The 72,089-nt window shown below is 41.4% G+C and overlaps 2 protein-coding genes across 2 annotated transcripts in view; both read right to left on the reverse strand.

The window, feature by feature from the left end:
• Nucleotides 1-5,722: 5,722 nt before the first annotated feature.
• Nucleotides 5,723-31,381, reverse strand: LOC139202573 (uncharacterized). Its single transcript, XM_070832100.1, has 6 exons — nucleotides 31,347-31,381; nucleotides 30,848-30,971; nucleotides 18,539-18,638; nucleotides 16,172-16,230; nucleotides 14,563-14,627; nucleotides 5,723-5,876 (listed from the first exon to the last, which is right to left on the reverse strand). Exons 1-6 carry the CDS (start codon nucleotides 31,379-31,381, stop codon nucleotides 5,723-5,725), a joined length of 537 nt encoding a protein of 178 aa, XP_070688201.1.
• A 38,345-nt stretch (nucleotides 31,382-69,726) lies between these two features.
• Nucleotides 69,727-72,089, reverse strand: part of LOC139203161 (inactive N-acetylated-alpha-linked acidic dipeptidase-like protein 2) — a 277,953-nt gene continuing 275,590 nt past the window's right edge. The window contains exon 16 of the mRNA XM_070832831.1: nucleotides 69,727-69,973. Coding sequence (XP_070688932.1) covers nucleotides 69,727-69,973 — 247 coding nt within the window. The remainder of the gene's footprint in view (nucleotides 69,974-72,089) is intronic.

Genomic DNA, 72,089 nt, shown 5'->3' on the forward strand with positions numbered 1-72,089 from the left:
GTATAAATAACTGCATAATTGCAGAGTTTTCAGTGGACATGTGTGGGTTTACGTGGTGGCAGAGCAGCTGTGATGAGGAGGAGGAGGAGGAGGAGGAGAGTGGGTAAATCACACTGGTGAAGGAGATTTGTCTGTCAGCATTTTCACTACTTGTTTTCTCCAGAGGCTGCCACAAGTGAAAACTACATCCTGACTTAAATGACATGCTGCAGTCAGCAACTGACCCTTCGCTGAACCCCGTTTCCGTTTCCAAAGTTGCTGTTGAGCTTTTCAATCTAGCACTCACATTTGGAGTTCACTACAATAATGTCAGATTTTCTACTTGAAAATTTGTTGGAATATTTTAAAACAACTGGCCAGAAGTAGACAAAAGCCTGCATGCTAGCTAGCTAACTAACTTTAATCCTGCGGATTCCAGATGATTGTATGAAAACAAGAAAACTGTAAAAGAGTCTAAAATATGCATAAGCAATCTGGGCTTTGTAATGACTTGGATAGAATGTAAATGACCAATAGGTAAAACTAAAGTTTTGGAATAGGTCCAGTAGATGGCCTGAGTCGACAGCAGGGAAACACTCACCTGATTGGAGTTTGTTCACTAAAAGTGCTTGTTTTTGCCACTGACAGGCTCACATTAGTATTCTAGGTGTCTGAACAACATCAACATTACAGAAAGGAGATAGACCTGTAAGATCCTGTTCGTTTAATCAGAAATAGCTGTTATATTGCTCTCTTCAAAGCCACCAGACTCCACTGAAAGTAAAACATTAGCTTCATATTTCAGAACCCAGGAGTTGCTGGTCCACTGCTGCGTGGATTCACTAGTGTGACTTGTTCAGGGTTAAAATGTTTTTCTCAATGGAGTCTGGTGGCTTTGAAGAGAAGGCCAGACTGGCTGTTTCTGCTTAAATAAAAAGGATCTTAAAACAATCTGAGCCTGTCAAGGGCAAAAAAGCTTTTTTAATGGACTTACATTGATCAGGCAGAGTTGTTATTTAGACACCACAGTAAGTGAAATAGGGTCAAGGTTAAAAAGAAGGACTTCTCCTTTACAGCAGGGGCATTGAATTTCAACTTTTTCTAAGTAAACACGCATGGAAATGGGCTGGGAAGTCTTCCACCTGTTGCTCTACTTTGATGGCAGGTGGTTGCCCCGAGGCAAGGTGCTGACTCGCTTGTTTGACCTCTGAGAAGAGCTTTTTGTTTCACACCTCTCTCAGACTGTGCCTCCTGCCAAGCTGGCACATCTGCCACCTGTGCTTATCTAAAAGCCCTGAATGAAAGCATGCACGGCGCCCCGTCATCCATCCTGATGAACAAGGATAAGGTTACAGGTCTCCCAGGAGTAGTAGACACACTTACAGGAGTGTGTGGTGTGTTTTCATGGTCTAACCTTGGTGCTGAAGGTATGAAAGATGCCACGTATGCGCTTGTCAAAAGCAACTGTCACACCTATTTTAAATTCAAATTTGATGTAGTTTTCTCCCCATAGATTATAAGGCAGACTGACTGGCTGTTCCTATTTCTTTTCAAATGATTCACAGAGGAGGATGAATGGGACTGTGCATCAAATGATAGGCAGACATATACATTGACAGGAAGATGAGTTTTTAGTTCACAGTTTGAAGCTGTTTAAAGGGGAGAACGAAAAGCAGAGCAGAAGTGGAAAGAATAGATGAAATTACGACTAACAACACGGCCATTTTAATATGACAAAAACAATTGATTACTTTAAATCCAGTGAAGTGTTTCCTTTCATCTGCCTCAGCCTTGATCCAGTCATCATACCAGATTCACTGATGTCCCTTGCCACGACTGAAACATAAAATACCTGGACTTTGTGGTGAAAGACCAAGATCCCAGACAACATTTTCAGAAGTGTTTGTCATTCTTTGCTTTTGTCAGTCACTGCGTCTATCTGTGTTTAAAGATTGAACAGCTTTCTGACACAAACTACTAAAACACTCACTGCTCATGGTGGGGTCAAACTTTCCAAAGCAACACCGGCAGCAAGAAACATCATTTCTGCCAAAGCAGAGGTCATCGAGTGCTGATGGACTGTGAACATTTGCGAATGCCACATTTACCATTTTATATCTTTTTCTGTACAATTAAACAAATAAAAGATTATCACAATTCATATAAATATGCTCATTTATTCCCTGCAACGGTTGTGTTAGCTTGTCTTTTGACCAGACTAGCCAAAATTTTGCATGATGGTTACATTTTGATAGATCTGTATCTACATCATCACTATTTACATTTACCAGGACCTATATCCTATTTTCCTTCATCTTTGTACACTATGCAGTTTTTTTTCTAGAAGGTCTTGTACCTGTTTGACATGGATATCAACTTCATTAATTAATTAATTCATTCATTCAAAGTTTATTGATACACAAATGTAATCATAGGTAGCCCAATGTGCATCAGTTTCTTTTCACTGGAGTCCCATAAGGATCTAAGCTTGGTCTCCTTCTCTTCTCAACATACACCACCTCCCTTGGTCGGATTATACGGCCCTTTCTTACCACTGTGCTATGCTAATGATAGCCACCAACCATTTCTCACCTTGACTACTGTAATGCCCATTTAGCAGGGCTGCAAACATGCAAAACAAAACCTCCGAAAATGGTCCAAAATGTGGCAGCACGTCTGGTATTCAATTAGCCAAAGACAACTCGTGTCACTCCACTTTTCATTACTGTCCACAGGCTCTGTCTCGCTGCTCTCATTAAGTCGCTAATGCTAGCCTTTGGACTGGCCACTAGCACAGCACTCATTCAATTTTATACGCCTTCTCATTCCCTGCGATCTACAAATGAATGGCGACTGGCGCTACTGGCTCTGCTGGGGAGGACATCTCAATCACAGCTCTTGTACTGTGTGATGCATCAGTGGTGAAATGAGTTACCAAGTTTGGTTCAGTCAGCAGAATCTCTCCCTCTGCAGCTCTTTCTCTAAACAATAATAAAATTGTTATTTGCAGGGCACTTATGTGTTATTTCATACACCTACAAGCCTTGTGGCTGCTGGAACTGAGCACTGAGGCACTTATTCTCGAAGGCTTCTCCTTGATCTACTGTAGCCTGGATAACCCCCCACCCCACTCTCCAACATGTAATGATTTCTGATAGATTGTAAATTGTGACAATTGTTTCCATTTTTTATTTCTAAAACAGGGTACGCATTTCTTTCAGAGTGAAATTACATCATTAATGCCTCTGTTCATCTTCTGCATCACTGCGCACCTATAGCTCCATATGAGAGATCCATTAAGGACATTTCATCGTCAAGCTGCATTAATAATGAGCTGTTGTTGAGGGGCAGCATCAGCTTAATTTCATCACAGCACACATTTCTGTAAGGTAGGTAGACTTTGACTAAATATGCACATGTATGAGAATGTAAATACACTAACATCAGTGTCAGTGAGTCTGCTGCACTGGTGCATGCTGGGAAGCTTTTTCACACACTGTCTCCCAGGATGCAACAGCATCTTAACTGCATCTGACTGTGATGGTTTTCATCTTTATCTTTCTTGCTTGCCACATTTGTTTGGAACAAATAAGTCTACATGAAGGCCACCTGGACTTTGAAAAGGAGGCGTTGACCATATCAGTCCTTCTGGGGGAGTTTCTGAATGTAAATGAGTGTGCATGAGCAGCTGGATGTGGAACAGGTGAGATTTATCATTGCTCATAAAAGTGACGGTGCGTATGATGATCAGTAGAAACTTTCCTCGTTCCTATGGACAGTCCCCATACATACAGTATAGAATTTGTTCTACTCATGCTTTGATAAACGAGGCTCCTGTACTTGACTACGGCAGTCTTGAAAACAGCCCAACTCCAGTCTACTTAGACTTAGACTCAGCAACATGCTGACAAAATCGTCCGAATAGTGTTTTTCATGCATCTCCTAAACTCTTCCAGAGATAGTTCTCCTCCACCTGAGGAGGAACATTAACCAAGAATCCCTAGTGTTTAGAAACTGCAAAGTGCCTAAAAGCAAACTGTTGTTTCTGATTCCAGTTTTATCTTTGTAATAACCCCCTTCAACCTAAAATGGCTTTAAATGCATATAACTGCTCTAAAAGACTCAACAGATGAGGGGAGCAGGGTTGGAGACCAAGAATTTGAAGCATTCAATAACCATGTGCTTTAACATATGCTTTTGTAAAACAATTTATAGAAATCCACTGGGGGGCAATGTTGGTCTTTGAAAAGCACTGCTATACCAAGCAGGGAGAGCAGAGTACCTGTCACTGAGGTAGTCTTAGCCATGTGGGTCACAGGAGCTCTGCTTTTTAAAGAGATGAACAATGAGCAGTGATCGGTATGGGGGAAAGAATAACACAGAAATAAAAATTCATGCCAAGCAATCAGAATGAAAAACGGTTGTTCTGCAAATCAGTGGAATGAAGGAGGATTTAATGGAAAGGAAAAGGCCTGAGCCAGGGAGCTATTACAATTCAAAGATGCTTTGAAATAATTACACATTCACTACAGGAGCTGTTAATTGTGCACATCCACACAATTCTCTGCTGATGTATCTTCACAGTCACCTTTGGGCGTCAACTGAATAGCATACTGTACAATTTTGATGACCAAAAGCTAACTTAGTATCAGGAATGACAATCCGGTGCCGTTTTATGCTCTCAGAATGGCAGAGGATAATGCTATGGCATTAAAGGAGCTCCACGCCTGCCAAATTATTTAAGGAGAAAGCTGATGTCAGTGGATGTTATTTGACAATATGTCACTCGTCGGATAACAGAGGGCAGTTTGGAATAGTTGCTTTGATAAGCTGTGGTTTCTATTTGATTGAGTTGCGACCGTTCCAGAAAGTGGATCACTATTCTACAGTTATCAGTGCCTACTATCAAGTCTTCTTCACAACAATCCAGTGCAAGAGAGTGAGCAGACCTTTAGTTGAGATCTTCTTATTAACTACTGTTTTCGAGGTCAAGAATCAATTGAACTCTTCTGCTGATGAGCACCAGGTAATAAGGCTGAAAGTTCCAGAACAACCGAGCGAGCTGACCTTGAGTTGAGATGATTTGTCATCTGCTGTTTAAAAGGTCGAGTTTTAACAGATGGTTTTTGCTAATGTCAGCAGGGGGTAAATCAGTTCTAAGAATGTTCTTAGGATTTTCTATTGAGAAAAAGCCCCCACTGCTTTACAGCTATGTTCAGCACAACCCAATATCAATGGTTTGGCTTTTTCCCAAGATCATGGAAGGGCTTGTTCTCATCAACCACACAGTGACCTCTGGAGCATTTACTCCTGTATTTTGGTTCATTTGATCAGGTAATAGCAATGCCCTTTGAACATCCGCACTAAATAACTGCACCGGGACATTTTAAGTGAAAACTTGGCCTTCGATCAGAAAATGTGGTGGGGTTCATTACAGTCAGTAAAAATGTAATACACACTGACTTTAGGGGAGGACCCCAAAAAAGTGTTATGCACACACAGATAGTCGGCAAACTACTGAACTGATGCTCACATTCACATCGATGTCAACAAGCAAAACTACAATTTCCGTTTGGAATTAATTCATATTTAATCTATCTATTACAGCAAATCTCAAGACCAAAGAGTTATCTTTAAAGGACAGCAAATATGTTTAGGCAGTATCAACTTACAGACTACAAAAGGAGATCTTAAAAGACAAAGAAAATAAGACAAAGAACAAGAGAGCACTCAAAGTAAAGACTCACTCTTCTAGAGAGATGTTGGAGTACAGAGGAGGGGGGGTGGAGGAATGAGGACCAAGAAAGCCGTTGGAGTCAGGCTGGGTTGTCGTCTCAACTGCTGTCCGTCTCTCTGGCAACGATGTCTGGGGGACAATTTCCAGCACTGCCCAGCACCTGAAACACACAGATAGTTACTAAAGGCAGATGAGACTTAATACCAGAAGAATACATACACGCCATTTATTGGAACACATACTAACTACGTAACATGAGTGGAGCTTTAAGGAGAATGTCTATTGCACTTAAATTCACTGGGTCGTCAGTAAGATTCCAAATACACGCTACTGTGGCTCTGTGTGTGATGGACGTGTAAAGAGATACCTGTATGCTAACACATTAGCCACATCAACTCCACCGACAGCTTTACCATCCTGCTGGCACTGAAGTGCCTGTGGTGTTTGTTTTCATGTCCAGTTAGTGCACACAGTCAAAGGCCTACTGACAATAATGCTTAGATGCTGTTTGTGGGGCAATGTTGGCCACAAACTTGCACAGATTTTGGACTCTTTTGGTTTGTTCCACCACCTCTGAGCTTCACCTGAACCTTCCTCTTGTATAGACCAAAGAACTGTCAAATCCAAATTTTGTAAGGATTGTTTACTGTTAGATCTGGACTCTTATTTTAACTCCTCAGGAACATCCTTTCTGCAGATAGCTGATGAGGTTCGATATGATCAGGAGTTTGGTGGTGGGGATTTCAATTTACCCACGGTACCCACGGTTTCATTTTGAGGCCCTCCAAAAGTAGCGTTGGGGGCATGGCAGTCTTGCTCCCAATCCTGGTTTAACTTTCCCGTTTTTGAGAATGAGACTGTCCTCAAGCCTGACATGGAAACAGAGACTTACTACTTTCAAAGTCTCACAAGAACACCCTCAAGAATTAATTACACATTTATCAGCAAGACTGAGTCTTACCACACTGAAACATGGCCTTAGGTCTGGCAGAGCACTGAATCACAAAACCTGCTCAATCCGTAAAATGAGGCGATCTTTAGAAGCTGACAATGTCTCACTCCTCCTGATGATTTCACTGCTGCAGCTGGTTATACTGTTTTGTTGATAATTAACTCCCTCCAACACCAAAGCCTCCTCCTCTTCTAGTCTCTCTTTGCCATACTTGACATTGCCATCCATTTCCTTGTGTGTTATGTGTACACCAACTCTCAGGGCTGAGTGTCTGCTGGGTTCTGTAGTGTACAGCCCTCCCTCCTGAATCTTTTGGTGCTGAATTCTTAAGGGCAGAATTTCAAAAGCAAAGTCTAATGGGTACAATTTGAACTATTCCAGCTTCAGTGACTTTAGCTCTGATATGTCTATACCAACAACTTGCTTTGAGCTGCCTCATTTAAATGAATCTCCCATGTCTTTGCACCTCTCCTGCCACCTGTGCACCATGCACCCACGCTGAACACCAAAATACCACACAGGCAAAGAAAATCTGCTGGTTGTTGCACTGCCACAAAAACAGGGATATTAATGTAACAACACTGTTAAGGAGCAGTGTAAGGGCTTTGTTCATATCTATAATATGTACTATTGTATAACTATACAGGTAATTTGCTGCAGTAAATACCTGTGAACCTTAGTAATACTAAGTTTGTATTATTATGTTGTTAGGATTGATCTAGTTAATTATCACAAGGTGAAAAGCAATACAAACAAAAACCCATTTCACACAACCAGAGGTTTACTTTGTGAAAATGACGCATTAAATTTGCATCAAAAAATAGACCCAAAATATATGCTCATTATCGAGCAACGACAAATCTAATACAAGTGATCATAACATCAGTCTGATGTTTAGAGCTGTTTGATGTATACAGAAACTCCTCCTCGTCCCCTCTGTTTAGGTCTTTTGGCAGCAGTAACAACTTCCTGACTGCAGCAGAGAGAAGAGCCTGTTGTCGGGGTGATCAAGGTCTTTTCTGATCGTCCCAGCCCCCGTCCTGAACCTCCTGGTGTATATGACTTGTAGGGCTGAGAGTTTACATCTGACCGCACCACCCTCTGTAAGGCCAAGTGCTCCCTCTTCACACTGTTCCCACACCAGATTGTGGTGCTGCCTGTCACGATGCTTTTTGTGGTGCAGGTATAGAAAGTCTTTAGGTGGTAGAGATGCTGGCAGGCTTTCTTCACCAAGGTATTGACATGAGAAGACTATGATAAGTCCTCCGTGATGCAGTCCACCCCCCCCTCCACCTCCACCGGGGACCCATTGATCCTGAGTGTTGTTCCTTAGTCTTGTTGACAGTAAAAGTGAGGTTGTCCTGGCACCATGATTATGATGTTTGCTTATGATGTTGGAGTCTGACATGGCCACACAGTCATCCAGTTGCAGAAGCTGGAGTTGAGGTCTCCAAGCTTTATGACAAACAGCATTATAACATGAGCCCCCCTTCAAGGTGGCAGGGCAGAGTGGGTATGCTGATTTATGGCATCATCTGCCAGAGGGTCAGTGCTAATGAGGAGGTGATGAAGTCAGTTTGTGTTTCAGTTGGCTGGTAACTTCGCTCAAAATGTTGAGCTGTTCTTCTGAAGCAACTGTATAATTGATTTCTACCACTATTGCTTGACTAAATGTTGAATATAATAACATTTCAGAGGAATTTTGTCTGCTGTGGTGCCTGTTAGGGTGCCTGAGCACATTTTAATGTCATGTCTCTTTTCTCAATTTTAGCAGGTGAGACTCTTTGCTGTCTCTGAAATTCTCCAGAATATGATCTAGCAACTGTAAGCTGTATGTTTTAAATGTGAAATATTAATTTGGTGTCATTATGTATTGGCTGTAACATGTGCAACCAGTCAGGAAAAGGTAACCTGCTTCAGCAGACACTGCAAAGATACATTCATGAATCAGGTCTAATTAACATCCAAGAGGTTTGCTGTTAGATTTGTGGTTTACTACCCCACATTATCCTGAAACCCAACATTTAGATGTCTTGAAATATCCTAAAACAGGGACTGAAAAGAGACTTTTGCACGACACGTCCTCATGTTTTGAGGGATATGGCATCTTTTATTACTCACATCCACATTCCTGCCACAGTTACCTTTTTCTTCCTTTCTGTTACTGCCCCCCCTATCATGTAGTATATCAAAAGCTCCACCACTTAACGGACAGTGACATGAGTATTGTTCTGTTAACTACTGTTTCCAAGGACACGAATAAACAGTCTCTGCTGAGAGAAATGGAAAAATGGAAATTTGAACACGGCAAACTTCGGTCTTGTGATATGATCTCAGCTACTAAATGGACCAAGTGGTAAGATTGTTCTGTGAACTTTTGTTTTCAAAAGAATGAACTTCCGTCTCCTCTACATTCACACATACATTAAAAATTGATTTGAAAAAAGATTTTACTAGTTTTTGGTATCTGACTCAATGTTCATCCTGCACTATAACAACCACAGACTGGACTGTCAACTGCTATGTCAAATGTGCTTTTATTAGCAGCTCAAATATGTGTATTTCAAGAGCGGATCCTGGCCGACCAGCTGTTCAACCAGCCCTCCAACAGGGATTGTCAAAGTGTTTAAGTCTGGTGGAAATCAGCCTGGTAATCCCTTAGGGTACAGCAAGTCTTTGGAGGCTTTCTAAAGACAAAAGCACGAAACAGAAGGTGAATCACAAGTTCTTCATTGGAAACCAGGGGCCATAAAGATAGGCTGCAGGGAGAGAGAGGAATCAAGTCATGGACAAATACGTTTTCTCCTCTCTCTGCGGCACTGGCTGCTGGTCTCTTTGAATCGGCAGTGCAGAGTGCAGCTCTGAGAGATTTATCCATTCATTTGTTGTAGCTACGCTCGAATGCACCCAACAACACACCATTTCTATTTTATTCTACTAGTCTTTCACTCTGATGGGTGGCTCAACAGAATTATGTCCCCAACGATAATTATCAATCAAAATTATGGTCTAAAAAATGGAGGCAGAGGAAATTGCTTACCAGGACGTCAAGCAGGAACAGGACCCCAAAAAGAAGTGGTGTGATAAGAGAGAGAGAGGGAGGTGAGAGGAAGCAGGGCGAGGAGGATTTGCATCTGTGCAGCATAAGTTTTAATGATTTTAGTCGACTTAGAATGGCAAACTGTGCTGGACTTCAAGCTTTCAGAAGAACAAATAATGTCAGTTCAAATACATTACATAAACTTTGAGTTCAGTTATTCCATCATAGTTTTGAGCTATTAGATAATATGAAATGTTTAGAATCTCTAGCAGTCTACAAAGAGAAAGCTAGCGGAAAGACCTGTCTTTCCAATGAATGTTTTCATTCATTGGTCAATGAGTTCTATGCCCTTATACCTAAAATATCATGAAGTCTGTGGCTACGATGTTACACACATCTATGATCTGAAAGGCGTCAGATTATGCAAATATGATCGTGCTTCCTTTGTTTCCTTACAGTGTCTAAGCATAAGCAGCATGCTAGCAGAGCAGCAGCAGCTTCAGTCCTATGTCTTTGTCTGCACGGGATGCAGCAGGGCTCAGAGCCCAGCACATAATCACTGTAGTGGTGCACGCAAAATGGAGGAAAATAGGCAACGAGCATAAGAATATGCTTCGAGCCGCACTTAGCAGAGCTAACTGTTACAAATGACCACGGTGGCGAGAAAATCCTACTGTGACAAAGATGAGCAAGACGCCATAATTGTTGAACTGGAATCTGGCACACACTTAAGGACAGTCTCTCCTTAAAGGCCTCACATGAAACGTTACGGAAGAAGTTGTGTGAAGAATGAAAAGAAAGACTGTGAGCAAGAAATTCAAGGTTTGGAAAAGTTTGCTGTGAGAGGGCATTTCAAATGCTGTTTGATGATCCGATAAGTACTTCATTTAAAGCATAATGACCTCTTAATGCACACTTTGCCAACCAACCCAACACAAGTCTTCAAATATGAGCCCTATAAAAGGGGGTGTGCACTAATTACTGCATCCATTGAAGTTTAGTGGCTTGTGAAGTTGCCGGTTAGCAGAATTAGTGGGCTCTGCTGAAGTTCAGTGAAATACAACAATACATATTCACTGTTGTGTGACACAAAGGCTGTGACCCTGAAAATACACAGCCAAGGCTGAGCCTAGGGATGATATGAAATGGTCAGGATGGGTCACAGAGGCGTGAATCATAAGATATACTGTAGTTTGGGGCCTCTTTTGTTGCCTAGAGGGACAGAGTGACATGGTGGCTAGCCTCATCTCGCATACTGTGAAGACGCATGAGGACTGTGCAGCCGGTGCCTTTCTTGCTTCTTTTGAAGGCTGACATTTGCTTGGCTTACAACTACTGGTCAGGGATGGATATCTAGCTAGTAGGTATGGGGCAATGGGGATCTGCAGCCTTCTTCACATGCTTAAATGTCTCACAGGCATCAGAAAAAGGAACACCCTGCCACGCCTTTCTGACGCAACACTGGAGGATGATAATGCTCAGTTACATTTGCCAGAGTCCAACCATGACTAGAGTTGTGGCTCTATGAAGTATCGACTACTTCTTCAGGTTTTGCCGTGGCTACCATTGGCTGTGGATAGTTTCTACTATGGCAAAATACTGCAGGTACAAAGAGGACTGCTCTACTGATGCTGCTTCTCACTTAGTAGAGCAGGGTTATATTACAGGTTTCTCCATATGGGATTCACTAGGTTTACCCAAAGTTCTATCAATACATTTCACAACTGGTATACAGTAGAGGTGTGCACTGGGAGTGGGACCCAATGCAAATCTTGCAGGAGCAGGCAGTTTGAACTTTGCTGTGGGTAGAAGTGGAGGGTGAAAAAATGATGTAGGATTCTGTGCTGGATGAATGAAAGTTGTTGAATTTGATTCCCTAATGCGTGAATTCATGACCAACACTGTGCTGAAATACCCACAGATGTATTAGGATTAAACGCCACGTGAACCGATCGGACATTCACCGAGTAGAGACAGAAACAAGCTGAACCTGAACATGCTTACTGGCGTTGCCATGGATACACATACAGTGTATGCTGGCTCATAACGACTAAACACTGGCCATCGTTTAACCAAATGATCTACAAACATCAAAGGATTAGGTTTAAACAGTGACAATTATCAGATTCTCTTTGGCTTAAATACACTTATTACCAACACGTATGCATTAGGGGACTGCATTAACTGAGATCCTGCAGGTCCCACGAGACCCAAAGCAAATACTGCAGGTGCAGGCGGTTCAAACTTTTCCGTTGGCAGGAGTGGGCGGTCTGGAACATACAGACTGAGGGTGCGGGCAGGAGTGGATCACACACTATGCAGGTGCGGGCGTTAATGTTAAACATGCAGAGCCCTGATAGAGACTGGAACCCATGTGAAATACAACACTTAATTGAGGGGTCATCGAACCATGTATGTACTGAAGTAAAGGTAATGCGATCGGTCAGGTTATTGCGGCGCATGTGTTGACCACAGGGTTCTGAATATGTGGTGGGAGAGAGTGAAGCCTGTTTACAGAGCACTGAGATCGCCCTGCAATGTTATCATGAATCGATAAATGGAGCTCCCCTGTGAGAAAGTCTGCCATTATAGAGCCTTGCTTTGCCACGGAACACTGCTTTCAGAATCTGGTGTGTAGGTTGGACACAAAAGAAAAAAAAAAAAACAGCTTGAAGCTCATAAATCTCAGAGAAGTATCCCAGAGGAGAGAGACTTATTGTGTGGAGCTGCTGTAAGTTGTTTTGCCAGAAGCTGATCAGTAAAGTACACCAAAGGTCAGATACAGCCAATTGTTGGGTATAGCTCAGTGAAATGTGTCATAGGGTGTGAAAAGACTATCTCAGTAGTACAGCAGGACATTTTTAAGATTACAATTTTATGTTAAATATGAATTTTATATTTCAACATTCTGACATTGTGGTAAGATCCAAATAGAAAACAAGGTGCTCAGCATGACTTCATAGGGACTGAAGAACCCAGATATTGCAACATATAAACCTGCAGCACTTAGATTAAAACTGCAGTGGTGGTTCACGTGAAGGATGTGTCGGCAGGTCTTGGTAGACTGGACAGTTTGGTGTGGTGTCACTCTTGATTAGACCGGTATAGATAAGCAGGATGCGCACTTTAAGTGTCAAAAGATCAAAAATACCTTTGTTGATGATGTGTTATCAGTACCATGATAGAGATTTGTAAAATGGGATCATATGATCAAGCAATGTAAGATAGAGAAGAGAGGAAAGAGATCAGCCCGAAGTGCTTCCACAGAATTGGACTGAGATATTTTGACTTTTACAGCAGTGCCTAGTTCGGATTAGACTTTAAAAACAATGCATCCTGCACTTTCTATAATAAAACCAGAGGGCATATTTTCCCCAGACCTTGCCTTCCTGGTAAATGATGACGTCCTGTAAACTTCACACCCAGAGTAAGAGTATTTATCACACTTGACAAAGCTTCACCAGGGCAACAGAGGACATTATGCAACTAGTTTCACTTATACGTGTAAAATCTGTGGACTGGCCCCTTGAATTTTAGCTTCTCATTTCTTTCTTTTTTCTCTCTCCTGAAACTCTCTCACTGAACACACACATCCAAATATCCACAAAAAACCTAACTGTTCACCAAGATCTTGGATCTAATTTTCCTTTCCGATATGGTGGGCTGCTGCAACTCTCTCCCTCTCTGTGCATGTGTGAGGGTATAATGGAGAGATGATTCATGATTTCTCTTCACTAAAACACTGGATGCAGCCAGTTTACCGAATGTAAATAAAGGTGCAAGGGACCATGCCTACACACACACTGTGGGTGCAGTCTGACTCAAAATTCCTTACCCCTGAGACTTGTTGCTATGTCGAGAGCAGGAAATAACAGGCTAAATGTTCCCACCAAAAGCACCTCTCAGCTGCAAAATGGGTCTCAAGAGATTATGGTTGTTGTGCTCTCTCTGGTGCATCAGTGTCGATGGTTGTTATGCCAGGTGGCCTCCTTTCTCTCTGGACCGGATTTGCTCTATAGTCCTAGCTGCTGCTGCTGCTACTGCCCACTCTCCTCAAACCCTTGCTGAAGGTCTCAGAGGGCCGTGCCTCTTCAGCCAATGTGGACGGTCTCTGTCTCCCAGATGGTCCAGCAGTGTGGTCACATGTAATCATCTGACCAGAGTGCTCAGTGTCAGTCGTGACCACATACTATCAGTTTAGGAAAGCTGAATTTTCTGAATTTCCACATATAGTTTAAATGAACCCAGTCACTCTCTCTGGACTATGACAGCCGTCAGCCTTTGTGCAAACCAAACTGTTTCCCATCTGCAATCCACAAAGCAGCCTGCTGTTCTCTCTAATTTTAAATCATATGGACATTTCACACATTGTTATTACATCGCACTGTCTAAACAAGACTCTTATTGTTAAAAATCAGCCGACAACCTTATTTCGACATCCCCTCACCTATTGCTGTTCCCCAATCTTGTCTTTGCCAGGATTCCAACGCATCAAACAACTGAGCTCCTTATGATGGCTGAAACATAAAGCTAATGATTACTCTTCCGAAAACAAAGCCACCCCCCCCCCTTCTCCCGCCTCCATAATCCCATGTCCTCTGCTTGTGGAGAGGTGGTGGCACTCATTCATAGAAGTAGCCCAGAGGCCCGTGGTGCTCTCCTCTGGGAGACAGCACACCAGATGCTCTCCTGGGGAAAAAGCTTCTGCCATGCACGTGTAAAATATTTGTTCTTTGTGTTCTGACTGGATAGGTTGGCTGAAAACTTCTATGACCTAATAACTATTAATGGACTGGAGGCTTTTCATGAATAAAGAAGCTAAAGAGCAGAACAGTAAGAGAATATTGTGCTTACCAGAGGATGTTGAGCACAGTGCAGGTTGTCAGACCTCCAAGCACTGCTCTTCGAAACCACAGGATCTATACAGAACGAAAATAGACTCATTGATGACTAACATTTTGCTCAGGCAGTGTCGTGGAAGAAGTCTGTATGACAACACAGTATCATTATGCCAACACAATGCAATATCAATGAAACTCACTGAACAACAATATTGAATTATCAGCCAGCCTTAGCAGTGCATGAAGTGCAAACTTCAATTTGGAGTCATTTGTGCACTTACACGCCTGAACAATGATGAAGACTCCTTAAGGCACATCAGCAGACTACATTTGGTGGGTTTGACCTTGTCTTTGTCTGTTTTATGCAAAATATCTGTGTTTAATGCAAAAGATTTATCTTCAAGACATTTTAGAGACAATGACCTCAAAATACACAAATCATGTCAGGGATAATGATACAGTTTGAAGTGTTCAAGCCAAATCAGATGAAGGTGGTTATTTATATGGAGCAGAGTATGTTATTCTGTCAAAAACACTGTGAAATTGTGGCAGCAGAAACCCAGGCTTGCTGTTAGTGACAGTGGGGCAAGAGGATATACACAGGGCACTTATTTACTTTGAAGCAGTAGTGCATCTCCATCCTTTCGTTATACGTATTTTGAATGTGTGCATAAAAGAACCAGAGTGGGCGATTAGAAAAAAAAAAGTATCAAGAAAGCTTTCATACTCAGCTCAGGTGGAAATGTTGGCATATCAATCAAATTGATATAAAGAAAAAGAAAAAGCGACAAAGGGGAAATGGAAACTTTGCAAATAAATCATGGTGTACAGTACACGACTTAAACATCAATCAAGCTTCCACTGAGGAGAGAAAAACATCAGATCTGTGTCGAGCAATGAGGAGAGTGTAACCTTCCTCAAATCAGTACATGAAACTCACATAAACGGCATCATTGGTGCTTTGATTGTCATCTTCTTCTGCAGTGCTTCAGTGGCCCCAAACGGAACACTCAGTGCCACCAACTCCTCATATTCACATACAGTTGCTGGTGGAGTCTGTCTGACAAAAAACCAGACCATGTGCCCAGGAAAGAGCACTGCCCTAACCAGCAGCACTTCGATAAAGACTGACCCAGCCAGCAGGCAGGGGGAGCCGCCTGGCAGGAATGGTGAGACAGAGCTAATGGGAGGCAGCAATGCTGACCAAATGGAGTATTAAAAAGTGTGTGGTGTTTCCACAGAAAGCACTGAATTGACAGCATCACTTCAGCGTCCATACTAGACATTTTCAAATAATACCGATCCAGGTGATGCCTCCACAAAAGTTACTTGCATCTGTAGTATGAATTTAATGAACACCAGGGGCTGCCCAGTGCAGCCACAATGCTGTTGGTCACTGAGCTGCAGACCGCTGAGTTACACCCACGTTGGCCAGTCTGGTGTGTAAAGGTGACTGAGAGGTCTTTCAGCCTTTCACTGCTCCCAGTCTTACAGCCTATCTTTCTCAGTATACTAACACCATAGTACAACAACACCATGCTTCAAAAGCCATTTCTGAATTCAGGAGCATTGAGTCTACAGATCAGCAGGCAGTGCAGGATATAGTAGAGGACTAGATTTACCTGTGCTTTGTTGTGTGAGATCTGTGAGAAGAGCAGAGGCATCACGTTTACAATCCCCCCTGTCGATGCAAAAAAAACAAAAAAACAAAAGAGAACAGCAAGTCAATCTGTGTGATATGGTCACTGCATACAGACAAATGTTTTGCAGTCTCTATTCATATGGTATATCTATTATTTTACTGTTACTGCTACACCTTTATTTCAGGTGGTGCCAACACTTGGTGGTGTCATCACTTTCCACTGTGTTCTTGAAAGATAATATCCCATTAAGAGGTAACCTTGTACAGCTGGAGAATAAACCAAATTTACTAATACTGTCCATGATAAAACTTTGATTCATTATTTGTGTGAACCACATATAATCAAAAAACAGAACCAATCACATCAGCTTTGAGCCAACATTACATTTCTAATCAAATTACACATGAAAGGAAAGTTATTGTTAATTTATCATTATCCAAGTAAATAAGTTATCTTTTAAAGATATGTCTAGGAATACATTTTAGTTTATATTCTTCAGTGTTAATATATAACAGACAAAGTGAAATGCAATGACTCAGTGTGCAAAATACAGGTCACTATGTAATCTTTCATCATGGGAATCTAGAGATAACACATGCCTATTTCAGACCGGACCAACAGTCTGAGTTTTTACTAAAATGATATAGTTTATGTGGTCTATACTAACAGATGTCACCTGGTCAGTATCACATACTTTTTTAAAATATAGTTCTCTCCTCTGTATGCAGTCCTCCATTTCTGATATTGTGATGGTTTCTGTCTTTTCATTCATCATCTTTAGAGAGGAGCCGGTTTAAATAATCTGCAGTGAAATCCTTCCCACCCTGCTTTAAGGAGCCGCGAACTCACGTAAAATCATTATATTAGTCTGGATTTTACTTTCCCATCGTAGCCTGAATGGTGTTAGAGAGGCCTTTAAATCCTGAGCAGAATACAACTCTGAGGTAAACATTATCCCTTTTTAATCTGAACAAAATGATTTAAAGTAGTTCTGTGTACTGTTCCGCAAAACCAGCTATGACAAACTGCAAAGCAGCTGTCATAGCTGGCAGTTTGCATGTTCAAATAGCCCTCTGAAGTAATGAAAGCTGGTAGGAAGTACAGTCAGAGCTGTCACAGAAACGCTAATGAAACAGAGCGACAATCTGTTATGCTGCTAAAGCTGATGTGTTGCAGTGACTTAAAGGAAGTCAAGGGACTTGCTGATGGCCCATCCATTTTCTGGCACGCACCTGTATCTAGAGCCGGGTTGCAGTGACAGCAGGCTACACAAGGTAGTCCAGACACCCCTCTACCCAGCAACATTTTCCATCTCCTCCTGTGGGGATCCTGAGGTGTTCCCAAGCCAGATGAGATACATAATCTCTCCAACCTGTTCTGGCTCTCCTACCAGTTGTACATGCCCGGAAAATCTTCAAAGGAAGGCACCAAGGACGCATCCTGACCAGAGGGCTGAGCCACCTAAACTGCTTCCATTTGACACAAAGAAGCAGCAGCTCTAAACGGAGCTCCATCTGGACGTGTCTTCTTCACCGCAATGGTCTGCATTACTGCTGACACTGCTTCAATCTGCATATCAGTCTCACACTCCATTTTACTCTAACTTATGAAGAGGAACTCAACGGCCTGGAAGGAGCAGTGCACTGTTTTCCTGCAGAGAAACATGGCCTCAGACTAGACTTCACATTCAACTGCAAACTGTCTGAGTACAGCCTGAAGGTCACAGACTGATGAAGCCAGCAGAACTCTGAACTCTGCAGAAATCTGCAAAGACAACATTACAGCCCAACATTACTCCCTCCAAGACTAGAATAATAAGAATAGAATAATAGGCCTTCTCCAAGTCCACAAAACACGTGTAGACTGAATGGCCTATTATAATTGCAGCCCTGGCCTCAGCTTGCCCAGAGAGGCAGAGCAGTGTGACAGCCTGATAATTGCAACAAACTCTCCTGCCCCCCACCCCCTTTTTAAAAATGTCACCTGGTGGTGAATTGGATCAAATGGTTTCAGGTCCACAACATATGGCTGATGATATGATGATATATCCACGATGTCAATTGTTGATCTTGAGTAAATGAACAGCTGTACTTTTGTCATTTCTGATGAAGTGGTATTATTTGGCTACTTTGCTGTGAACCTGCTACAAGTCGGTTTTCCAAATCTGGCTGGCAAGAGTCACTGGATAGTAAGTCTGTCAAGGGCTGAAAAAAGAATGGATGTAGAGGAATGTAGAGAAAGGAGCACGGACTGGAAAAAAGAAAGAAATTTGGAGCGCCTGAGAGGTGAAAAGATGAAGACACAAAGTGAGACAGTGAGCAAACAGCATACAAAGATGATTCTCACCCAGAGCCACTGTGCCCATTAGGAAAGGTTTCCCCATCTGACTGAAGTCACTGGTGCTCTGAAGGCCGACCTCTGACCCCACTGCAAATGTCACAGCCACCTGAGACACACACACACACACACACAGGGCGTTAATATCAAATGAACAGTCATTACAAGACTAAGACAATGTTGTGACTAGCCAATTGTAGGTGGGTCATGCCTAAACCTAACCAATCAGAGGTGGTCTTCATGAAAGCAGTCCACAAACCAATGGGTGATGTCACAAAGGCTTTATCTACTTGCATTGCAATGCATTTAAACACCAGATATAAATAGTGTGTTAGCCAGTAACTACTGCAGACTGACAGCTGAATGATCTGCATCCTTTATCATCTGTTTTCATGTTTGCTGCATAAGGATAGACAGTAGATACACACATTTTTAGTTGTCTTCTAATTTCTTACACTTTATTTCACACTTTCTGCCATTTGATATGTTTGATAACTTTTGCTGAGTATGAGAAAAATGCCAATTGGATAGAAAACCAAGTGTAGATCTATATTGAGAAGGACAAATCCACTTGGAAGGCTTCGGTGAAACCACTCAACTACCACAGTGAAGTCAGAAACCTGTACAGCTTCCAAGGAGATAAGTGAGTGCAGTCTGTGTTTGTAGCTAAAAAGAGAGCGCTCAGAAAACAACAAAAACACACTGAGGTCTGTTTCCTAATGGACAAAGAGAGATGTGAAAACTGTGAAGATGAAAACAGCTGCAAGCCATTTCACAGGCACAGGTAAGAAATGGAGGTGAGAGAGGAGAGACAAGAGAGGAGTGGAGTGAACAGACTGAATAATAGCAGGGCGGAAGAGAGATGTGAAATGGGTATGAGACAGCATAATCCAGAAAGCAAGGAGGGAAGAGAGAGTTGAGAAGGGGAATGCTGCGAGGACGAGGAAATAAGCCACAAAATTGAACAAGTGTTGTAAAAGAATGAGATAAGTGGCAAGAAGGAGGTGTGAGGAGAAGTGTTTTGAGGAAGAGGACAGTTTGATTGGTTCTAATGACTTCTAAGTAAGAGTCCTATACACCAACTAATGCTTTTTAGATAGACTGAAACATCCGAGAGGCCTCTTTAAAAATCTTTGAGAAATTGTCTCATCATCTCACAATGGGTAGGTTTCATTAGGGCTTGGACGAAGAATGGACTGCATTTTACCTACCTACCACCTCCCCACCCCCCACCCCCACCCCCTGCCCCACACACACACAAACACACACACACACACGCACCATAAACCTGACTGCATTATCCTCTTCCAAATGATTTGACCGCCCCGTTCTAGGCTGCAATATCCCCGGCTGTCATGGGAGGCTGAGGCATTAAAGGTTCAATGACAACTTTATTAGAGGTGAGGGTCTGGAGTCTTAACCAATTATAAAGCCTGAATAAATGTCACGCTAATTATTTCCAGAAAGCCGTGAAATTGTAGTCAATTCTCTGTTAATAATCTACCTTCCAACACAATTCCACAGCTGGGTGCATGAGATTCATTCAAAAAGTGTGTGTGTATGTGTGTGGGTGTGACTTAAGGCGTCGCTTTCTGGGACACACGCCAGCAGGGTCATAGTCAGGATTTTAGAAATACTGAGGTCATGTGTCAACAGTCACAATCATCCCCACACCCCCAAAAAGACAGTCCGTTGTTTTCATTATCATTTAAATTCCAATTCACTTCATATTTTGCAAGTTTTACTGAAGGGGAGAAGTTCTTCTAAGGAAAATTCTCTGAAAATCAACATTTTCTCTTGATTTCAAGAGAGCAGATTAAAATGAACAACTGTCCACAGCACAGGTTCAATGTAAACACTGGGGTAGACACATATTAAGAGAGGGGTGAGGGGGTCCTCCCCCAGGAAAGTTTGAGCATTAAACACTTCATTTCTTGCATTATGGAGAATTGTTCTGCAGCAGCTCCATCAATTTATGGTGGGCGTGTTTTTATTTATGTAAGCGAGTGTGTGTGTGTAAGACTGTGTGAATCCACACCTCTACGGTATGCGTGGTTGATGTAATGGCCAAAGCTTTGTCTGAAAGCCAAAGCTTCTTGACTGAATAGGGCTCTCATCAAGGTGTATCTGCTTCATTTGGTCTCCACTGTAATTTTATTTGGCTGCAGGTTTCTGTGTGAAGCAATCAGTCAGGTGTCTGCTGGAGCAGCATATTGATTTGGATGAAATCAAACAGGGAGAGGAGAGGAGAGGAGAGGAGAGGAGAGGAGAGGAGAGGAGAGGAGAGCTTCAATAAAATATGTTGCATGGTAAAAATCCCAGGGGGTGGAGGGGTTGGGGGTTCTGTATTTAGCCTGAGAGGGGAACACTCGCACACACACACACACACACACACACACACTACAGCGGCGTCTGAAACCACTCCATAGTTACTAGATAGTGCACTATATTTTACTCTGCCGTTTCACTTAACTGTCCAATCTTTAAGTGTGTACATTCATACACCATGTAATGCCCCCAAAGATTCCACATAGACTAGTGTCAGTCTCAATTTACAGCTCACTATCGGCTAAACTACTGACTGTCATTACATCCCCAGGAGTGAATGAGGGAACGGGGAGTGATTTCAGACAATCTATGGTTGATTGGCAATGCCCTGACTGTCCTGATGGCTTAGTTGCACCCTTGGCAGGGCAACTTAAACCATTATCCATGAGGAGGAATACCTGTGAACATGTGCGGGGGTTCTGTCTGACAAACACAGGCATCCCTAAACTGACAGGTTGGGATAATTCAAACAAATGCATGACCTCACACTCCCCAAAATGACATTTCCATCGTAACCATCACTGTTACAGCCACGTAAACGGTGGAGCAATGTGAATGGGTTCCTCTGTTAGTGCCCTCAAAGAAAACAAACTGCTGATGAACCCCCCATCAGGGCGCCTTTGTCTCACCAGAATCAATCCCAATCGACAAAGCTGCCCTGGGGGCCGCTTAATGTACATGTCCCCCACTTTGCCTCTTCACAGACCTCAAACAAAGTCTCATTTAAATCCTGCTCAAAACATCAGTCAACTTCATAAGTTGTTTACTGCCAAGGTTTCACATTCACTCTTCATAAAGTTGATTTAAAAAGGGGCTAGATGCACCAATCTAACTTTGGCTTTCTGAAAGTGGTTTTTTGCAGCAGAGAAACATCTCCCTGAGGCCAGTGTTTGGAGACTGGAATAAATTATGGGCTGCTTTATTTAGGATTATACTCCTGTGAAGGCAAGGCAATCAAAGAGGCGCCAGCATTGATTTTGTTTTGAGTGTTCGGAAATCCGGGTAAATGCTGTAAAGGGCATTTTCATACATTTTCTGACTTTCAATGTAGAAAAACAAAATAAATAAAACATGGTTTTCGTTTTAGGCCTCTCTTATTCTTAACTTTTCCTGAACCCTAACAACTAAAACACTAACAAAGTCACGATCGTGTTGTTTAACTAATTACTCACTAATAATTTGTTCCATTAACCATTACCTTCTGTTACTCAGCCCATCTCCACACCACCACAGCCACGTGTCTCATCTTCTGTATTTAATGTGTGGAAAAGAATGAGAGTTGGTGGTTCAGGAAGCAGCCAGCCTGCACATCGGAGCTGCTCACTGACCACCAACAAGCACGCTCAGTGTATGTAAGAAGCACTTCACAATTTCCACCCTCACCATGAAGCCACGGGGCTCACACACTCTCCGGCTCCCAGCAAAGCTAAGGTTTTATCTAGCTAACAAGACAACATGTTACTGAAGATGCTTTCCTCTCAGAAGCTTGTCCCCTACACACTCCTGGAGCCACGGGTCTCTTGAGGGACGTCTACAACCTGCGAGGTTGAGGTCAATTTAAAGACACACAGCCAAAGGCATCTGTGGGCTACTTCTCAGTAACTTTTCTACTTTCTCAACTTCTCAGTGAATTAGTGAAGAGGGATGGCACAACTGTCCCTGACAACTTGGAACTCTCTACAGGAAATGAAAAATACAGGAGAGCCTGCCATATTTCTTTGCACTAAAATGTTTCATTTGTACAAATGATAATGAAAGAATCTCCATCTGATTCTTTAATGTCAGTTTCAGAGAACATTCCTACTGAAACATATTCATTGCAACATTCTTAGGAAAAACCCACAGAGCATGGTCAAACGTACAAGGTTTACAACATAACACTGTAGTATAGCTCACACAGCCAATAGTGGTGGCCCGCAGTGAACATGCTAACACATTAGCTAGGATACGTCAGCCCGTTGGTGAAGCAGCTACCTCAGGGAATCCAGTCTCTCTAATTTCATCTAATGGCTAATGAGCCTTGCTCTAGCAGCGCAGAATTGGAGCAAAATGTTCAGAATGGAGAGTAATGAGAAACTCGTGGCTACCACTCACAACAGCAAATGACACTGATCACCCCCTCGATCATCACATCGCATTAACGTCATCTGGACAGAGATGAAGGACTTTAAAGTGAAGGAGAGCTCGCCGTGCCACTGCAGCTTCGAACAAAGTGTCTCGCTGACAATGTTGCATGCTGGGATGTATGAGCGTATTTATGGAGACCTGATGTACCGTCTTTATGTGTATGCCGCTCTGCTTATACAGTATCTGTACGTTTCTGTTTTGAACAAACAGAGAGAAAAAAAATCCTCCTCTGGGAAATAAAATCTAAATCTATGATATCTGAGGAGAACAAGGGAGAACATCTGTCCAACGATCGGTCGGGTGGAGGAGGGATCAGCCCGCTCTGTTCATTTCAGTCCCAAATGATGCAACCAAATAAACGAAGTACATCAATGGATGGTTTGTCAGTGGAAATGGTCAAAAATGAAATGAAAGTAATCTTTAAAACATTTTGTTACGTTCCCTTTGAAGCTTTAGTGTAGCTGTTGACGGAAGGTCATACTTCAGCCAGCCTTTTATTTGCCATGACATCACTTATTAAACTCCCCTGTCTCTCTCTCTGCTCCCTCTATCTTGGCAGCTCAGGGCCAAGAAACTGCTGTTTTCTTTCTAAGTATACCAAAATAGAAACATTAATATTTCAGCCATAAAGAGAAAAATCGCATTTGCTAGGCCATAAATGGCTGGTGCTTGACGATAGTGTGTTTTATTCTGGTGCAGTCAGCCTTGCCTGCCTGGCTCTCTCTCATATTGATGCAGAGTACAGGCAATGGCTCTCTGTGCCCTGCTCCAGCAGTGAACCTCTAAATCTTAACGCCTCCCCCTGTTTGGGACTTAGCTCTAGGACACATTTCTCTCATATTGTGTGTGTGGATGTGTGTGCATGCGGATACATGTGAGTGAGCTCCTGCACAATGTCTCCACCTACAGGGTGTAGATGAAACAACAACCTCCTCAAAACAACACCAGTTAACAAGCACTTTTTGGAGGCGTGCCGATTATTTTGTCCACCTCCTTCTAAAGTTGGCCTCAGAAAAAAACTACAGAATTGAACCAACAGCTCTGTGACACGGACTCAGTGGTGGTCAGACAACTGTGTGAATGCTTGCTTGTGTTTGTGCATGAAAGCACAAGGGTGTATGTGAGTCATCAATGCAATCTAAAATCAATTTGTCCAGTTTCTCCATTGTTCTTCAAGGACAGAAGATCCTTTAGGGAGTCATAAATGTTCCAGTGCCTGCCTCCTGCTCTGGAGGGATGGAGCCATTGATCTGATGTTGGTGTATGGATAGTTGTTCTCATATAGCCTCAACATCTTTTCATTCATTCCCCAGAAAGGCATTTTGGGACAAGGTTCTGGCCTCAATATGTATCAAATGTATGATATTTTAGTTTGATAGACTTAGTGCACTTAGTAAGCATGGTTTAAACTGCCAATTATCTGTTCAACCCAAGATGTCTAAGGACACATTTATTGTCAGTTGGTAGGAATACAGCATGTGTTTGCCATACCATGGTCATCAACACTTGATTTAAAAAAAGGACATAATGTTACTGGTTTCAACTAAAGTTGAAACTCATAATGTCAAAAGGGAATAGCCTCCTGAAGCGACCTCATGATCAGTCTAAATGTGCATTCTGTGCTGTGAGATCACAACGTTTAATGCTAATGTGGGCCCTGTCTGATTGGAGAGATTAGATCATTGTAAAGATTCCAGGAGGAGACCTTAGGGAGTGTAAAAACTACAGAGGAATAACACTGAGGAAGGTGCTCAACCACATTCTACTGGAGAGGCCTCAGAAAGTGGCTGATGCAACACTGAGGGAGAATCATGGCGGCGTCAGGAATAGATCTTGTGACCAAACTGCCGCCCTGACAATTATCACTAGCAATTCATAGAGGGGAACTCTCCCGTCTTTGTCAATTTGCAAGAAATTTGACGGTGTTGATCTTGGGACACTTTGGAAACTGTATTCATCGCTATCATCACCCACGAAGTCGAGTCCTTCGTGAAGGGCGCTTATAAGAGGCCTTTGAGGTTCTGACTGACACACGACTGGGATGTTTCCTTTCCCTCTTCCTCTTCCTCCTCTGTACAGACTGGATCATGAACCAGAAGTAGCAGCAGAAGCAGCATACCAAACAGATTTTGCTGATGATATAGCACTACTTGCACATACTCACCTACAAATGCAGGACAAATCACGTACGTTTGAAATATCTGCTACTACACTTGGGCTCAAGATCAACACAGCAAGAATAGCATTCAGCCTCCTAAATAACACCTGGAAAACCTTCATTATTTGCTACCTCTGAAGCCTAATGGACACATAAACACCATCACCACCCTCTGGGAGTGCACCAAGCAAGGTGCCATAGAGCTTCAAATTAGGGGAAGGATGTGGAGCTGGATAGTCCGCAAGCTCAGAATACACATCAAATCAATCAACAGACAGGCACTACCATGAACCCATGAGGCCAGAGAAAGTGAAGAAGACCTACACCCGCCTAGAGAAGAAGCAAAGAACAAGATATCAAGGCTGGCGAGTTGTCATGACAGCAACTGGATCAAAAGGCACAGGAGTGGAGATGGTGGCTGCCCTATGTTCCCTAGGGAATACAAAGGCCTGTGTAAGTTTTTTTTCCAAAACAAAGTCTGATATCTGCAAGTTCTCTTTATACACAGTGGAATATGTCAAAGGGAATAAATCAATATCAAGTGAAATAAATAAACATCAACTTATTGTAAAACTCCATTCTGACACTACTCTATACCTTTACACTGCTGGGTGTAACATAGACTGTAAATGTGTAAATTGTATTGTATTGTGGGGGTCTTTCTGAAGAAAAAGTAGGCGTGCTCACTAATGCTCATGTATGATTGGTACTCTGTTGCCCCCCCCCCCCCCCCCTCCCTCCATTGCTTTAAGTTGGCTGCAAAGAACAAAACACCCAGAAAAGTGAGATGTTGTCACTGGGTAAAAATAACAATCATCTGTTGCGACTGTGAGTGCAGCTCCGAATAGTAAAACCGCACTGTGACTCCAGAGATAGAAAAGCAGAAATTGAAAATGAGATCAAAAGACAGGATAAGGAGAGAAGGGAATGGCTAACAGAAAATGAATTAAAAATCAAAGAGTGGAAACCTCTGACTTAAGTGTTACTGTGATGACAGGGAAAAAAGATAATGGATTTATCTGTTTGGCTACTAAACACACTGATGTCTCACTCAGAGAGGCTATCAACCAAACACCAAGGGAAAGACGAACAAAATGAAACTGTCTTCCTACCACATCAGCCAGTATCGAACAACCACAAGCTCCACAACAATTCATCCTTTAAAGAAGAATACAACGGTGGTTCACCGTTCACAGGTTTCCTTTTTGTTTAATTTGTGCTTTTTTTACATGGACAGCTCAGGTGTTCCACTCAAAGGACCACAAACCACCACACTATGTCTTGTGTAACAGTAGAAACTCACGGCTGGCTCCCTTGCTGTCAGTGGGATGTTACTGAATAATGCTCACATTGATCTCTTGTGGTACTATTTCAACATTGTACAATACAATTTCCCAGTCTGGGATCAATAAAGTACGTCTATCTATCTATCATTGGCTCATCAGCCAATATATCAGTGTATTAAGTGCAGAGGAGCAAACTTTGAGGGCAAACAAGAAAAATGAAAGCTCCGTCCTTCAGGGGACTTTTGGCAACCAAAATAGCAAAGTCAAAGGGAAGTGAGAGTCCTGGAGAAAAAACATGGTTTTGCGTAAGCATTTCTTCTAGTGATGTGATGAAGTGATGTTTTGGGAGGCTGGGGAGAGTCTCAGTTCTCAGACTGACACACCAAGTAACAACTAATGATGTTATTTTAAAGTCACTGACTGGTTGCAATTTTGAAAAGTTACCATGTATTTGATCATTAAAAGGCACTGGAGATTCACACTAAGAAAAGGTTAAAGTAAAAGGCACTAGATGTTATCCACAGCACATTAAGTACAGATATGATCCTACATTTGTACCTGACCTGGATGTTCCTGGAGATTTCCTCAAATTCTCCAGCCTAATTACCACATTATGTAATATTTTGGCCTGTTAGTCCAAACTACAGCCTCCGATTACATGGGTGCTCGGGGGCTCAATCATCCACCTACAGCTGTGAGCACCCAGGGGGCAATCATAATGTGAGGTGACCACGCTGTAATCTTGTCATATTAAGATTATAAATTATAAATCCATACATTCATTATTTATGCCCCCTTATCCTTTGTAGAGTTGCAGGGAGCTGTCACCTCTCTGGGTGACAATGGGTGAGACGTGGGGTACACCTCGCACAGTCGCCAATTACAAACGTGTAAGACAGACAGCCATTCAAACTCACATTCACACCTGTGGGCAATTTAGTGTCAGATATTAAGTTAACCTACAAGTCTTGACCCTGGGAGGAAACCGCGGCACCTGGAGAGGAATTTTGCTCAAGGGCACATCGGTGGTGGTAATGAGGTCGGGGCAAGCACTGCTTTTACACTTTCCCCAGCCAGATTTAACCTGGGGACCCTCTAGTCACGAGCCTTTCTAACCTTTAGGCCATCACTGCCCCTGGTTTCTTTATGGTCTCGAAGCAAACTTCTCAGCCCTAAGAGTTATAAATAAGAATAAAAACATTTTATTCATAGAGCATTTCTCTACATACCCAGAGCCACTTTAAGTTAGGAAAAGGAGGATAGAATCTTTCTTTGGTCACAGTTACTATTCAGTGACTAGTCTTTATGTAAGACATGAAATAATCACAGAATAATCCAAGTATAATGCTCTCAGTGTACATTCAGTGCAAGACTGACATGTATCACATTATGTATTCACATATCCTTTAATCATTATTTTAATGTAATACTGTGTAGGTAGTGCTAGAAATAGAGTGTCAGTGAAAGTGTTGGCGAACAACACGGCAGATGTAGCTGTTCTAGCTGTAACCTTGTGGGATGTGATGGTGGTAAATGAATGCACTTACCACCATCACATCCCACAAGGCCCAAGCCTAAAGACTTCCTTCAAGAGCACCTGCTGAGCTGCTGACACTCCCTGATGTTGGCAAGCACTGACCTGGAAAAGCCCGAAACCACCACACACACAGCGGGAGCTCTGTAAGCAACACAGCTTTTGCACGAGGTGACCAGTGTGCAAAACCACTTCCATCCATTTTGGCAGCTTGCACCTCGCACGCAAAAGCGGCAGTCATGGCAACATGACATCCATCAAAAATGGCCTAAGGATAGACACTTTTAGGGAGTGGACGAAGACAAAGCTGAAAAGCCTTTAAAGTGTAAAGCGTGAAGGTGAGAGGAGACTCTTGAAACGTTTCATTTCATAGTTTATTTTTTATAAAACAGCACAGGGAGTAAAATACAATAAATCATCTGCTACAATATTTTATTTCTTGATAATTACATCTTTTTAAATGAACAGGGAGGTTTGTTGTGATGTGAACTGCTAACATACCACTGGCCTCAAGTTCAAAGTTAGTGCGGTTCATTATAAATGTCCCATCCCCCACTAGGAAAAATGAATTGCTTCCATGTCTCTGCTGAATGTTGTTCACCTTTTCAAAAACCTAATTCATGACATTGTGTCTGGCAGCACTTTCAAGGGCAAATATCACTTTCGCAGCGTTTTATGCATAATTTTCCTTAAGAGTCATCAGAAACTGAAGCGGTAACGGTGACCGATAACGGACCACAGTCTTTCAATAGCAGATTAAGAGCAGAAACTGCAGGACTTGACATGATTGTGTCTAGCTGCACCATGCTGACTACTGATGGCTTCCATTTCAAATGTTCAACGTAGGTTCATTACAGATGAGTAGTGACAGATAAGAATGTCCTGAAGTGATCCTAAGGATGTGGGCATATTTAAAGCTGTTCAGTCCTCTCTTAGATGGACTTTGCTGTGTTTTGCACACCTCAGCCTGATAGATTTGCAGTGAAATTAACTGACTGGTGATTTTCTTTGTTGTGTTCTGATGGTAAATCTGGTATCTCTCCTCTTTTATTAGTAACAAGCAACGTACAAAACATTCAGCCAGCAGCAGCACTGTTTTTTAAAATGCACTGTTAATAGTTTTTTATTACTATTATTCTTTTCATGTCAGGCGACGGGAGGAATGCGTGCGTGTCTGTGTTCGATTGACAGCTGGCAGGCTGCCGGCATTACACTGCAGGGAACGTGAGACACAGTAAACAAAGCTGCACTGTACGCTGCTGTTTGAAGTGATGCAGCTGAGCAGCCAATTAGAAAATGTCGCCTGCTAGGTGACGTTAGAGGTTTGTTTGGTGGCTCATTCACCAAGATGTTCGGATGAGAGGAGGGAAAGCTAATGTGTGCTGTTGTGTTGTTTAGCTGCTGTCTGGCTCAGTTTGACCGCCTGCTCTGCCCGTGAGAGAGCGCTGACATTCCTGCTTTATTCTAAGATCTGATTGGCTGTACTAAGATAAGGCCTGAGATGGATACACGGAGTAATTGACACAAGCAAAGTGTACAAACAAAGAGCTGGATGAGAATCAACATGAAAGAACAACAGAGATATTAGGAGTTTTATTTTGAGTCTGAAACTGCAATAAAAGTTTGATCCCTACTGTATCTCCCTTGCTCCCCTCTTTTTCTTCTCACCATAGGCAGTGCCTCTCCTTTTCCCCTCGTCTTTACCACTATATATATATATATATATATATATATATATATATATATATATATATCTATCTATATCTATATACTGTATGATACTTCAATAAATGTGTGAGATGAGTGCGTGGTTTTATAGCCATCATCTCCTGTTTGACCCGTTTTACAGATGTCATTCATGGTTTCAGGCTAAAAAAAGAGTGTGTTCTTTCTCTTCTCCAATAAGATCACCAAACACTTTGTAGAGCACAGCCCCTGATTCTTACGGTAATTAGGAGATATGTTTGCCATAGGAGCCACTTTGAAATAATTAGAATCAGTAGATTAGAAAATAGTCCACTGGCAGCATTTTATTAGATCTATTTGTTCTGTTTTTGTTTTGTATTGTTTCTCTGGCAAAAAGAGAATAATATGATAATACCTAAATATGTTATTCCTTTATCAGCCACTATATCGGATGAGTGCTAGTTCCATTCATAGCATCTGGACGCATCCCATTTATCTTTCCACAAATCTCCAAACAAGGCACTGAAATATATACAACAGCGATGTACAACAATACATCATCTCCATAATCATTTTAGCCGTCACAGCAGTGTGCTGCTACAGTGCTACCATACGGCTGTGTAGTATACGCTGGAAGCACTAAGGTGCTCCCATACATCTGTATTTGACTCTCATGCGATATGTACACTTTTAATAAACTGGACATGAGTCAACACGTACATTCATCTTAACATGTGGGAGCTACTTTAAAGTGAGACTACTTATCGGCTGGTAACTTTCACTTTCATCACAGCCCTGCTGAATGCCTCCTGTGAGCCTAATTCCTAGTTTAAAGTTCAACTTCATTTAACATATGTTTGATGTTTACTGTGATGTTAGTTTAGAAGAAGAAAGCTTGAGCAGAGTGGGTGTTCACTTCGCCTGATTGTGGTGCCGCTACACTCATTTATTGGCTCTTACTGCTTCCCACTCGAGAGAGTCACATGTAACACCTGGTGGTAAAATTCAGCATCTCCAGTTTTAGATTAATATCAAGCTGGTTTGACTCCTAACATTCTTCTCTGTACTTATCTTCTTATTACAATGATAAGCTAACCTTCTACTTCCCAAGTGAAAACACTTAGGTTTCATTATTGGGAATGGCAAATAATAAGCAAGGAAAATACAAATAAAAAAAAATAGAACTGACTAATGGTTACCGTGACAATGAGCAGGATTCCTTTCAGCAGGGTAAGCAGCGATGTGACTGGCTGGATGATTGTGTGGGCCAGCAAGATGGCGAGAGTTAGAATCCAGGTGAAGGCCGGGATCACATGGACGTGGCTGTGGAGAAAAAACACAAGCAGTCTTACACTTGAATGTTTGTATCTGTGTTCACGCTACTGAACACAATAATACTTCCACTACTTGAAACACATCAAAACGCTTGTCGCACAGTTTAACCATGAAGACGAGCCATTTTCACAGGTGAAGCTTATGTCCTTCACTAAGCTGACAGCTCTGTAATATCTTGCATACACTGAACAAAAATATAAACACTTTTGTTTTTGCTCCCAGTTTTCATGAGCAGAACTCAAAGATCTAAAACATTTTCTATATACAAAAAAAAACCATTTCTCTCAAATATTGTTAACAAATCTGTCTAAATCTGTGTTAGTGAGCACTTCTCCTTTACCGAGATAATCCATCCCACCTCACAGGTGTGGCATATCAAGGTGCTGATTAGCCAGCATGATTACTGCACAGGTGAGCCTGAGGCTGGCCACAAGAAAAGGCCACTCTGAAAGGTTCACAGCACAAGGCCACAGATGTTGCAAGTTTTGAGGGAGCGTGCAATTGGCATGCTGACTGCAGGAATGTCCACCAGAGCTGTTGCCCGTGAATTGAATGTTCATTTCTCTACCATAAACCGTCTCCAAAGGCGTTTCAGACAATTTGGCAGTACATCCAACCGGCCTCACAACCGCAGACCACGTGTCACCACACCAGCCCAGGACCTCCACATCCAGCACGTTCACCTCCAAGATCGTCTGAGACCAGCCACCCGGACAGCTACTGCAACAATCGGTTTGCATAACCAAAGAATTTCTGCACAAACTGTCAGACTTAACCGACTTGAGTAGCAAATGTTCACATTCGATGGCGTCTGGCACGTCGGAGAGGTGTTCTCTTCACGGATGAATCCCGGTTTTCACTGTTCAGGGCAGATGGCAGACAGCGTGTGGGTGAGCGGTGGGGTTATGGTAGGCAGGCGTATGTTATGGACAACGAACACAGGTGCATTGGTGGCATTTTGAATGCACAGAGATACCGTGACGAGATCCTGAGGCCCATTGTTGTGCCATTCATCCACGACCATCACCTCATGTTGATGCACGGCCCCATGTTGCAAGGATCTGTACACAATTCCTGGAAGCTGAAAACATCCCAGTTCTTGCATGGCCAGCATACTCACCGGACATGTCACCCATCGAGCATGTTTGGGATGCTCTGGATCGCCGTATACGACAGCGTGTTCCAGTTCCTGCCAATATCCAGCAGCTTGGCACAGCCTTTGAAGAGGACCAACATTCCACAGGCCACAATCAACAACCTGATCAGCTCTATGTGAAGGAGATGTGTTGGGTGGTCACACCAGATACTGACTGGTTTTCTGACCCCTCCAATAAAGCAAAACTGCACCTTTCAGAGTGGCCTTTTCTTGTGGCCAGCCTCAGGCTCACCTGTGCAGTAATCATGCTGTCTAATCAGCACCTTGATATGCCACACCTGTGAGGTGGGATGGATTATCTCGGCAAAGGAGAAGTGCTCACTAACACAGATTTAGACAGATTTGTGAACAATATTTGAGAGAAATGTTTTTTTTTTTGTATATAGAAAATGTTTTAGATCTTTGAGTTCAGCTCATGAAAAATGGGAGCAAAAACAAAAGTGTTGCATTTATATTTTTGTTCAGTGTACATTTACTTGCACAGAGAACTAGTATTGAACAGATATTCAGTCACCGAGAGAGTAAATTCATTGAAGTGGTGTAATTAAGGACAATTTTGAGCTACTTGTACTTGAGTATTTCCAATGGATGCTACTTAATGCTTCCACTCCATTCAAAAGACAAGCATCAAGTTTACAAACCTTTCCAACACTCAATAAAATGCTAAAACACAGTTCCACCTCAAACAGCTACAACATAAAAATGCTGCTTACATCAAACGCTATGATGTGAACAATAATCTACAACTGTAATCAAAATGAGTCAACCCTGCTGACTATGTAAGCATGTATACATTAAATGTATGCAGGCAGCCCATGAGTGGTTGTATATGTGGCCTGCTCTTGCTTTTCTAGGATGATATGACACGCATGATGTGTGAGTGTATATTGGACATGTGATTAACAATATATTGTATTGTGCAATCTTGGCCCAAACATTTGATATAAAGGAGAAAGAATCCAGGTAGACATAAAGTTCCTGCAAGCAATACGCTACAAACCCCCTCCTCCTCATCCTAGACATGTCGTATTTATGCTCTGCTGTGATGACACTGAGTGTGGTGAGAAAAACCAGATGTTTGTGTTCTTCAGCAGGAGAGTGACAGTAAACTCTACCCATGCTGATATTCTATCGATCCCACAGATGCAACGAGGGAAAAACGCTTAAGACTTTTTTCTTCCCTTTACCATTATAAAGGCAAATTGGAGCGTCGGACCTGTGTGTCTTCTCTTTGTATGTCCTCTTCCAATGAATGTCATGAATATGTTTCTTTTGGACATTTTTTCCTTTAAAATTCACTGGTGGGAAAAGATGTGGTGGCCAATTTTATTTGGCTTGAGAATGAAAGTAGAAATTGAACTAGACTTGAAATCCACTTAATTATTTCATTTTGTCTCATATGATAACATAATGATGCAAAATGTAATGTGCTCAACATCTTTATAAATAATTGGTGCATTATTTTGTCATTACAGCTATTACATTATCTGTTTCTACAGGAACAACTGCATGATAAGTTGTTTTTCTTTATTGTTATGCATTAGTATTTGCACATAAAATAAAATATTAAAACTATTCTAAGTAGTGAGATAAAAATCATTCAAAGTTACGGTCATTTGTTAGCTCATTATTTAAACTGTATTAATTGTACGATTGTAAGATTTAAGTTCACCAGCTGCAGAAACAGGGCTGAGCTTGTGTTCTTTTAATTAAACACATGAGATTTAACTGATACTTACTGGTTTAAGATACAGTTTTAATTCTCCAATATTTTAAGCCACATAGAAAACGAGCACTTTTTTAAACCGAAAACTTTGTTGAAGGAACATTAAGAAACAATAATCTGGTCCCGCGGATGAAATTGAATCCCAGTAATGCTTTAAATCTTGGAGAGCTCTGTGGGGTTTGTTTGTCCAAGACACCCACTATCCTACAGCAGTGGGACTGAAAGGAGAGTTTTTGTGCAGAGACCTGCAGTAACCTATTGATTGCTGCCCCTGGGGAGGGAGAATAAGGTGGTTTATTCAAAGGAGGCTGCCCAAGGTTTTTTCACTCCAGTAACCCTGCCTTCCCACTCCCACAACGCATCTCAGCATCTCCCCTGGCGCTGAGCAGGCCGATAATGAAGCAGCCAGGCGTACCAATGAAGCGGTCCTACCGACCCACAGAGTTTGAATAATATTATTTGGGTTAAGTATTTACTGGGGCATGACAAAATAAATTAGACCTGTTAACTGATAAAGGTAATTATAGGCCTGGGAAAGAGAAAGAGGAGGTGGGGGGACGAGACGACAATCATTCGAAGAGAAAGCTAACAGCACTGCACTGATTCTTGCTTCAGTGACTTAAGAGTGCTGTAGGAGTTCTTCAACGACACCAATATGATAGCACACTGTTCAGTGTGAACACCTTCAGTTCAAACACAGAAGCGTTTTAACTTTCAATCTAAATATACAGAGTACTATGACAGTTCTGAGAATGACTTATAAGCAGACCATCTACAAGAGAAATATATATATATATGTAGACACTACTCACTAAAAGTTAGGGATATTCAGCTTTCAGGTTAAGTCTCAGGATGAACCTAAAATGCATTCTAACCTTTCCAGGTGAACTTAATGTGACCTTCTCTAAACCTTTGAATGCACATGTCCAACTGTTCAGTGTCTCAGTACTTTCTGCACCAGCTGCTGTTCTCTAACAAGAAGCTTAACAGCAACATTCACAACAGGTTTGATCCATGAATCCACCAATACATTTCCTGCTTCAGGTAGAATTGGTATTTAAACAGTCCTCCTCATCCTGCTGTTCACATTCTGACATCATGAGACCAAGACGACACCTAACAGTTGATCAGCAGCACCTCAACACTGGAGGCTTCAAACAGGAAGTCCTCAGACGGAGGTGTTCACTGAGCTCAGAGGGTCACAGAGTGTCATCAGGAGGTTGGAACAGTGATACAGAGACTGGAAGAGTCACAGAAAGGAGAGGAGTGGACGTCCTTTGGCCACGTCCCAATTTATTGAGACACTGAAAATGTTTTGTTGTGGTATACCTACCACTGTTGTTAGATTTTCTTTCATTAAATTGTTTAACCCTGGGAGGGTCTTCAGCACTTTCTAGTGTGTTGTGATTTTTATTTTTAGCATATTTTATCAGTTTTTCATGCATATTGCTTATAATTTTGCAAGATGGTGAATTTTTCAGAGTTCTCAATTTTTTTCATGTATTTTTTGTGTATTTTAGACCATAAAATGATGCGCATCATGACAAAAACATGGCAATTTAAGGGTTAATTTTTTAAAAAACTAATTAAAATTTGATATGTATGATTAGGGCTGATGCTGGTCTAAAAAACTATTTAAAAAAAATTTAAAAAAAAGAAAGATTTTTAACATTTTTATGGCTTGTTTTTATGCATACACATTTATGTGTGTAAGGATCTTTAACGTGATTATTTCTGAGGACCTTCAAGGGGTTAAGATGAAGAAACTACCAGTGCATGCTTCTACTTAAATGCCCTACTTTCATGATATAATATCACTGTAGCATTCACTTTTTACATTTTCCAAATATTTCACCTGAAAGTCAAAGATCCCTAACTTTTTGTGAGTAGTGTATGTATAAATATATAGTATAAGAGAAAACCAAACAGAGGAGCCAGGTCATGGCAATAATTCACAGTCAGTTTTCTACTGTGGACAATCATCCAAATATCACAAAGCTTTTTAAAACACAAACGCTAAAGCTACAGCATAGAAATCTCATATTGATATTTGCATTTTGCATATTATTGTTAATCATTCTGCATAATCATTTTCTGTGCTGCTTTGACAATATAGATTTCTGATCTTCCAAGAAAGGTGGTTTGAATGACATTTTAAATGCAGTCTCACTGTATTATAGAACACGCTGCATCCTGCACCTCCAGAGCCTGCACACCCACATGTCTTATCTGTATCTAACTCATGCAGAAATAAAAACCAAGTCATTATGGTTATGAAAGCAGTCCGCTGACAGCTTGGAAGTCTTTACTGACCACCATCAGCTAGCTTAGCCCCAGTGACTCTTCTAACCGCACATAGTTACTGGGAATAGTGCCTGCGAGGTGGTTACTGAATTTAAAATCTAATCTCTTACTACTCATCACTAAAAACAGAATTGCATAACTGTAAGGCGTCACTAAGTAATGCACTATTGGATAATATGAGTCAGATACAGACACAGACATTTCCCATGCAAGAGAAAAAAAATGAAACAAACCCGACCAATGACCAGAGCAAACAGCAAGCAGACGTACAGTCTTCTTAAAAATTAAGAAAATTAATGTTTCATTAAAGCACATATTGAGTCGCGCTATCTTGAAAAAATGGTTGTACTTGTATTTGATCTTGCAGGAATTTAGTGGCAGAAAAATCGCTTGTCACGTCTCTGGAGGACTTTTCAAAGGTAATTGTATTATCCGGATGCCTTTTAGCTTCAGAGGGCTTCCTGAACAGAATGATGGAGGTGAATAAACCCTGAAACAGTCAAATGATTCATTCTTTTAACATCCTGCTCAACCAATGGGTTAACACTTCTATTAATTGTAAAGGTGAGAGTGCTTGACAATATTTCACTAACGTTTGTAACACTTGAATGTAAAAGGACAAAAACTTGGCAGGAATTGGCCTTTGGAAATGAGATGGATTGTCGAATTGAAGCAATCAGAGCAGGATTAACAAAACAGACACCCAATACTGAGCAAAATCTAATTTGAAATAATGTTAAGCACTAGAATTCAGTCACATTTTGACTGGTTGTAGATTTCACATGATATTTCTCTATAAATAGTTGCATTAGTTTGTTTGTTTGTTCTAGAGATATCTGTGGTATCTGAGAGTTCAGCCTCCATCCTAATACAAGGGAGTTTTTGGTGCTCACAGCGATGAACAACATTAAATACAGTTAAATACATTCAATTTGACATGCTACAATCTCAGTAAAGTTGCTAAATAACACTAGAATATTGTTTCTATACATACTTTTCTTCAAATGTAATTTAATCTAGTAAACTAGGTAAAAGGAATAAAAACATATAGTTATGTGTAGTTACTGTCAACAAGTGCTTTGATACATTTAATCATTCATCAGCCAATTGGGCCAGTTTGCCCTCTTCATGGTGTTCACAGTGTTAAATGAGTGACAGACAACAAGGCTTACAGCTAATTATTCATTTGGATTTACATTTCACACTAAGGTTAGTCATCTAACACAGAAATGGAAAACAAATACATTCTCACCATCTGATAATGGAATAATTTTGACTGTGGACACACTCTGCTGTGGGTGTGTATGTTTGGGTTTAATTAAAATGGATGCTGTAAGTTCATGCAATGCTTTCAGAGCCTCCCACTCTAGTGGGCAGCTATCATCTCTCCGGGTTGCATCAGTTTTTAAAAAATTCAATTCAATTCAAGAAAAAGATTTTATTGCGAGTTCGTGTAGCCTTAAGCAACATTTCCCTGAACTGAAGATTCAATTTCAACTTTTTGCTTTTTGAGAAATGAAAGTTAAACCAACAGAGGGTCAGACTGATGTGGGAGACAGATAGAGGGTTCTTGTTCTTGTTAATTATCAGTTTCTCTGATAATTCAACCTGAAAAGCTGCAATGATGTTTGATTTTCTTTGCACGGCTCAGTCAAGTGTTAGAATTCTGTCTTTGTTTAAAGAGATTCCCCACTCACTCACTCGCACGCTGTTAAGAGCTGCAATCCCTAAAAAGAATTACAGTGATTTCTATGTAGGAGGAAACCAAACTCAGAATGAAGGTGAGTTCCATGTTACACAAGCCCCCCTGCTCCCCTCACCACACTCAATCACCGATACACATCCTGATACACTACAAGCGTGTAATATGCCACAGAAATACAGCAGAGAGTGAAAAGAGCTCGTACTATGCAGTGGACTTTATACTGTGGATTTTACACAAACCCTGGATCCCAACCAAATTCATCAAAAAAATGATGTAGAAACAAAATAGCTTGAAACCCACTGCCCACACACAGCAAGCCAGCACAAAGGCAGAAAAAGAAATAGCCTACATTCACATGTATGGATTTTTGTTCTTTTTTTTTTGTATAATATTCATGATGACATTTTAAATTCTGTATCTATCAAATATCTATTAATGTCCTTAGGAGCGACTGAGCTCTTAAGTTTTAGTTATTATCCAGCCCAGTGTAAGCTTTAGGAATAGTAAGCCTAACCCTAACCCTGTTTTGGATAAAACAGCAGGCTGATAGCAGGACTCTAAGCTTCTACAGTAGGTTGACAGCTAAGCAGGCATCTCATTTTAATGTCTCATGTCTCATTAACGTTAATGCTGCAGTTCGTTGCCAAAAGGCCAAACTGAAACCTTTGGCCAGTCTGGTTAATGTGCTCTCTGCAGAATTGTCTCAGCCAAAGACCATTTGTGAGGTAAAAGAAGCATCAATCCTCAACATCACTCTCCAACTGTGGACAAGTGGGCTGCGTGTTGCTGTAGTTCAACCGGACTAACAGAGTGGCGAGTCTCCTATTCTCTAGTGAAATGATCCAGCTGATCACATCAGCGTTATGAGTTGGAATGGCCCAGTTACACTTGAATTCATATCATATCATTAAATTAAAGGGATCGTTTGGATCATTTGAAGTGGGGTTGTATGAAGTACTCATCCATACTCAGTGTATTACGTACAGTAGATGCCCCCAGTTTAGAGGAGCAGGTAGGACACTAAGTAATGTAGTGCACATTTTAGCTACATATGAAAAGGCCCATCTGAAACTGTTATCAGTTTAAGTGTGCGCTACATTTAGAGTATTCTCACTGCTTTACATTGCCATCAGACAGCCATTTCCAAAGGGAGCTGCAGCTGTTCTCTCGTTCTTTTAGCTCACTTCAAAGCCAATGAAACCAGTACTTTCACTTTGGAGAACACAGGGGTTCGCTGTGCTACCAATGCCTCTATCAATCAACCATCATGGTATTTTAGATTAAAACCAATTATTCAAAACACCAAAGTCACACACTAACACAAGCAAACTACCGTGTGTGTATGTGGAAGACTTACCTGACATTAAGGAGAGCAGCGTAGGCCTCGCTGCCAGCTAAGACATAACTAATTCCTATAGAAATACTGGAGAAAGATGGAAAAAGAGACAGGAAAGAAATAGGGGAGAAAGACAGGTTGTTAGGTATCAGGCAGTCCTCATCTACTGGCATTGCTTCACTGTGTAAAACATTAGGATGCTGCCTGATCATAGAGCCTGAGGCTAAGAACAGCTAAGAGATTTGATTTTAAAATAATTTCTTGTTTGCAACGCACTGCCTTGATCCTCCACAGCTCTATTTTCTAGTTGCTCAAAACAAAAGTTGTCTTAAGGGGCTACTTAAAGCAAAAGCTTTGCTTGTACATTTTACATGTTCTTTGAGCATCGCACACTCACATCAAGCCAGAGATCTGTTTGAGAAATGTTGTGCCTTCATAAAGAAGCTGGATGTTGCTGAACATTAGAAATGAGTGTTTATACTGTAGGCTTCGATCCAAAGCGAATGGCGAGACACGTTTTTGTAGTGTAACATCTGCTCTGTTCCTTATAACTTTAAGCCTCTGTAATCTCTCAACAGTTGGCTGTTGAAAGCGCAAATCACTTAGCAGTTTCTCCAGACAGCTAAGTGTTATTTTGGAAAGCTGAGTTCCACCCACTCCTTCAAGTCCCCTCTATTTACGCTCTTAAAAGGAAAGTCCAACAAGCGGAGGAAGTTTCGTGCAGGCTAGTCGTCTCATCTTCAGTAGTGTAAGTCGTATGTCTGAAGCAGAAGAGTTTAGAAAAGACCAGAGAACATGGGATGTCAAAGAAGCAGTAAAATTATTCAAACTCCAGACGTTTACTATATATAATTACATGTACCTCGGATCATGAGGCCATATTTCCTGCTCATTTAAATCGACTACCTCTCACATACTACATACACATAAGTACACATACTTAACCCCCAAAAATTTGCTGCAAACACAACACACATTCAGCACATGAATGATATTTACCCATGTATGACCGAATGTAACAGCTTGTGTTTATTTGTGCTGCTCGGACCTCTTTCTGTCTCTAGTGTAACACTGTGAATTGAGCGGCAGCATGATGTGCACCAGTACCCTGTTTACTCATTTGGTGGGAGACCTCTGGACTTCTGAGCTCATGTACATGCAATATTGTCAATTACACATGCGGTATCATGCCAACAAGTAAACTGATACTGCCTGCCTGCCCAGCGAAGAAGAAGAAAAAGGAACAGCAGTGTCAGAGTTAACAGACGTTGATATGATTCATTACAAAAGGCAGGATAATTCTATTATCGCTAAAGACTTCTCCTGCATCCTTGTGCTCGACTCTAATTATAGACAGCAGCTTTGGAATGAAATCTGAGATATCCACTATGAGCCCCCCCGAACAGCCAAGACAGAGACAATCACATCGAAGAATTTGACTGATTACATGGTGACAGGTAAACCCCCCCTTAATAAAGAAACTGTACATGAAAATTTAAGGACGCTTTAAAGGAAGGAAGTTCAATGAGGAAGATATTTTTTTCCATTTTGCCCTCATTCCTCTATGGGTGTATTTCTGCTATGTTATCCACTCATTTAGTGAGGGTTTTCCCTTTAATTAGCCACCCATCCTCATGTGTGGGTGTGTATGCAGCTCACGCTGAATAAACTATAATAGTTTTAGGGTTTCATCCATAGGTATATAACATCAAAGCATGCACACCTAATACAGATACTGCCCCATTGTGTATTAACTACATGTAATTATTACATCTTTTTTGGCAAAAATGATTTTTAAACCACATGGTTGCTGTGCATCGCGTGAATTCATTGAATTGTGTGAGTGTTGTACAACAGCTCCACCGTGTAGGGCAGTAGATAAAGACCAAGGGGCGCCAAGGGTATAAGATGCAGGTCATGTTTTGTGCAGCGTGTGTATGTGTTTGTGTGTGTGTGTGTGTGTGTGTGTGTGTGTGTGTGTGTGTGTGTGTGTGTGTGTGCGGTCGAGCCTCGGCATTGATCGACCACTAAGCCTCCTTGAACACAATGAGGGAACTATTGATTGGCCAGGTGTTACAGAGCTGCTCGCACACTGATAACAAGACCTTCCACCAGCGATGCTAAAAGCCCCGTCCCCTTCCTCTGTGCCCATGAGGACACACACATCGACACACAGTCCCGTCAGTGCTGCGAGTGTGACACACAGACAAAACCGTTAGAAATCAAAAACAAGCAAGTGACTATGCTGCATACAACATGGTGGACAGGTGAGTGCTCGTCCTAACCCTCACCGCAGCCTTGTTCATGTAAAAGTTAAGTATCAGTCCTTATAATGACTTTTCCAGATCATTGCTTTTACTGAGTAACACAGGTGGACCATTAGTTGGGAACCACTGGAGAAAATGATAAGAAACAGAAACAGAATGCAGCTGTCCATTAGGGAAATTAAACCTCAATATGCTCTGTGGTCTTTTTAACCCATCTCTGGCACTGTTTCACGTATTACAAGGCTACTTCCACTGATTTTAAATAAATAAAGCAACTTTTGTATTGATTGTATTTTCTTATCTTGATAACGAGCAACAGTGGTCTTCTTTTATCAGTCAGACTCAAACTAAGGACAGAAAACAGCGACTGAAAGCGCAATGGTCGCCTTAAAAAGTCGTTGGACAGCAGATGCTTCAACAGCGTTCATATTTTACTAGTATTTGGCTCAGGCTTGTAACCCTCAGTGTGTCGGGACTGTGCAGCGGAGGCCGGCGATATGAAGTGTGAACCTCAAGGACAGTTTTAACACAAGTCTGCCGCCCTGGCTCAGTCCAGACTCGTTCTGGTCCAGAACACTGAAAGTGATATGACCTGGCAGGTTTCTCTGCAACATTTTTAAATTAAACATACTAGGACACGCCACTGCATTCCAGTAACAATGGCCGAGCAGAAGAGCAGTGAAACAGAGTGATAACATGACAGCACACTTGGTTATAATTGAAACAACGTGGTAGAGGTCAGGAGTTAGTATTTTAGCCTCAGTCTGTATTGATCAGACTGGTTGGTTAGTGCAGTTTAGTTTAGTTTTTTTACCCACCCACGTTCAGGTCATGGAAACCTGTTTCCGATACCTTTAAATGTATAAAACAACTTGTACTGACTGTATTTTCTCATAACTGTGAGAAAATCATGTCATTTATCTGAAATGATTCTGCTAATGATGAGATAGTAAGTCATAATTAGGACTTAGTATCTTGTAATTAAGATTAAGTATCTCTTGGTCACATGTTACCTTATAATTAAGTCTTAGTCCATTGATTAGTCCCACTGGAGAACATGCTACAGCGAAATTCATTAAGGACAGACTAAAGTGTAGGGGCAGTCATGACTCTAGGATGCTTCATAGGCTACTTATAAGTGAAAACTAAGCTCTGCTGTGCTCTGTTTAGTGTGAGTCTAAATGTTATGGCCAAACCAGTTTCCCTGTGGGATAATACAGTTAATCAAACATCGAAAAACCCAAACTGGCATTAACTGATTTTTATGGTAATTTGGGGGCAGCGCAATGAGCTGTGAACATAACATTGTATTATCTACGGAGCTGATATGACTGTGAATGTGTTCAGAAACACTTGCTTATTTACACATCCAGCAGATACAGAGCAACACTGGGCATTCATTTGGATTCATGTTACTGGCCCCTTAATGAACCACAGTCCATTATTCACTCTCCTTTAGCTCATTTGGTCTCCACCAACTCCTGAGGGAAATATCCGGCCCTTTACCTGCTAAGTGCTCCACTTCACCAGCTAATCGCTAACTGTGTCTGTCTGCTGTTTGTTGCCGGGCAGGTAGTGAAGCAGGATTTCTTAATGACAAGAGCGATGAATCACTTTCACATTAGACATAACCACATCATCTATTAACATAAAAATATCGATATCTGATAAACATCAGAGCAGCGTGCACTGCTTCTCTTTTACATATAAGGTTTTCTTTTGACATGGTTGTTTTTCTGTATAGTGTCTGCTTATTTTAGTTCAGGCCCATGTTTGAAAGTGTGCTTTGACCTCATTGGAACGTCTTACTTACTGTGAGAACATAGTTATGAGATGTCAAGTCATGACAGCAAAGACATGCTTAATTTAGAAAAATGTTTGGTGGTAGATTTGTATTATTTTATTTAGTTTGTTATCATTTAAGTGGCAGAAATAGGCTTCCATACACTCAGGCCCAGCATTTATATTGACCACATTTTTTTTTTTAAAAGGCAACATATTCCCAACATATTTAAACATTTGGACACCTGACCCTCTGTAATGCCTACAGTTTCACAAAACCTCACCTCACCTCCACCTTAAGGACTAAAAATCACAATTTAAATATGGTGGGAGAAAAGCATATTGTTGGGAGATAATTGTGATCTACGCTGCTCATAACGGCAAAAATGCCCATCTGAAATGGAAGCGGCTCCTTTGTGGAAGCAGCTCACAGTGTAATGATAGAGGTTAAACTTAACATACAGCACAAATGGGCTGATGTGAGTGGAAAAACACATCCGCCCACATACTCTCTGCTACGCTGTGCATTATTTGTTGTGTGATTGGTAAATGTTCTGACGTTAAGATTCAGCAAAATTACGGGCTCCATCTTCGCCATGGTAACTTACAACTGGAAGAGGAGGATGCAGTTGAAGGCGTGGCTCATGGGCCGGGAGAGGAAGAGGCGTCCGAGCAGATGGAGGTTGGGCTGCAGGCTCTCAGCTTGGCTGTGCAAAGGTAGTGCATCCGGCTGTAGTAAACCCCTATCTGACACAAGACAGACAGATGACCAGGATGTCAGTTCAGTGAAGCCCAAACTACTGCAAATAGCCTTCCATCTAATGACAGTATCTTCCACACTGCAACCCCAGCCTCGTAAAAAGTACAGAATTGACAGTGACGTGAACTATATAAAATAACACCTAACAATAATGTGACCCCCCATCACAAGCTATGGCCACACTGCTTTCCTTTAATAGACTGCATAGAAGAAGTTACCACCGCGGCTTCATCCGTTTGTGTTTTAAAGCCTCCATTTTGGCTTTATAGCCGTTATCGTCTTACCTTTTTGGAGCCAGATGTGACGTTCAATCCACAAAGACCGCCTGTAATTGGTCAGTCACAGCGTACACCCGCCCTAAAGCACACTCTGTTTTCTGGTCTATTTTCCTCAAAATGGGACCATAATTTACTGAGACTAGTGAAGGAATAGAGGAAATAAATGAAGTGAGAGGTAGATCATTGTCTCTTCTATCATACCATCAGGCCCTTGTCACCACCCTCAGCTACACCAGGTCAGCCATCATTTTCATATTCTACACTATTAATTGCATTATGTTGTCTTTTTAAGGATTATTTAAGCTTCCTTAAAATGCTGACTTATCTGAGCTTGAACAATGTTGCTGTTGCAGCAGATTCTGTTCTTCAAGTCACCCGAGGGGTCTGTTCCTGCTCCCATGCATGCTGTATGGACAGACGGGAGGGGGGGGGGGCTTCCAGGACACAACCATGCAGCCAGTCACAATTGTACTGCATGTTTATGGTGTAATAACTTTGATGTAAGTGCTCCTGACAGAGTGTGCATTATTAAACGTGATAGTCAAAACAGGCATATTAAATTAAAGGCAAATAAGCATGTTAAATTAATGGCTATGCACAAGTCCATTATATAAGAGCAGGGCAGTGACACACAAACACACCACCATCACCATCTGTGCCACGGCTGGAGTTTAAATAAAAAAAGGTGCATTTCCTTGACACCAGCAACTGTTCAGCATGCGCATGCAGCTTTTATGGGTGAGGGGTGTTTTTGTCTGATCCGATTAGATAGTGACGGCTTGTTTATACTCCAGGACACACATTCCAATCTATAATATATATAAAAGCAGTGCTGGAGCAAGTCCTCAGATCTTTTACTTAAGTACTAGTATCAATGCCACACTAGAATAATGCTCTATCATAAGTCCTGCACTTTACACAGTACAGATGTATTATCAGCAAATTATACTTTAAGTATGAAAGATAGAAATGATTTTGTTAAATATCTGACTATTTTTACAGATGCATAAATGTATATTTTAAACATTTTAATGTTTCAGCTGGTTGAGGCATTGCTGACTTCAGCTGTCATATATTGTTGAGCAGTTTAATTTATAATAATGCAGCACATTTCATTCACTTTTGAGTCTAAATCTTGATCTTGATCTGCAAAGTAACTCGTAGCTAAACAACCGTCAGATAAACGTAAGATTAAAAAGTACAATACCACCCTTTGAAAGAGAGGTGTTCCAATCTTTATCAACATACCTTCATTGAATGGGGGGATTAGGTAATTGAAAACAACCTTGATGCAAATTTTCCAGCCAACATGCCCGACTGTCGATGTAGGAAATATAGCAGGTATTCACTGATTGGACTGGTTGCATTGCACTCACTTTGACCCGCTCTGAAGCAAACAAACCAAAAACTTAGAGGATATTCTTTAAGTAACAGTAAGCAGAAACAGCAGAAATAGGTAGGTAGACAGATAAAAGAGAAAGCACCCGTACTCTGCACTAGTAAGAAACCAGTTCAAACACTTATACGCACCCATGGATTTAAGGTCTATCACTATAAATGAGATGTGGCAAATACATAGACAACAAATTAGCCATTAGAAAATGGCATTTTCTCAAGCTCAAGCAGTTTCCAACTGTAGACCTAAGAAACTGCTGGTCCATATAATCATAAGTCAGTTCTCAAATCATGGTTTAAACCTTTTGTAAAGCTTTCAGCATAATTGCTTAATTTCCTTGTAGGCTCCGCTCGAGCAAACGGGACAAGTTAAAAAGTTTCAAACACTCGCCAATTATCCTGTCAGAGGCAGCGGATCAGGGGGAAGTTTAGATAACAAGCAGCAGGTAATCTCAGACGAAGCCTGATGAGTTATGTTGTATTTGGGGAGGATGTGTATAGTCCACTTTCTTCCCAGTGCCTCTTCATTCATTTATGCATGAATAAACCATTAACTGCATAATATGCTTCAAAGATACAGTGGGTGCCACATCCTGATGTGGTGCTCGTACGGCCTGTTATTCTGCCTTTCCTTTCCATTTCCAGAGACCAACAAACTGTGGAGCACTCACCTCCTGCTCTATCTATCATAGATTTAGCCTGAGATTGGACTGATGAATGCGTTCAGTGAGTGACATCTTCAAGTGACATACTGTATCTGCTGCCACCAGTTTTTATTCCTGGCTGGAGTGTTATCTGCTGACAGTATTTCTTAGAGAACGAGGTCAAGCTATGATTGCCACTGACTGTGAATATGTGCAGTGTGTTTGCCTTTCTACGCAAACCTAAGAAAGCAGCAGTTGTGCATTTGTGCATGGATGTCTGAACATTCAGAGGCGTGATGAGAGAGCTTGACAAATTTCTGGGCAAATAACAGGATCAGCCTGAAATAAGCCTCATCACTAATCCAGCAATAATCATGGCTGAAAGGCTTTCTGCATATTGTCTGTCATCCCTGGAGGTCTGAAAGTGTGAATACATCAGGACAGTGTTTGGCCACATGACGCTTGTAGTGGAGATGGTAAAAATAGACAGGTGTGCAGAGGAGATTTAAACTTGACAATTGAATATCGGAATATTAGTTGGCTATTTTCATTCAGCCACCAACATCTTTTGTTATTCTGCACATGAACTATGGCTTTGCCGTGCTGGTTGCTCATCCAAACTAAGGGCAAGCAACAGCTACACTCCTATGATGAATATGTGCCTTTGGGACTATGCGATGCAAGTAGAGCCACTGGACAGACGAGCGATTAAACTCAAACACACATTCCATTCACAGTCTTCGAACATAATGAAGTCTAACGCTCCACAGATAAGATGACGATGCTGGGATTTCACTATTCCTGTTAGTGATGCCAAGGTGAGGACATTTTCCCACCAGTTAATAAACTCACGAGAAGATTGCTGTTAATGATCACAACGGACATTTTACAAGAAAAGATATTGGTTGGCGATGCTCGATATCGTTAACGTTAGATCTTTAGAGCTTCCCCTTAAATCACAAATATTGCCAAATAGGCGCTTTTGCTGTCTCCTTTGACACTAAGTCCTCCACCACACCAGCCACCATGTGCAGAATTGTAGCGTCAACCGTCCAGCCTCTTAGTATTATATTAACTAGAGGGGGGGGTGGTGATGAATGTGGCCACTGATACATAAAAATGATAAAAATGGGTTTTATTTCTATTTTTTTTTAAGCAGATGGTGAGGGCAGTGCAATCAGTGCATGCCCAGACATCATGTAACACCGGTAACACTGTCTACTGCAGCAAGCCAACACAATACTGCATAGTATTTGAGGTGTGACGATTATTGAATTTTATTACCGTACATGCAACACTGCTGAGTGAAAAACACCGACATCAACCTAAAATCAGTGGAATAAGGACCAAATAAAAGGCAGCTGCTAATAGATATTACTAAGAGGGTGTGCTATTATCCTCGTGATACCTGTATATTCACGACACTTTTAATTTCCACAGCATCAGTCCCATCAGTACAACAGCGGAGCTCAGTCACGCTCACCAACCTGCTGCAAAATATCTGCTTATCAGGACTGCATTCATTCCCCATTCACTGTCATTCTGGCTGCTTCTAGTAGAAGAGAGTGGAATCAAGAGCATCACAGCGGTGAGAATGACATGACTATACAGTCACACTGACAGGATCAGAGCTGTGGGAATGTGTTGTCCTGAATTTATCAAGGAGGATATATTGAGTTTGTGTGTCAAATAAAAAGAGAGAGGCCTCTTACTCAAATATGCTAGCATCCAGAAAGGAGAAATTAGTGATATTTGGAGCAACTTAGTGACTTGCCACCCCCCTCAGTATTATCTCCTGGTTCCTGTTTCAAAATGATGCTCATAAATTTCTACAAATTAGGCTTCAGGATGTGTGTGAATCTCTCCAACAGAGACCTATTTGATTAATACCTCACTGTACAGCCAGTGAACTGAAACATGTAGTTAACAAATCAATACAATTCTAATCAGCCCTGCACCAATATAGCAGATAATGGTGCAATATGATGCAATTCAATACAGCGTGTTGCAGCAGCGTGGACATTTGCATTTGGCTTGTTACTTGATTTATAGTTCTGAAGCTGCTTTAAAGAAATAAATCTTAACACCTTTTCTTCTACTTTGAGAAAAACATGGAGAAAAATGTGTGTGTGAACAAATTTGGAATCTCAGCTTTGGATCAGTACCAAACAGTTGACAGCTGGCAACAGTCACTGGCATTTTTGGATATAAACGCAGAGTGACACGAAATCCAAGTAGACTAAGAAGATTCAGTTTCATTGTAAATACTCAGAGGTGTAGAGTACAGATAAACGGCTTGTTTATCATGTATTTATCAGGCTTATCGGAGTTATCTGTGTAATCCACGAAGCAAGCAAGCTCTCACAGCGCACGCTACTGATATGAAGACATTAAAGTGGTATTTTAACTTGAAGATGTATTACCTTAAGACTCGAAAGACAAATTGCATTACCAAGAAGACTTGATTTTGAAAAAAAAAAACACCTCACAAAAAGGGTTTCTTACCTGCTTCAGCATTTTCACCATCGTCCTCATCCTCTTCCTCTGTGGGGGCTGGATATTCCGCGCTCACCTGATCCATCACAATACACTCTGCGACACCTGTCTAGGGTCAGCATAGAGTCACACATTCAAAAGAATGTTCTCCCTGCCAACATTCATTGCTAATATGCCTGAGTTTTACCATGAGACATTACTATGATGAGTCACATTAAACAAAATCACAAGTATGATTTCAGCTGTCAGTGGCATTTATGGTCAATTGTATGTTATTGAAATAGACCCTTGTCACAGCAGACAGGTTGGCATGTCGGAGCAGGAAAAACGCTGGTGTCGTTTATCAATTAAGGACAATTGTTTCAACTATGCTTTTCCTGCTATGACAAGTTTAAACATCTGCTCTGAAGAAAAAGTGTATTATTCTGACGTCTGAGTTTAGCACTCATTTGTTGCTACAGTACTTCATTCATTCTGTTCACTCAAAAGAAAGTGAGGATGACACACAAGTTAAAGAATTGGTATTTGGTTTTCTGGTTTGAATTTAGAGGTTTACTGCTGTCAGACAAACTGAAGCTGCTCTCTCTTTCTCTTTATTTGCGTCAAAAAGTCACCTGACTCCATTGACAAAGATAGTAATTTACCATGCAGCACACAGGGTTGCTGGTCTGCTGCTGCCAAGATCACTTAGTTTGTTTTGTGCTATTTTGTGATTTAGGTGATTTAAAGGGTTTGTTCAGACCTGAACTAACATGTGTAACAGTAGACCAGTAGATGTCTGTGTAAGTAAAATTACTATGAAATGACTGTAATGTCTGGACTCCTGCTTGCTCCTCCAAAATGGGGGAGTGCCGACCACCATCTACAGTAAGTAACACACTGACTATGGATTACTCCCTCGTACAGCCCCATTTCAAAAAATCCAAACTATCCCTTTAACTATTCTATAAATGAGCCCAATCTGTGTCTAACATTGTCATTAGCATTCTTGAATGTAGCCCAATAGTTTCTACTTTTGCCAATGAACGTGAATGTGAATTTGAGTGTCAAAGTCTTCTCTTGGTGTTCTCTTGGTGTTATTATTAATGGAGAATAAGAAGTCAGAAGCAGGTCTGACAGGGTCTGTGAGGCTGCTCACCTTTAGAGATTCCAGCTGCACCACCTGACATTTCTGAAGAAGTTCCACAAACAGGTAAATAAGCAAGGCCTGCAAAACAGAGGATGGAAAATGGAAAAAAGACTGTATGATATGATAGGAAAAGCTTCCACATGATCCGATCTGTGATTTCAGTCAGGGACTTCCTTCAAGTGTCAACAGGAAAACAAGCAAAACCAACAGTATATGAGACATGAGGTCCATTCAAGATGAACTGCACCATGCTGGACAGTGGAGGAGAGCAGGAGGCGGCAGCAACTAAAGCTCCAGTCAAGACAGGCAGTTTCCAGCAGTCTTTGCAGATGTGTGTAGGCTACTGAATAAAGTTTGATTCAAAAAGTTTATACAGGAAGTCTTAGAAGCACTTATATCCCATATGGTCCAATCCCAATTTAATACAATGTTATCAGACCAATCTACTCAGCTTGTATTCAGTCTCCAGTACCTGCCTTACTCCACAGTGTGATAGGGTAGCCTATTAAACACTATATAGACTATTTCGGTTATGTGACATGACAATGTAGGGACGCTAGCTTAGCTGGAATTCTCATGTAAGACATGCCACCATGTCAGTTTGCTGCGGTGTATAAATCATCTGCTCAGACTTGACTGCTGGGTATTACCCTCTCAAACTCAATACATATAGACATGGAGCAACAACACAATCATTTTCATTATTGTTCTGCCAGATAATTAGAATACCAGGGCTTCGCATCCATACAGCTGTTGTGTCACATCATGATTCTTCAAGAATGAAAGTATTCTACTAAATACAGGTTATGTTCTGGTCTATGGTTACCCCAACTTTTGTCTAAACCTCATGTAAAAATCCCCATTACATTTCCATGGGTGCAATGTTCCTTTAGGGATCCATACAACCTTCTCTGATATTCTAGGCCCTGGTCCTGGGGACCCCCCGCCCTGCATGGTTTAAATGTTTCCCTGCTCCAGCACACCTGATTCAAACGATCAGCTCATCATCAAGCTCTGCAGAAGCCCGATAAGAACGCATTCATTTGAATCATGTGTGAGACACTGTGAGTTACTGCTCTACTAAGACAGAATGTGTTATAAGCCCTGACACAATAAAGAAGAAACTGGATTTGAATATATATAAATGTGACTGAAAATACCATCATTTGAATTATGACCTCTTATCAAGCTTCTGTATTTACCAATATGCTTTTTTGGATGGCTTGTTGTGCCAATGTAGTTTATCACATGGACATTTAAGCAGATAAACTACATGTTTGTACTGCAAGGTGGAGAAGGTGCTTAGAATTGGTTAATAAATTGGCTGATTAATTTATTATATAGGTTATGCCCACTTTTAGATACAAAGAGGAGCTCATCCTCACCGAGGAGTGAGCCAGAGGTGTGTAAGTGGTAGGGCTTTTCTTTTAAATACTGTATTCAAAAGCTCAGGTCTTGCCAAGGCCATTTAAGCCTCCTACAGACACTGAACACAGTAGCTCCTGTCTGGGAAATGCTGCTCAACCTCCACCGCTTTCTCATTGTAGCCACAGGTTGAGCACTAACGGAGAAACTTGTTTCTTACATAACGGACTGGTCAGGCTCCTATTATGTAAATAAGAAGAGTGTATAAGGGAAACTGCAGTGCATGCATCCCAAGCACCCCTCTCCTGCCATTCCCCCCATCTCAAAGGAAATGAGTACAGTCATTTGTGTCTTTTCTTCTTTTGACAGGCATTCATTTGAGTTCTAGTCTAGTCTCACTAGAGATGATTGGGTTATCTTTGTTATCATAGCTACTTTTGAACATGCTTATGATGATTCCCACGTATCTCGTTTTGGAGGCTGCTCGCTTCATGATGTCTTTAATCTGCACAGACCGTGGCAGTCTTTAAAGAAAACAAGAGTCCATTGAGTCCGTGTACTACTTACCTGGACAAAAAAGCCAACGACAAAGGAGACGAGGAAAGGCACCAGTCCAGCATGGGCTATCGTTACTGGTAGACCTGCAAATTGAAAAAGTATAGAACTGTTTCTCAATTTGATTCTCTCCTAAGTAGATCTGAAGACGTGACTTTTTGTCGAGGCATCCACCTGCCTGTCTGTCACTGTCTCTCTCTCACAGACACTCCTTTCCGCTCTGGCTCAAACTTACCATAAAATTTTATGGATAGTGCTGATTTCAATATGAGATTTAAGTGACGGAACAAGTATTAACTTGGAGGGGCTCCACCTTTTTGGACCTACATGAAGACCCTGCTGAAAACAAAGTAGTTAAATGTAATGTCCCATGTAATGTCCACCTCTACAAAAATCTCTCTGGTGTTAACTACACTTCATAAACCACAGTTAAATTTGCTCTGCCAATGAAAGCCAAGAGATGGACAGGGCCTTAATTATGTTCCAAATGAACAGATATTATAAAAAGGAAGTTCAGTAGAAAGAACAAATGCAGCTCACCAAAGTTTTTACCACCATATCAGTTGAGCCAAACAGGCCAATACACACGTATATAATCACAATTCATTCAACTTCAACATTTCTAACGAGCTAAAATGGCCACAATGTGCCCTACATTAGGGGAAACACCAAAGTGCGTTCACTAAAAGCACACAAACAAACTAACTGATTGAGTAACTCTTGACTTCTGCACGGTAAAATGACGTTGACATATAACAGCTGTTTCCATTTTTTCCCCAAAAAAGCATCTTAGAGGTCTTTCTCTGTGGGGATCCCTTCTGTAAAGTTGTCAGACACTTACAATAACAATCAGAGCCTGTCAGCAGGAAAACAAACTTTTAATGGATGTCCTTTAATCACGGTTAAGGGTTAAGGATTATGTTGCAGCCTTTGTAGCCCATTCACAGCTGCTGGCTACAGTGATCTGCTGGACCAATTCTAAAACGTTTTGTATGTACCAGTCCAGAATATGTAGAAATGGCACCCAGGTTTAAAAATACTGTAGTTATCCATCAGCAGTTGGTCAACTGGGAACTTTTCAAACCAATTACCAAGTGTATGGTCCTTGAATCTAAATGGCCATCATTTTGTTCCATTGACCACTAAATGTGTTTTCCTCAGACCTGATGCAGAATTTGTGATGTGCATCACATACCAACAGAAGTCTATTCCCTAAACCCACTATAGTTTCAAGTGTAACTGTGGACTGTCAGTTAACTTTTGTGCTTTCTGCATTTTAAGAAAGACAATAAAAGTACTCACCTAAGATTCCAGTTCCCAATATTGTTGCAATGGTCAAGAAATCTAGGAAGACAGAGTTTAGTCGATCAACCAAGTGTTCAGATAGTCACTTCAGAAGACACAAGAAAATAAATGTTAAAATCTATACTAAGAGGGTTCCTAAACCTTGTGTTTGGAGCCATTGCGTGCCTGCTGGTTTGCACTGTCAAAAGCAGCCTTCCGTCCTGCTTGTGCCGTATAGAGTACCGGGAAGATTCGATCTGCACACTTTTTTATAACATAGTTTTTCTTCTTTGGGCTTGGGGAGGAAATGAAGTCATTCCAAGTTAATAGGCTCAAGTCTGAGTGGAGTCACGAGTCACTGGCGTCAGAGTAGAGTCACAAGTTTAATTTGGGCAGGTTGCGTTTAATGTCACCGGATTCTGATACGAGTCCAAGTCATGTGACCTCAGTCCACACTTCTGGAATCTGATAAGTGTCAGTATAAATCCATGTATTCCATTACAATAACACTGCAACAATAAAGAAAATTATCTATGGGACACTATTATAGTTTCATCTTCGGTCAAGGCTGTGCAAAGGTGCTGAATTAACTTTACAGCAATTTTTAAGGCTGAGGAAAATGACCAAAGATATACACTGACATGTTAAATCTCCAGGGTAAGGACAGCTCAGGAAAGCAGATATCACCCAGATTGCAGTGGGAAGATTACAAGCTGAAAAAAGAAGCCCACATGACCAACTGGGAGCACAAACTCAAATAACTTAAGTACCAGACGCGATATCTCCCTCTATGCTCCCGCTCTGCCGCTCCATCTGCTTTTTCAATTTACTTACAGTTGTAGAACGAAGGACATTTCTCAGAACTGCACACATCATCTCTGAGATCATTGATTTCCACACAACCAACTTGTCCTACCTCCCCGCTATCACTCTGAGATTCAAAGCCAACACTACGGCAAACGACCCTGACCACACACTCTACCTTAAAAGCAGTCCCCTCCAGCTGCAGACATGAACATACACTGAGATATCAAAAGGCAAGATAAAGGAAGGTTGTTACCATCTGCCTTACCCACCCTCAGTGCTCCACCATTACCACTAATGCACCTGGAATGATGTTACGCAGACTGCATAACAGGCTGTCTGTGATTCTGCGCAATTGTTATCACTGTATGATGTTGGCCGCTGGGTCATTTACAACTCTATGATGTTTTCATGGTTTCTAACAACATGTGGAAGCTGTTTCCCCCTCGGGAAGAAGAAACCAAACTAACTGAATAACAGGGTGATGTATTACATTTTTAAATGTTATCCACATGCCATGCCTTTGGATGTAGTAATGTCAGCAATTTATCCTGGAACCGCTGGGCCACACCTGAAATGAGTGCCTCCGCTTAAGCCAGAGAAAATTATTACAATTTCATAAACTGTAATATCAGTCTTTGGAAAACCTGAGCAGTGGTTCAACAGTATAATACACCACTCAGGCCATGTAATACCTGAGTAATACACACAAGACAAGTAACACTAGCATTAGCAGCTAATGCTACATATTACTGGTCCCTAACTCTTCCTCGCTTCTGGAGCCATGTGCTGTTTTCTTTACAGGGGATGTCCAAATGCAGCAATACTGAAACAAAAACCAAACTCAGAATGATTACACGGACCCAGGAAGTGACAACAATACCCAGTCAGCAGCCTTGTAGTGAGTGCACCACTACCTGCGCTTGTGCTCGGACAAAAACTTAGAAATGATGTGTGGGTTCTGCTGGGCCGGGCAACTGATTAAGTTGCCACTGCAGGTAATAAAAACACAGCTGGCTCTGTAAAATGTACGATTGACTACGATTACTGCCTTTTGTTACCGTTTGTTACCATGGTAACAGCAATCACGTGACAGGGTACCACAAACTCAGTGCCTCAGCTTACATTAAGTGAGTCGGGTCGGGCCTTTGTGAGGGGTCTGATTCAGAAATAGCAGATTATTTTGGTTACACTTTTTTATTTAAAAAAATATCAAAGCCTGCTTGAATCTAATCAGTTTTGAATGACGTAGTGATGAATGCATGTGTCTGTATGCATGTATCTAGAATACACAAAGTTCACTTTATGCTATTAATTAATATTTATGTCAATGGTACAGCTTTCTAATTTAAACAACATCTTTCCACAGAGCCTGTTCCCACACTGGAAGGCAGCTGTGAAACCCTTTACTATGATGACAATAAACACCATCAACCAGCTCCTCTGTCAACACATGCTGATGGTTGTATTGACGAGGTGAGTCACTTTTCTGTCACATTCAAATCCATCACTCGCACTCCGCAGACCTCCCATCATCACTAGAAATAAGCTGTCATTTTAAATCCGCGTGGTCGTTTTTCCTGATTGTCTTATCAGTCCTCTTCTGTACTGCCACTGGAGATGGCTGAGGGACATATGGCATCAGTAATTAGACATGTCATCATAATCTTTTTCATACTGTCTGTGCTCTCACAGCTGCCGAGGCATGTAATATAACGGCTCAATAACTTGTGTTACAGACGGAGACCGAGCTCTAAGAGTGAGACAGGAACATGGACAAAGTGACCTTAATAGACATTTGATGGCGGTTTGATTTTGACGGCTCATCCATTTGTTTCTTGTCTTTCGGCATGCTGTGGTCGAGGGCCAAAGTCTGTATACAGGGCAACCTTACGGAACACTGTATACATGTCAAATGTGTACATGTAACACTTAACACGGGCCCTTTTTTCTAATTACATTTCTACATATGTTGCTTTTGTGTGACTTTGGTGTTTTCAAGGGTTAGTTTGTGTAACACACAGAGATGCAAACAAACTCTCTGATCAAGGCAGCTGTAGACCAGTGACGTCCATGTTGTGTGAGAAAAAGTACTGTTTTTGTCAATGGAGTCTGGTGGCTTTGCAGAGAGCAATAAAACGTCTGTTTGTGGTTAAAGAATCTTCCAGGTCTATCTCTATGCTTTTCATAATGCTGTCAGGCCCTTAGAATAACAGGTTGAGCCTGTCAGTGGCTAACACAAGCACTTTTAGTGGACCTACTGTAATCAGGTGCAGTTGCCCCAAAGATTACACAGCATTACATACTGAACCAGTTCTAATCCTTTTTCTACAAATCAGTCATTTTGAACCCAAAATATGTTTAAAATACCAAAGTTACCCTTTAACCAAAGAGTTCACCATAAATCCAATCTCTAGGCAACGAAACAATCAATCAAATTTTTTTTTTTTTTCAATCTTTCTCAAAATGTGGAATGGACATATTCCCCCGCTGCATGACCTGACACCGGTCGCTTATTTTCAGCTGTCTGTGAGGCGCTTCACCAAGTGTAAGTATGACGACCTACTGAGCCTGGTGTGACATGAAGCAAAGTTTGCCCTTATCTATTTTCGATGAAATGTGAGTGAATTGCTTCTCAGTCGCACTGGGCCAGGAGATAAAGGCTCACTGACACTGTGCTGGAAAACATGCAAAAAAAAAGTGAAGCGGTGTAGCAGCAGGACGTGTCGCCGTGATCAGGTGGGGAATAAATTCATAACTGGAGTCACTTTTTAGGCAAAAATGTCAAACATTTGCTTTCCATCTTCTAAAATGTGAGGATTTGCTGCTGTCTTTGTCTTTTATGATAGCATGCTGAATATCTGGGGGTTTTGCATTTTGCTGGACAAAACAAGTCATGTTATGAGGTCAGCTTGGGCTCTGGGAAAATGTGATTGGCATTTCTTCCTGTTGTCTGACATTTTGCAGAAAAACTGATTTATGGATTAATTGAGAAAATATTCAGCAGAGTGATACATAATGCAAATAATCTTCAGTTGCAGCCCTTGTGCACATTGCATGAAGCATAGAAAGAATTAATAGGGAGCCCAGGAGCTCACTTTTTGCCCTGCGGTCCCTTAGCAGTTTAAAGGGACAGTTCAGATTATCAAGTGGGGTTGTATGGGGCAATTTTCCATAGTTAGTGCATTACTTACTGTTACTGGTCTACCGCTGCCTCGAATGGTTAGTTAGCTTGCTTTATTGTTTGACTTTGGTGTCTTAAAGGGTTAGTTCAAACCCAAACTATTTTAAACACGTTAGATGGCAGTAGACCCGCAGACTCGTATTCTGTGGGGTAAAATTACTGCTTTTGTCAATGGAGTCTGGTAGCTTTGAAGAGAGCACAGATAGATATAAGGAAGCCTTCTTATGGCAAGGCAAAGCAGTGAAAATACTGTTAAAATAGTGTACACTTAAATTGGTATTGACTTACGTAGATGGGCCTTTTTTAGTTGACTAAAATAATTTTTTTTCTACCGTCCAGATTCAGACTAACCATATTCTAAACGGTAAGTCTGGATCCAAACTAACGTGATTGAGGCAGTAGTAGCACAGCAGACTCCCATGTACTGCAAAGGTAAAATTACTGTTTTTGTCAATGGAGTCTGGTGGTTTTGAAGCAAGCGCACAGAATGAGAGAACAGTTTCAATTTGCTGTTAAAAGTGCTGTGTGACAGAAACATAAAGCAGGAAGAAATATTGTATATATAGTGGCAGTTTTAGGCGGACTTCTTTAAAGCTGCTGAAATCCATTTTTCTACTGCCCCCGCCATAAGTAGCTCATACAACCCCACTCCAAAAAAATCCAAACAATCCCTTTAATCCCACAGAGGTAAAAGACACGTGAAGGAGGCAGAGTCACATCATCTGTCTGCTTCCAGCGGGTCTTCACCGTTAAGCTAACGGAGCCTCCTTGTGGGAAAAGCTCACATAGTACTAATGACATTAACAATGGCGTGTCTCTTTAAGCCACGATGGTGTGACTATCTACAAACTGAGGAAGCTAAATGGAATTCAGCCATCACAGAAAGCTAAAGGCAAAGCTAAAAGCACAGGAGCAGCAGTGGGCTGATGGAGCTGGGGCTGCTGTCAGCTTCTTCATTCTCCTGTTTCTCCTTCTGGGCCACTCACAGCTGACTTTGATGGTAATGACACATTAGCCTGTCAATAGGATAGGTTATTGTGCTTGGTGGCAAACATTCAGGTATGGCCGACGAAGCTAGGCACTTCAATTAAGTGCCAACTTTTTTTGAAGATAGTTGAGAAATAGGAATGATAACGGCATAGTAATGTAATTATTACATTCATTTAACAGGCAGGTAGGAAAGCACGAGGTTCATTAAATGCATGACGACTTAAAAGCTAAATCCCAATGATTCATAGAAGATGCTGTTTTGCTAATTAGGGTATCTTTACTGCAGAGTAAGCAGGGTTTAGCCCCCCCCCCCCTCTCTATTTCTCCGTTTGTCTTCGCGTTGTGCCCCCCCCCCCCCCTCCTCCATACCCCTTCCACGTAGCGGTCCGGTCAGACAGGGTTATGCTGCTGTGTGAGACACCAAACGGGACAGTGGGGTGCAGTGGCGGCCTGTGGCGGCCTGTGGACGGTGTGTGTCGGTACTCACAGCACTGCAGGTAAATACACCGCAACTTCCACTGTCTGTCCTGGTTTTTCCGCGTGATTTTGATGGACAGAGTGCTGCTCAGACTGGTGTCGGGGGTGGGACAGGGGCTTGTTTGGATTCTTATCTCCTCCGCATCGGTCGCCATCATTTTCAGCGCCCTATCTGTCTCCCCCCCCTACCCCAGCTCCCCCTCCCTCCCGCGCTCTCCTCCTCTTCCTCCCCTCTCTCTCTCTCTCTCTCTCTCTCTCTCTCTCGCGGACGCGCACGGTCCTCCGGATGCTGCGCGCGCCCCACGCCGCCGTCCGTGGCCGTCGGATGTGCGTCACGCAGCTGTGACGCGTGGGCAGAGGCCTGAGAGAGTGACGTCAGTTAACTAAAGCAGAAAGTGTGGCTGTGAAGAACACACATTCCGCCATCTTTATTTCTAATTTTACTTTATGGTGGCCCATAAGTGACACAGCAAATAAATCAGTGTATTTTTTCAATTAATTTTCCTTCTACAGCAGCATATTGCTGTCACCACGACCCCCTATTTGCTCAGCTTCTTCTTATGGCAAGAAGATTTTTTCATTGTCATAAGACATTCATCATGCTGTAACGACATATTTGTCCTATGATTACTACTTACCATAAACTGTTTAAAGAAGTGGAAGGAGCCTCTGGTCTGGAAAGCGAAGCCAACGTGGAAGTGCCTTAAACCTGCATTGTTTCTACTAGCCAGCAGGGGGCGACTCTGCTGATTGTATAAAAAAAGTCTGAGCCCACTAAAAATATGAGCCTGCTTCTCACTTCATTTCTACCTCAGTAAACATTTTCCAAATGACTTTATGATTTCTAATTTCATGTCTTGTTTAACACAGCATGATGTTCATTTAGTATATTTTGGTCCCATTTAGAGGAAAATAGACCATAAAGCAGGGTATGCTTTAGGACGGGGCTACCTGTGACTAACCAATCAGAGGCAAAGTCACTGCTGGTTCCAAAAACCAAGATGGCGACGCCAAAAAAGCCAAACTCAAGGCTTCAAAATGGCGCTGTACAAACCAATGGGTGACATCATGGTGGCTGCATCCACATCTTAGTTACACTCTATGCAACTAATCAAAGTATTCCTTTTAATGAGCAACTTGTTTAAAAACCATGTCATTTAATCTCACTGTAAACCAAGTAACATTCTCACCTTTGCATCAAATCAAAGTATCTCAGTGTCTCAAAATAACATATGTTGATGTGTTGTAAAAAAAAAACAAAAAACAATTCTATTTTTTTTTCTAATGTGGTAGCAAAATCCTGCTACTTGTTTTTCCAATATATTTCCTTATTTATTTAAACTTTTATCCATTTCTTTTATCTATGGCCCTGTATATTCACTTCCCTATTAATATACAGTGGGGCAAAAAAGTATTTAGTCAGCCACCAATTGTGCAAGTTCTCCCACTTAAAAAGATGAGAGAGGCCTGTAATTTTCATCATAGGTACACTTCAACTATGAGAGACAGAATGGGGGGAAAGAATCCAGGAAATCACATTCTGACCACAGTCTGATTTTTAAAGAATTTATTTGCAAACTATGGTGGAAAATAAGTATTTGGTCAATAACAAAAGTTCATCTCAATACTTATATGCCCTTTGTTGGCAATGACAGAGGTCAAACATTTTCTGTAAGTCTTCACAAGGTTTTCACACACTGGTGCTGGTATTTCAGCCCATTCCTCCATGCAGATCTCCTCTAGAGCAGTGATGTTTTGGGGCTGTCGCTGGGCAACACGGACTTTCAACTCCCTCCAAAGATTTTCTATGGGGTTGAGATCTGGAGACTGGCTAGGCCACTCCAGGACCTTGAAATGCTTCTTACAAAGCCACTCCTTCATTGCCCGGGCGGTGTGTTTGGGATCATTGTCATGCTGAAAGACCCAGCCACGTTTCATCTTCAATGCCCTTGCTGATGGAAGGAGGTTTTCACTCAAAATCTCACGATACATGGCCCCATTCATTCTTTCCTTTACACGGATCAGTCATCCTGGTCCCTTTGCAGATAAACAGCCCCAAAGCATGATGTTTCCACCTCCATGCTTCACAGTAGGTATGGTGTTCTTTGGATGCAACTCAGCATTCTTTCTCCTCCAAACACGACAAGTTGAGTTTTTACCAAAAAGTTCTATTTTGGTTTCATCTGACCATATGACAGTCTCCCAATCCTCTTCTGGATCATCCAAATGCTCTCTAGCAAACTTCAGACGGGCCTGGACATGTACTGGCTTAAGCAGGGGGACACGTCTGGCACTGCAGGATTTGAGTCCCTGGCGGCGTAGTGTGTTACCGATGGTAGCCTTTGTTACTTTGGTCCCAGCTCTCTGCAGGTCATTCACTAGGTCCCCCCGTGTGGTTCTGGGATTTTTGCTCACTGTTCTTGTGATCATTTTGACCCCACGGGGTGAGATCTTGCGTGGAGCCCCAGATGGAGGGACATTATCAGTGGTCTTGTATGTCTTCCATTTTCTAATAATTGCTCCCACAGTTGATTTCTTCACACCAAGCTGCTTGCCTATTGCAGATTCAGTCTTCCCAGCCTGGTGCAGGTCTACAATTTTGTTTCTGGTGTCCTTTGACAGCTCTTTGGTCTTGGCCATAGTGGAGTTTGGAGTGTGATTGTTTGAGGTTGTGGACAGGTGTCTTTTATACTGATAACGAGTTCAAACAGGTGCCATTAATACAGGTAACGAGTGGAGGACAGAGGAGCCTCTTAAAGAAGAAGTTACAGGTCTGTGAGAGCCAGAAATCTTGCTTGTCTGTAGGTGACCAAATACTTATTTTACCGAGGAATTTACCAATTAATTCATTAAAAATCCTACAATGTGATTTCCTGGATTCTTTCCCCCCATTCTGTCTCTCATAGTTGAAGTGTACCTATGATGAAAATTACAGGCCTCTCTCATCTTTTTAAGTGGGAGAACTTGCACAATTGGTGGCTGACTAAATACTTTTTTGCCCCAGTGTATGTCTAGATTTTGACCTTTAATAATAACTTCATTCTAGTGATATCCTCTCTGGTTGTAAGTTTCCAGTCCGTTGCGCCTGTGACAGCCATGGTGTGGTCAGAAGTGTGGTTCGTTGCACTTCTTCACACCCAATGGTGATGCCATGGTGTGCAGACACACACTTCTACATCTTTGCAGCAAGGTGAGACGTTAATCCAGCAGAGGTCAGCTAAAACAAGATTGTTGGCTGCTGTTAAACTGCAGAAGTGTTACAGCGTTGCATGAATTTGTTGTGCTGATTATGTTAAAAATGTATGCCCTTTCAACTTGTTGTCACTCTCAATGTGTCAAAATACAGCAGCTCGATCAGTGTGTCAGTGGTTGTGTAGGTACACCTCTAGCAGCATTTCTGGAGACGCCCCTGTAGCATAATATTTTGACGTGCTGTCGAAGTGAGGTGGCGTAGTATAAAGAGTGAGAAAAATCCGTGTAGGGAGGACAGGGGGTTGGACAGGTCAAACAGAGGACTTTCATTTCCTGTATGAAACCAGCAGTCAACACTGTCCTCTTTTTAACTTATGTACGTAACTAAAATACTTATTTTAACCCAAAACATGACCAAATCTAACTAAACTTCCTAAACCCCACTAAGTCCTTCTGATGCCTAAATATAACCAAACTGCCACTGTTTCAAACGTTAACCACGTGTTTATCAATATTACTATGGCGACAAAGGTCACCTGACTATAATGACAAAAGTCACCTGACTGTTGTTCCCTTCATGTCCAAAACTAATAAAACATCAAATGTTTCTCAGCAAGCTTTGTTTTTTTAAAATAACCGGATGTTGCATATTATTGCTAACATGACCGCGGAGGCGTGCAAGTGGAAAAAGTGGAGTGCCTACAGCATCATAGTTTGAAACATTGGGCCTTCGACAGCTTCTGTATTTGATGAGTTTGGAGTGATAATGTCTTGGATCCTTTTCTGCCACCTTTCTAGTTTCTGTGAGACTAGTCGGAGCAAAGGCAGATGAATCAGAATCAGAATCAGAATTCCTTTAATAATCTCCAGGGGGAAATTGCTTTTTGTAACACACAGCTCCAAAAGAATAAGAATAAACTTCAAACACAAAAGTAATAATAATGATGATAATAATGATACAAATAATACCACTACTACTAATAATAATATATAACAACATGTACACTCAGAGTGAGGAGCTGTATTATATAATTATAATAATAATAATGATACAAATAATACCACTACTACTAATAATAACATACAACAAACATGTACACTCAGAGTGAGGAGCTGTATTATATAATTATAATAATAATAACAATAATAATAATGATACAAATAATACCACTACTAATAATAATATATAACAACATGTACACTCAGAGTGAGGAGCTGTATTATATAATTATAATAATAATAACAATAATAATAATCAGGTGAGTCCAGAGTCCAGGGTCCTCTCTCTCCTCTCTCGTGGAACAGTTCACATACTGGGTGAAGTTGGGCAGTGCCTTTGCCATGGTGACATGGTTGATAGCAGTGAGTGCACTCAGGTGTAGAGTCTGTACCCGGGCTATGGCGGAGTGGATGACGTCACACACCGAAGTCGGGTTGGCAGAAGGAGGAATGTAAACAGTCACCATGACAACATGTGAAAACTCCCGTGGCAGATAATATGGACGAAGACCAACAGCAAACAGTTCAATGTCCGGGCTGCAGATGAGCTCCTTGATAGTAATATGAGCAGGATTGCACCACCTGTTGTCCACCAGAACGGCCCCCCACCTTTCCGTTTACCGCTCCTGGTGCAGTCCCTGTCGGCCTGAACTGTTTAGAAGCCACCGATGGAAACATTGTCGTCGGGAATGTCCTGATGCAGCCATGTCTCCATAAAGCACACCAGACTACACTCCCGGTGCTCCATCTGACTCCTGGCTAACGCTGTTAGCTCCTCCATCTTGTTTACCAGCGATCTCACGTTGCCCATAGTAACGATGGGGAGACAGGGTTTATGTTTCTTTTCCTCCATACGCCTCCGTTGTCTCCTTCTGGTTTCTCTCCTCCGCTGGTTCTTCTTTCCTCTGCAACCTCGGTGTGTTTTCCTCCACAATTCTTCTGGAATTTGTGAAGATCTCGTGGTCAAGATGCCAGCAGGTTTCAGAGCGATCAGCTGATCACTCGTGTAGCCAAAACGGCTACCAACGGCCATACTTTTACTAAAGTTAAAGTAGTACTTTCACAGCAAAAAGATGACAAGAGCTCTCTCCACCAGCATGTATTGGAGAGGGACCGTCTTAAAAACATATTACCAGCAAAAAAAGTAAAACAAATAGTTAGAATAGACAGTTAAAAGTAAGAAAAAATAAGAAAACGAGCAGGAGCAATCATAACAGGCAGCATATACTTCCACACATGCGCACTGGTAATGCTTAAAATGTCCTTTATTGCATTAAAAATTCAACAAACAGGACAAAAAAAACATGCCAGAAAAATCCCTGCGTAAGCTACAGAAGTTATTATGTCATGCATACAGAAACCAGGCCATACTGAATCCTCAGATGATTCGATTAACAATAACAGTGCTCAGTTTGAGAGTCAGAGTCAGCTACTTTAAAAGTTGTTTTGCTTTTTTTAAAAGTACAATTGAGAATACTAATAACAGAGTACAGTGTGAGCTTTAGCTCTGGGTAAATGCAAATGTTTGGAGAACTCCTCTGAAACAGTAACATCACAGAGAACATTCACAATTTTGTGCAAATTCCACAATACAGCAGTTTCCAGTGTTGTCTAATTCTAGTAAAAAAAAAAAACATCTGACATTGCATATAAGGTCAACCTACTGTAGCTGTCCAAATTTTCAAATAAATACTGTACACAGTAAACAGCTCATGGTTCAACCAAGTCAAGTATTTTTCAACCTGTGAGTTGAGACCTCTTAAGAGGTAGGGTGTCGGCCCTGCTTGTGCAATGATGCACTTTGTACTGCAACCATCATGTTATGTTTTACTGACATTAAAATAGTGAACAGCTGTACCCTTTAAGTTACATATCCATTAAGCCAACTCAACAGAGATTAAAAAAACATTTCTGAGAACCACTTTAGATCTTTATGTACAACAGTGCAACATATAAGTCAAGCGCAGTAATGAGCGAGTACTGATGAGATTCTGTGTGGCTGTATTATCATGCACTTATTAAACCAAGTAGCCAGATCAGAAGCAGAGGCTTCACGCTGTGAGGCAGACTTGTCATACTGTAAGACATTGGGCCAACTGGAAGCACAACCATTTCTCAACCTGTGAAGCCCAGTTCAGACCAGAGACTCGCAGCCAAAGATGAGACGAAGGAAGAAACGCTTAGACTGTGGGCAGAAGTTGTAGAGATTTAAACGGGCTTGTCTCAGCTTGATAGAAGTCGGCTGATTTTAGTGGCTGGTTTTAGAACATAAGACATGTCACCTGTTTCATCAGCCAATCAGCTTGTAGGGAGTTCAGCAGGACGATACAGCAGAGTTTTGGATGGAGGAAAGTTTGTCTCAAGTTCACTGCTTAAATTGGCATAAGCCCCCTGGGTACTTTGTCGAAGCACCCATGGGCGGCTCCAATTTCTCAACCTCTTCATTTTTTTTTCATTCCTCATCAATACTAGAAATGCAACAGTAGCCAGTAACTCACTGTCACTAGCCCCATTCTCATTTTAAGATGCTACAAGTTATATCCAGCTACAAAAGAAGCCTGAAAGTCTGGCAGTTAGAAGTACAGAGAGTCGTTGCTATGGAGACACACCATCTTTTCCAGTCTTGTTGATGCAAACTTTGGCGTAGTGCAAGCAGTCACAAGGTTCAGCTCATCTTGTGGTGAACCTGTGGTCTGAACTGGACATCTAGAATCTATAAAAGGTAGAATTATTGTATTACCAATGTGCCGTGTTGCACAGCGCCATCTGGATCAGAGCTACACTGGGCGCAGCAAAGACTGACATGGCTGGATGATGACTGATAGAATCCGCTTGGTGATTGTCAGTCTCGGGAATACCCGACGCTGCTTGACTAAGACGCGATGCTGCTTACAGTATGTTAAGTTTGTGCCACAGCGACGGCATCAATATACAGAATGTCTAGCTATTAAACAATACACAATATACACTAGCTTTAGAAATGTACAAAGAACAACCAACGATGCAACTTTTCTCTCAAATCTGGTGAATGTACCTGTTTGAAATATTCAAGATGGTGATTTAAAATCAATCGCAGGTATATTGTCAACTTGTTCGTTCCTGAAAACAGTGACTGGCTTACTAAATTTCTAGTCCACTGATGTGCTTGGTTTGGATGTAAGTCTTGTACAATTTGCCTCAGAGATTTCTGGAGCTTTCTGGCGATTTTATAGTAATTGCACTGCCACTGAAGTTCACTTTGTGTGTAGCACTTCAATGCAGAAGTCAATTAGTTAGTGAAAGCCACAAATATATGAACAGCACAGTGGTGGGTCAGATTCATTACATCAACGGAAATCTGGAGCTCAATCAATGTTTTGGTATACCGTTTGACATTATACAAGTCAATTAAAGCATTTTGTTTCCTGATAAAAGGCACACGATTTAAAGCAATGAACATTTATATTTTTGATCCCTGAAATGTTTTTTTTTTTTTTTTTCTAAAATCAGTATTGCAAACCGGACAATTAAAAACAAGTAATCAATTTACCGTACAAAATGCTGTTTATCAAATCTTTGCAGCAAATTGTAATGTAATGATTAAAAAAGCCACATTTTTTAAGACTAAAAATAACTTAATTAAGCATCATTATGACTGTGGACACACTGAATACCAGAATAAACGGACAGTCTGGGCAAGTAAAGAAGCAACTGGAGAAAATGCTGCTGGTATCTTTCAGTTGCTGCATCATTTCTCAGAACATTTTAAAACTGTGTAAAGTCTACAAAAGTCAGACTTAATAAGAAATTATGAGCTGCGAAATCTTCATCCCATGCCCACCCCCCACCCTTCCATCATGCTAAAAAAGCCTGTCACATTCTAACTATTACAAATAAGATAAGAAATAGTTTTTTTTCTATTATAAAATAGTCTTTTCACACAAACACTATTCTAGTACTCATCATGCCTAAGTACAAAAAAACCTGAAGCCCCAGCAGTTTTTATATGAATGTTGGGTCACGTGATTCCTTGTAATTTGGAAGGATGCTGCTGCTGCTGACTTAGCCGTCCTCACAACCGAAAACGACAAACAACAGCGCTTGTTTTTTCAAGGAGGTTAAAATAACCGATATTTGTGCTCTAGTGGCTGAAGTAATGATGGCAGGAGCAAGGATGGATGCATCTGTTCAGTGTAAAATCTGTGTAAAAGTCAACACTGAATTATTCCTGCTTACGTCACATATACGGCTGAACTGCACTTCCATAACAAACAAACTTAATCTACCCAAACCATGAAATCTCCTTAAACCTAACCAAGTACTTTTGTGGCTAAACTGAATGAAACTGCGAATGTTTCACAACATTAACTTATGTCACGTACATAATGTAACATTCTATAGACGGTGCAGAAAACGCTCATTGGAAGTCATTGGAAATCAAACCATAGTGCCGTTTCAGTATGAGGACGTGTTGGCCGGTTTGCAGCTTTGGTTGGTTAGACTGAGCGATTTGGTCACAGCTTGAGAACTATAACCCAATGTACACTACTGCTCTTCCTCACAATACTAATGTTTTTTCAATAACATTTCTTGCCGTGAATTAGTTATCAAACAGTAACAAAAATGATTTATTGCTAAGGTCTGTATTCAGGCTTGTGCAAACAATTGAAGCCAAGACTTTGGCCTGAGACTGCTAAATCTTTTGTCATGGCCAGAGCAAACTGCTGCTCAATGACAGTGATGAGTGGATGGTGGCATTAATTAGGGAGAGAATGTGAGAAGAAAAAAGAGAAAGAGGAAGGAGAGGGATAACAGTGGCTGTTGCCACTTGAAACACCAGGAGTTTGCCGGGTGTTGCTCAGCCGTCGATAACCAGTAGAGAGCACCGGGTGGAGATAGAGAGTAATTGCCAAACAGTGGATAATGGTTGTAATTACATCCGGCTGGAACTACTCTGTTGTGATGCCCATTCTGCTGTTAATGTCACTTGTTTATGATGAAGCGTTGGAGTGCTATTACTCATCTTCTCTGTAAGGGTGTTGTGAATACGACATGGGACTAAGTTTCTGGGTAGCAGAGTAGGATGGCAGCATTCGGCTGGTGTTCAAGTATTGGCTGATTCAGATTAGGGGAGAGTGGTTTTTATCTCAAGTTAAGACTTTTGTCTTTGATAACAGACTTTTATCACACTTCTTTAAAAAAAATGTGCTTTTATTTTCTCCCATTTATCTCCCATAGTTAGTGGTTGATCTCATGGCCACCTCCTGCTTGCTGGCCTCGTTGGCTCCTACAAAGGACATGGAGCCAACAACTGCTTCTTTCCAACAGACAGTGAGGAGTTTTACCAGCAGGAGAAGCTAGAGCAAAAAGGACATATTCCCACACTAGCTTCCCACCTGCTAACATTGCCAATTACTGGGGGCTCCGGGCCAAGCAAGATGCATTGGTAACCAGGTATCAAACCCAGGTCTCTGCAGTGACGAATGAATGTTTTATGTCCGTGCTACTAGGACAACCTCATTACAGTCCTCTATACACACACCTAAAACATTTATTTGAACTATATTACTTTTTAGATGCTGTTCATTGACTACACGGCAGAATGAAACAAATAAAGTTTTCATTGATCAAAGGATCAGATTACTTGAATATCTGTGTCTTCAATGTGAGTTATTGCTCTTTAACAAATTCAGCGCGTCATCAGATGCCATGGCTTACAGTGATTTTAGAACACCTAATAGAATGGCTTATTGCTCAACAAGGCCCTTATGGATAACTGGGAATTAGAATTTCATGTCAAATAAAAGAATTATATCATTCATCCAAAGAAAATACCAGTATATTTGACCTGGGTCTTATTCTCACGACATTGTCCAGTCTGATGGAAACTTTGTATTGATTCAGGAAACATGTCTCGAGCAAAACTTTCCAAATAAAGTTGCATTTTACATAAATCATTCAAAACACCCAGAGATCCTCCAGTGCAATCCGTGGGCTACCCAAGCTAGCTTTTGGGTTAGCCATCAGGATCAAATAGAACGTTTTATTTGCAAAGTTTTAGGACACTGTTTCCCCAGATATATCTCGTTTTACTGGAGCTGCATTTCTACAATGACAGTGGCGAGTGCAAATTTAGCAATAAGACAAGAATAAGACCAAGGTTATCTAATACCCAGTGATACTGACTAAACCTGGACATGGTCAAGGTCCCTTTTTTATCCCTGTCCCCCAAGTCCAACCACACGTACACACTTTCTTTCTCTAACATGGTTGGGATTAGAATTCAAATATTTTTTTTTTTACATTTTCCTTTGAATCTCATCTTTCTTCATCAGGTAATGATTTCCTAATTGGTGCTATAGTTTTCTCAACACCTCCCGTGCTGGGTGAAAATGATGGATCAAAGTTTTCTATCTGGTGAAAGGAAAGTAATAATCGAAAAATCACCTGCCTTGTATTACTGGTCTGCCTTCAGTAATAGAGGCTGTAGTGCAATTTAAATGACCCCAATGTGTCAATATTATTTGCATATCTACAAGCTAGTGTGCAACAATAGTTTCAATACATTCATCAATCAGAAAACACTTTTTTTTTTTACAACCCTGGATATGAAAATCATTCAAAAAATGCCTAAAACGTCGTTTTATATTCTAGACTGCATATTGTTGTCACTGATTCATTATTGGATACTAAGGAAGTGTGGGATCATGGGGATAAATGACACTAAATCTCTTGAGCAGTGTCGATACTCATTTAGTGAGTGGATTCCCTCTGACTCTCAACGTTTCCAGGACTGTTGGATGACGAGTGATATCAATCTGAGGGGCAATTGTGATTTTATGTATGCAATGTGTTTCAATTTTATTGGCTTGATCAGTGGCAGTTTTTTTCTCTTGAGTGCATCTAAGCTCACTGGTGGGTCTGCGTCAGCTGAGATCATTTTGTGTCACTTGGGTAATTTTCAAACAAGTCCAGGCCAAAACAGACCAGCCTCTCCGCCGAGCGGATGGCCCTGAGAATGAGAGACAGAGACTGGTTCATGGTGCTGTGGCAAAGTACTTCCTTGTCTGCAGAGTTGTGTTTGACTGCCTTGTTGGTGACGTTGCAATGCAGGACAGCTTCCTTTGAGAACCTGAGGATGGAAAACTCAGGAGTCTTCCCCGGAAGGCTGTATAGCAGGTTCCTGTGGAGAGAGATAAAGAGAGAGGAGAGCATCAGCCCACCTGTTTGTACAATATGAGCACAAAAAACCTGAGTGGAAACGAAATGCTTGTATGCTTGTATGTGGTAGGAAAGTTGTTGGATTGATAAAACAAAAATGTCACAAAGGGCGATGGACACTGATTTGGCGAATAAATGATGACATACATAATATGTGGTTCATGTGTTTGGTTAGAATAAGTATGCTAGTCAGAAAGGAGTCCATGCTAACAGTGGTCTTCTGAGTGAAAGTGTTCACACTCTTTATCCTTTGTCTATTGACTTTGACAGCACATCAAATCATTACGCTAGGGGGTGCGTCCAGGGATGACACTAGAGGTGTCCCTGAAGCGTCATAGGCCGAAGCAAAGGGCCTCTGACCAAGCTGCTGTATTTGATGCGATGGGAGTGAGAACGTAATACCCCTTTACACTGTCTCATCCTCTTTTCAAGTTACAATTCTAGATGACAGTTTGTATTTATGTAATCACAGTTCTGTGAATTCTGGATGACTGCCATTGGTACTGGATTTCCACCAAGTGCCAAAATGAAAAGTGCCTGTAAAAATGAAAGTTCTCCACACTGAGTTAATTCCTGTTTTTATATGCCTTAATAGGGGGCCACAGTCCAGAAATGAATTCATCTAACTAACGAGCTAAAAGGCATTCACAGATTTGTTTTGGACTATAACAGTGATTCTCGCTGGCCTGCAAAGATGTGATGTGACAAGAAGCGATCATCCATCCACCCCATCCCCTCCCGATGCTGTCGATGGTTCTGACACATTCATCATGACAGGTTTAAAGCTGAGTCAACAAAGGCACCTGCTTACTTTTAAAGTAGAATTTAATGCAAACTCAATTTGCTTTGAAACTTTCAATTTACTTTGATTTATTTTTATTTTGCCAACTTAAATCAACTGAATGTTTCTCTCCAGTTAAGGCTGCGTTTTCTTACTGTTAACAGATGGACACGTGGATGAGCAGAGTGACGTAACCTGTCACATTCATCTGCTGAAGGGGAAACATTCTGGATCTTTGAAGCAAGGAGAACAATGTGGAACAGCCATATCAGATAGAAAATCATATTCAAAGATTATTTTTATATGTTTGAAAACGCATGTGGAGACCTAAGGACACTTAGTCTGGTGGCAGCGCTGCTGCTCTGAATTCTAGCAGAGATACTGGTTTCCATCACCAATTACTTCCAGTCTGTCTCCAGTCTGTCATATTTCTGGATCAGTGTTAAGCTTCCACCTATGAAACCAAACACTTCCTGCAGATTTTTCAAATTAAAAGCACACAAACTGCTTGTCCCACAAAAACAAATGCACACTGACACAACCACACACACTCATATACAAGTTAACCTAGCCCCGGTTAACTCTGACACCACGCCATCACTCCCACACATTCGCCACCAATCTCCATGTGCAGACTTTTTTTTTTCCATATCCAAGTGTTGTACGCTGTACAGATCATGAAGCCCCTTGAGGCAAATTTGGGATTTGTGTTGGCTATACAAAATAAACTGACTTAACTTCACTTGAAAGAAAGCCTGGAGGACTTTTATTGTAAATAATCTGCAGGAATTGTTTAGTTCCATTCGTGGTAGCTTAACATTGATCAAGAAGACGGCAAAGTGGAAGAACTGGATGTAATTACTGAATGGAAAACAACTGAGTGCAACAGACTGGTGAGTATTTAAAGTAATGGCTCTAAGGAAAATGTTGTGGAAATGCACATTACATTTAATTTATCAAGACAACAAGTAAACATGAAGAAGGCTTTGAGTTTGCATTAACTGGGGAACAAGGGGAATTAGAAATAGAAGCTTCTCTTTGATATAATCCTGTTCCAAATAACACACCGGTTCTCTTAGCCATTGAAGAACATAAAAACAGCAAGAAAAGTGTTCGTACACGTAATTTACAACCTCCAAGTGCACCGTGTTAGCTTCAATCCTTAAATGTTTGCTGAATCTTAGCATTTTGGATTTTGGCAGCTTCAAAACCAAGTTTTGTATTACCGACTTGCGGCCAGTTCATCTTTTACTGGCTATCTGATGCTGAACTGTTTTTATTTGTTTTGACATTCATA

Source organism: Pempheris klunzingeri, chromosome 6 (assembly GCF_042242105.1).
Source record: "Pempheris klunzingeri isolate RE-2024b chromosome 6, fPemKlu1.hap1, whole genome shotgun sequence".
In the NCBI taxonomy this organism is placed as follows: domain Eukaryota; kingdom Metazoa; phylum Chordata; class Actinopteri; order Acropomatiformes; family Pempheridae; genus Pempheris; species Pempheris klunzingeri.

Bases quoted from the DNA above. Each gene is read 5' to 3' on its own strand.
- LOC139202573 (XM_070832100.1), bottom strand. From the start codon at position 31,381: ATGCTGGCTAATCAGCACCTTGATATGCCACACCT. The intron at 30,972-31,346 runs GTGAGGTGGGAT...TTTTCTCCACAG, and splicing joins CACCTTGATATGCCACACCT to CCACGTCCATGTGATCCCGG. The intron at 5,877-14,562 runs GTAAGCACAATA...TGTGTGTTTCAG, and splicing joins ACTGTGCTCAACATCCTCTG to GTGCTGGGCAGTGCTGGAAA.